Raw genomic sequence first — 72,089 nt, forward strand, 5'->3', positions numbered from 1 at the left:
AAAACACCAAAAGCAATGGCAACAAAAGCCAAAATTGACAAATGGGATCTAATTAAACTAAAGAGCTTCTGCACAGCAAAAGAAACTACCATCAAAGTGAACAGGCAACCTACAGAATGAGAAAAAATTTTGCAATCTAGTCATCTGACAAAAGGCTAATATCTAGAATCTACAAAAACTCAAACAAATTTACAAGAAAAAAACAACCCCACCAAAAAGTGGGCGAAAGATACGAACAGACACTTCTCAAAAGAAGAAATGTATGCAGCCAAAAGACACATGAAGAAATGTTCATCATCATTGGCCATCAGAGAAATGCAAATCAAAACCACAATGAGATACCATCACACACCAGTTAGAATGGCAATCATTAAAAAGTCAGGAAACAACAGGTGCCAGAGAGGATGTGGAGAAATAGGAACACTTTTACACTGTTGGTGGGACTGTAAGCTAGTTCATCCATTGTGAAAGACAGTGTGGCAATTCCTTAAGGATCTAGAACTAGAAATACCATTTGACCCAGCCATCCCATTACTGGGTATATACCCAAGGGATTATAAATCATGCTGCTATAAAGACACTTGCACACATATGTTTACTGCGGCACTATTCACAATAGCAAAGACTTGGAACCAACCCAAATGTCCATCAATGATAGACTGGATTAAGAAAATGTGGCACATATACACTATGGAATACTATGCAGCCATATAAAAGGATGACTTCATGTCCTTTTTAGGGACATGGATGAAGCTGGAAACCATCATTCTCAGCAAACTATCACAAGGACAAAAAACCAAATACCACAACTTCTCACTCACAGGTGGGAATTGAACAATGAGAACACCTGGACACAGGAAGGGGAACATGACACTCTGGGGACTGTTGTGGGGTGGGGGGAGGGGGGAGGGATAGCATTAGGAGATATACCTAATGTAAATGATGAATTAATGGGTGCAGCACACCAACGTGGCACATGTATACACATGTAGCAAACCTGCACGTTGTGCACATGTATCCTAGAACTTAAAGTAAAATTTAAAAAAAAAAGTGACTTGAAGAGAGTAAAGTAGATCTAAATTTCCAGATTTTCCTAACAAAACTAAGCAGAAAGAAAAGAAACAGCAGAAAGAAAATATAACCTGCCAAAGCTATAGTAAGCACAATTAGTGTTATTATTACAGCAAATTTTTAGAGAATTGCAATTTTTACATTATTGAAAACCTAAAAGATCCTTTAAAGCAAAACTTAAAAGAAGATATGGAACTAACAAATCACTAAAATTGAGACACCATATAAACCATCTAGGAAAAGATAAAGAGACTATAGAATTTTAAATTATATGTATATGTTACTGTTTTGAATCTCCTTTGTAAAGGCAAAAACATGAGACTGTCAAATTATAGGAGGCTGTTTTTTTGGGCAAAACTCCTACACTAGTTCCCAACGGACCAGACTCAAAATGGAGTTACCTATGCTCACCAAAGTGAAATTGAATTTTCATCTGTCCTTCCAAGGAATTAGAAGAGAGAGAGATAACAGCCTAATTTCTGAACAGGGAAGTTTCCATCTTCAATTAGCATGATAATAAAGTGTCCTTTTAAAAAGATTTTTAAAATTTCAAAATAGTTTTATATTTATAGAAAAATTATGAAGATTGTACAGAGTTTCCATACACCTCACATCCAGTTTCCCCTATTAACAACATTTTATATTTGCCACAATTAATGAACTAATTTAAAAAATTTTTGATACAAAATATTTGTACATGTTTATGAGGCACGTATGATATTTTGTTACACTCATAAAATGTGTAATGATCAAGTGAGTGTATTTAGGATATCCATCACCTTGATTATTTATTTCTGTGTTGGGAACATTTCAAGTTCTCTCTTCTAGCTATTTTGAAGTATATAATACATAACCATATATAATACATTGTTGTTTACTATACTTATCTTACTCTGCTGTCGAATGTTAGAACTTACTCCTTCTATCTAATTGCATGTTTGTACCCATTGACCTCTCTTAATCCCTCTTTTACCTGTGCCAATCTCTGGCAACCATCAATTTACTCTCTACTTCAATAATATAAATCTTTGTAGCTTCCACAGGAGTGAGAACATGCAATATTTGTCCTTCTGTGCCATTATGTTATTTCACTTAGCATAGTGACCTCCAGCTCCATTCCCATTGCTGCAAATGACAGGATTTTATTAATTTTTGATGGTCAAATAATATTCTATTATTGTATATACACACACATACATATGATAGGTGAGATATCTATCTATATAGCTCTCTATGTAGATATATATGTGAGCTATATATATCTCTATAGCTCTATCTGTGTCTCTCTTTATATATATAGCTCTCTATAGATATATATATCTGTGAGCTATATAGATCTATATAGAGCTATATATATAGGTAGCTATATAGGCGTATAGATAGAGATATATTCCTATATAGAGAGATATATAGAGATTTATCTATGTATCTGTGAGATATATATCTAGATATATCTCACATGTATATGATATATCCTCCTTTGCTCAACTCATTGGAACACATACTTTATGGAACAAAATGTTGCCTGATTCTAAAATCACAATAAAACCAATTAATGTATTTAAACTAAATTGCTTATTTTGTCTGTTGAAAAGATAGATGTTTTAAAGTCCAAAATATACAACCCCAAAAAGCTCAGAAAGCTTAACTATATCTCATATTTTCTTTATCTATGCATCCATTGATAGAAGTTGATTCCATATCTTTGCTATTGTGAACAGTGCTGCAATAAACATGGGGATGCAGGTATTTTTTGATATACTGATTTACTTTCCTTTGGATACATGACCAATAGTGAGATTACCAGGTCATAGATAAAATAATAGTTGGAAATTTGAACATTTCACCTCCAACAGATTATCTAGACAAAAAAAATTCATCGGAGAAACATTGGATTTAAACTACATTTTAGACCAAGTGGTCCTAACAGATATTTATAGAGCATGTTATTCAACAGCTGCAGAATATACATTCTTCTCACCAGCACATGGAACATTCTGCAAGATAGGTCATACGTTGGGTCACAAAACAAGTTTCAACAAATTTAAAAAAATCAAAGTCATATCAAGTGTTTTCTCAGACCACAATGGAATAAAACTAGAAATCAAAACCAAGAGTAACTTTGGAAACTGTACAAATACATGGAAATTAAGCAACATGCTCCTGAATGACCATTGGATCAATGAAGAAATTAAAAAGGGAAAATATATTTTTAAAATTCTTAAAACAAATGAAAATGAAAAAGCAACAAACCAAAACTCATGTGAAAAAGTAAAAACAGTACTAAGAGGGAAGTTTATAGCAATGAACGCTGACTTTAGAAAAGCACCTCTGTTATAACACGTAACCCTAAGTAACCTGAAGTTAACCAATCATTTAGCTATTTTTCTGTATCCCTCTCTTTTCCTTTCAAAGAAAGTTAATTTGAAATGCCCAGTCTGCTTTTTGTTCTTTGTTTCTTCTTTCTTCAACCCATTTTCCGTCTATAAAACCATCCTCCTTTGCTCAACTAATTGGAACACACATTTTATGGAACAAAATGTTGCCTGATTCTAAAATCACAATAAAACCAATTTATATTTTTAAACTAAATTGGTTATTTTGTCTTTTGAAAATATAGATTTTTTTAAAAGTCTAAAATATACAACCCAAAAAAAACTCAGAAAGGTTAACAATATCAAGGAAGCACAAAGTTAGGCAGGTGTTTTAGGCAAACAAAAATGGAGAAAATAGGTCCATATTTAATATAAAGATAAATATAAGCAGAAAAATGTATTACATGAGATAAAGTCAGCTTTTTAAATGCAGTTTTATTCCACAATGGATACACGATAAATATAATCATTTTTATGCTAACATATGAAACAAGAATGGTAGAAATACAAGGGAAAATTGTCCAAAAAATAATGAGGTGCTATAGACCTGCACAGTCCAATACAATAGCCACTACTTTTGTGTGACTATTTAATTTCTAACTGAAATTAGTTAGTATTAAATGCAATTAACTTCATTTACTCTTATGTCCTAGATACATTTCAAGCATTAAGTAGCTACATATGACTAGTGAATGCAGTTTTGGATAGTGCCAAAAACTGTGTCCATCATTGCAGAAGTTTCTATTGGAAAACACTGCTATAAATATCTTTCTCACTCTCTGATATATCATACAGGAAAAATACAAATAGGATATAAAGGAAGTTCTTCATTTACAGTCATTAAATATATCTGAGGTACCAACTATACTGGCACTGGAGCTACAACTGTAAATAAAACGGATGTCATCCTTGCTGATTCAAAATACCAAACATAAAAATATATCCTGAAACAACTAATACATTGTCTTTTCCAGTATCATAGAGCATTTATTTTTAAAGCCATGTAGTCAAATATTGTGTACAGAATTGGTGGGTTCTTGGTCTTGCTGACTTCAAGAATGAAGCCACAGACCCTTGCAGTGAGTGTTACAGTTCTTAAAGATGGCGTGTCTGGAGTTTTTTCCTTCTGATGTTTAGATGTGTCTGGAGTGTCTTCCTTCTGGTGGGTTCGTGGTCTTGCTGACTTCAGGAGTGAAGCTGCAGACCTTTGTGGTGAGTGTTACAGCTCATAAAGGTAGTGTGGACCCAAAGAGTGAACAGCAGCAAGATTTGTTGTGAAGAGTGAAAGAACAAAGCTTCCACAGCATGGAAGGGGACCCAAGCAGGCTGCCACTGCTGGCTCAGTGGCCTGCTTTTATTCCCTTATTTGGCCCCACCCACATCCTGCTGATTGGTCCATTTTATAGTACATTGACTGGTCCATTTTACAGAGTGCTGATTGGTCCATTTTACAGAGTGCTGATTGGTGCTTTCATAATCCTTTAGCTAGACACAGAGTACTAAATGGTACATTTACAATCATTTAGCTAGACACAAAAGTTCTCCAAGTCCTTACCCAATTAGCTAGACACAGAGCACTGATTGGTGCATTTACAAACTTTTAGCTAGACACAGAGTGCTGATTGGTGCATTTGCAATCCTTTAGCTAGACACAAAAGTTCTCCAAGTCCCCACCCGACCCAGAAGCCCAGCTGGCTTCACCTCTCAATCTCCCCCCTAAACAGGACACCACAACTGCTGTTGGGAATTTGGCCGATGACTGCTCTAGCTACTTCCTGCTGGATGGGCCAAAGAAGGGGCCCTGCAGTTGTAGTGTCCTAAAGAGGGGAACTCTTTAGGCCAGTGGAAGGGCCAGCAGAAGGGCCAGCAGGTCGGTCCAGGGGTCCTTGGTAGAAGTTGTTAGTTGAACTCATTTGGGGTTCCATTTGTAAGACCATCTGTAGCTTAATGGCCTTGATTCTAGAGGAAACAAATTTGACAAGAAGTTTAAAAATACAGGGCCCAAAGGTGAGTAACAGCAAGGTGGCTGCCACAGGACCTAGAAAAGGGAGAAGCAATGTTGCCCAACTCCAGAGGTTGGTATAAGAGTTTGAAAGGCATTGTCTGATTTCAGAAGCCTTTTTCTGTAAATGTCAGGAAGCATCTCTTACTATCTCTGACTGGTTAGTGTAAAAACAATACTCTTCTCCTAAGAAGGTGCAGAGTCCTCCTTTCTCAGCAGTGAGGAGGTCTAGGCCTCTGCAGTTTTGGAAAGTCACTGCTGCCAAAGAGTCTATTTGGGATTGTAGAGTAAGGATAGATTTCATTATTTCTTGCAAACTGTCTGAGAAATCCTTTGAGAGTGTGTGGTAGTAAGATAATGAAGTAGATAAACTGGCTATTCTGGTTCCTGTAGCAGTAGCCATTCCTAACCCTGTAAGTAGGGGTATTAGTTGTATGGCTCTGTGCTGACAGACTTGAGCTTTGAGGGGTACTGATAGGGTCTGATTTCCTAGGGCAATGTTAATGTTGGGACTTAGAAAGACTAAGGTGCAGTTGCCTGTCCAGTTAGTGGGGAGGCAGATATAGGTCGATGTTCCACATAAGAAGAATATACCTTGGCTGGGTAGACAGAATTGGTTGTGTATGTTAAAAAGGTGTGTGGATTTGTTGTTTTTATTTTTCCATACTCCTAGAGTACTTGCCAAGGTAGCCCCAGTAAGTGGCTGGAAAGGGGTATTGGGAGCTCCCTGTGTTCTATTTTCCCATTGGAGAAAAAAACCATTTTGTATCTACTAGTAACCATTCGAGAGAGTGACTGAAAGAGGGGATGAGAAGGCATTCACTAGTGGTGTTGCAGGGGGTCCAGGGGTGAATGGTCATGCAGGGAATATGTTTGCCATTACAAAACCTGGACTGTTTGTTAAGCAGGGAGGAGGTGATGATTTTGGGGGGCCCTGAGAGCAGACAAGCCATTTGAATGGAGCTGTTTGGGTGACTCGGAAGTTACTATGATCAGTTGGGGCTTGAAGTTGTAGGGTTTAATTACACTGATGGGGTAGTAGGTGCCTCAGGGGCAGGCCTGATAACAGGTTGCATTGGATGCATAAAGGGGCTTGGAAAGTTAATATGGTATTCATAGTTACAGGGCTGTGTATGGGCTTTTCATTGCTTGTGAAATAGTTGAGGTTGGAAATGTAAGAACGTAAAAGTTGGATTGCATGTCCTGTTAGGGTATTCTTGGTCCTATCAGAGATGGGTAAGTTGGCTAATGATTGCATATTTAGAAGTCAGAAAGGGTCTTTTCCTTCATAATGAGGGTGGTAGATTAAGTTGGTAAAGACCCAGTTTTTTGTGGGACTGGGAGTGGCATCATAATCAGAGGCTGAAAGAGAGATACAAAGCCAACAGCCATTTGCCAGGGAAGGATTGGACTGGTTTAACAGAGAGTGGGTTAAGTTGAGAGTATTGCAGAGGTAATTAGGAGCTAGTGGAAGGGGAGGGGTGATTGTATGAGGTATCCAAGGAAGCAGGAGGGATAGATAGGCAAAAAGTAAATAGAAAGGTAAAGAGGGTGCTCTGGAAGATGACATCATTTTTTCCAGGCTGAGTTAAAGGTAGGAGTAAATTGCTGTCAGAAGGAAGGAAGATAGAAAGAAGGTTGATGTGATTAGGATTTTCATCCTGGCAGGAGCTACAGTATATAGTCCTATCACAAAGAGTATGGTTAGTATGCTACTTAATAATATGATGAAATAGTAAAAGGGTTCCATTAAAGGGGCAAGGAGAGGTGTTAAAGATAAAGATTATGTAGGTTTTCACTTATCTTTTTTAAGGAGGAAGGGGTTTTTCCTCAGGATTAGTGGTAGGAGCCTTTTTATTCTGGGATGTTTCCTTCCAAAATAGGAGATGCAAGTCCTCCAATGGTTCACAGGTGTATCGAGGCTGGTCTGGCTGATCTTGGGACTCCTGAGCTGATGGTCTCACAGGTTCCTCAGGGGATGTCCAAAATTTAACTCAGGTGTGGTGGATCCAAGATTTCATTCCTGCCACCTTAACTGCAGTGTGGGTAGAGAGGATTATTGAGTATGGTCCTTCCCACAGAGAGTCCATAGATGGGGAGGTAGAGGGGAGAGATTTGACTGACACTAGATCTCTTGGTTGAAACAACTCTGTTCCCTTTTCTCTGTGATATCCTTCAGGTAGGTTTTTAGGGGTTTGTTGATATTTTGCTGAAGAAGTTATATATTTGAATAAGTTGGTCTTTTCCTCATCAAGTAGGAGGTCATTTGTGAGAAAAGGTTGTCCATAGGGCATTTCATATGAACTGAGCCCCATTTTGTGAGGAGAATTTCAGATTCTCAACAAGGCCATGGGCAAAAGAGTAGGCCATGGGAGATGTTCCTTGTGTTAGTTTCCTTAAGTGCCTCGAGTGTTTCATTTGCCTTCTTGACCTTCCCTGAGGATTGTGGCCTCCAGGCGCAGTGAAGGTGATATTGTATCCCTAGCACCCTGGACATTCCCTGAGTTATCGTGGCTTTAAAAGCTGGATGATTATCACTCTGTAAGCCTTGGGGAAGCCCAAATCTAGGAATTATTTCATCAGTTAGGACTTTAATCACTTCTTGAGCCTTCTCTGTCTTGCAGGGGAAAGCGTCTATCCAATTTGTAGAGGTATCAACACAGACCAACAAATATTGAAATCCCTTTGATTTAGGCCATATGGGTGAAGACTAACTGCCAGTCCTCTCCAGGATAGTGACGTATTATTTGTTCCCCTAAATGGGCCTTACGATGGACCAAGGGATTATTCCTCTGGCACACCTCACAGGCTTTGACTACCTGTTGGAATGTCCAGAGTAGATTTGGCTCTGTGAATAGAAATTTGGCCATTTGAAGAGTGTTTTCAGTACCCATATGAAAAGTTTGGTGGAGGGTTTTAAGTATTTTCCACTGGCTGGCTTCTGGTATAAGTACCTTTCCTTCTTCTGTCATTAACCATCCCAAGGGGAGAAAACTATGACCCCATGAGAGTCCCCATTCTGTTTCATTTAGGAAATACTGGGGCTTAATCTCTTGGAGGGGTTTGTTCCATACCAAATGTCCTTCCATAGGTATTTCTAATGGGAGGATCCACCTGGCAGCAATTTTGGCCTCAGCATCTGCCTGACAGTTTCCTTCTGCCTTTTCTCCTTCACCTTTCTGATGGCTTTGGCAGTGTAAGACTACCACCTCCTTGGGTTTTTGCAGTGCATGCAATAACTCCATAATCTCCTTGTGGCATTTAATGGGGGTTCCCCTGGAGATTAGGAAATCCCTTTCTTTCCATATTGCAGCATGGGCATGAGGGATTAGATAGGCATACTTGCTATCTGAATACACATTTATTCTTTTTCCCTTTCCCAGTTCTAAAGCTCGGGTAAGTGCCACTAGTTCTGTTAACTGGGTGCTGGTCCCTGGGGGAAGAGGCTTACTTTCAAGTACAGTTACATCACTAACTATGGCACAACCTGCCCTTCATATCCCATTCTCCACAAATGAACTTCCATTGATATATAGGTTAAGGTCAGGATTAGCTAAGGAGACTTCTAAGAGATCATCTTGGGTGGCATAAGTCTGGACTACAATTTGTTGGCAGTCATGCTCAATTGGTTCCCCATCCTCTGGGAGAAAAGTGGCAGGGTTGAGGGCCACACATGTATATATTTGAAGCACTGCTCCCTCAAGGAGTAGTGCCTGGTATCTAAGTAGGTGGTTGTCTGATAGCCATAAACTTCCTTTGGCACCTAGTATGCCATTTACAACATGAGTAGTCCAGACAGTGAGATCCTTTCCTTGTATTATTTTGATAGCCTCTGACATGAAGATGGCCAGTGCCACAACTACCCTTAAACAGTGAGGCCAGCCTTTTGCTACTACATCAATTTCCTTACTTAGGTATGCCACTGGTTGTGGGGTTGTCCCACGAGTCTGAGTAAGGACTCCAAGGGCTATCCCTGCTCTCTCTCTGACATATAAAGAGAAGTTTTGTCCTGTGGGAAGTCTTAAAGCTGTAGCTTGTACAGGGCCTGCTTTAAGGTTTTGAAGGCTGTTTCTGCCCCTGGTTATCATTCTACTAGGTGAGTATTTGCCCTCTGGGTCTCCTTGATTAGAGTATGGAGGGGCCTGGCTATCTCACTGTATCTGGGGATACATAGTTGGCAAAAGCCGGTGATTCCAAAGAACCCCTGCAACTGTTTTAATATCTTAGGGCCAGGATAAGCCAATATAGGCTGTATTCATTCCTTGCTGAGGGCCCTGGTCCCTCTAGGATTAGGCCTAGATATTTAGCCTGCTATAAGCAAAGCTGCGCCTTCGACCTAGATGCCTTGTACCCTTGATTAGCTAGAAGGTTCAAGAGATCTAGAGTAGCCTGCTGGCATGAGGCCTCTGAACTGGTAGCCAAAAGTATATCATCCACGTGCTGAAGGACCAAAGTGCCTGGACTTGAGAAGTGGCCTAGATCTTGGGCCAGTGCCTGACCAAACAGGTGCGGGCTATCCCTAAACCCTTGTGGCAAGACCATCCATGTAAGTTGGGACATGTGGTCTGTGAGATCCTCAAAGGCAAACAGAAACTGGGAGTCAGAGTGCAGGGGAAAGAGAAGGCGGCATCCTTGAGGTCCAGAACTATGAACCATTCTGCTTCCTCTGGTATTTGAAAGAGCAGGGTATAGAGGTTGGGTACAACTGGATATAGAGGAATTACTGCCTCATTGATGAGTCTAAGATCTTGCACTAGTCTCCACTGGCTATTTGGTTTTTGTACTTCTAGAATTGGGGTGTTGCAGGGACTGCTGCATTTCCTTACTAAGCCTTGAGCTTTTAAATGTTTAACAATATCCTGTAATCCTTTAAGAGCTTCAGGCCTTAAGGGATATTGCCTTTGATAAGGAAAAGTGGTGGGGTCTTTTAGCCTGATTTGGACTTGGTGGGCATTTTTTGCCCTTCCAAATTGTCCTTCCAATGCCCAGACTTCAGGGTTAATTCCCTCCTCAAGTAAGGGACAACAAATGGGTAACTTGTTCCCCATATTCATGTAGATAATAGCTCCAGCTTTGGCTAATATATCTCTCCCTAATAAGGGTGTGGGACTTTCAGGCATAACAAGAAAGGCATATGAAAAGAGCAAAGTCTCCCAATTACAACTGAGGAGGTGGGAGAAATACCTGGTTACAGGCTGTCCCAGGATTTCTCGGATGGTAACGGACCTTGAGGACAGTCATCCAGGACAGGAGATTAGCATTGAGAAGGACGTGCCAGTGTCCAGGAGGAAGTCAATTTCCTGGCCCTCAATGGTTAAACATACCCAGGGCTCAGTGAGGGTGATGACATGAGCTGGCATTTGCCCCAGGCACCCTCAGTCCTGTTGTTGGATCATCTGGTTGGGGGCTTCTGACCCAGAGAAACTTTGTCCTCTGGGGCAGTGCACCTTCCAGTGATTGCCTCGGCATAGTGGACATGGATGAGGGGGTGGCTTGTTTCTCATTGGACAATCTTTTTTAAAGTGTCCTTGTAAACCACACTGATAACAAGCCCTACCAGCTGATTGGCCTGCTTCATATTCTGTCCTCTCTGAACCACCAAAGTTTGTTGGTCTGAGGGCCATGACTCAGGCTGCGGCCCTTTTCTCATCTCATTTTTCCTTTGGGCCTATTCCTCTTGGTCCCTATTATAGAACACCAAGGTTGCCAGGTTTAATAATGCCTCAATATTTTGTTCAGGGCCCGGGCTTGCTTTTGGAGCTTTCTACTGATATCTGCAGCTGATTGGGTAATAAACTTATCTTTTAGAACCAATTGACCCTCGAGTGATTCAGGTGATAGGGGAGTATATTTTCTTAAGGTCTCCTGAAGCCACTCGAAGAAGGCAGAAGGATTTTCTTCCTTTCCCTGATTTATGGTGGACATCATTGAATAAATCATGGGCTTTTTCCTAATTCTCCTTAGTCCTTCTAGAACAAAGGTCAACAGATGTTTACGACTCCAGTCCCTATGATCTGAGTCAAGGTCCCAGTGGGGATCCATACTGGGGATGGCTTGCTGGCCAGTAGGGAATTTGTCCCTTTCTTCGGCTGTCATTCTATCATTTACTTGACTAAGATACCAGGTATCTCCAAACTCTCATGCTGCAGCTACAGCCACATTCTTTTCATTAAAGGCCAGGGTTTGATCTAACAATAGCATGACATCTCTCCAAGTGAGATTGAAGGTTTGCCCTAGACCTTGGAGGACATCTATGTGCCTATCAGGATCATCTGAAAACTTCCCCCAGTCTGCCTTGATCTGCTTTAAGTCACAGAGGGAGAAGGGGACATGTACCTGGGTTGGGCCAAATTCTCCACCCCCTACAGCTTGAAGGGGACATAACCAATAGCCCAGGGGTTTTTGTGGTCCTTTGGAGATTTCTTTGCTTATTTCCTTCTGGGCAGGGGAGATTAGAGGAGGCTTACCATTAATAGGAAGGAGAGCTCTAGGGAGGCTAGGATATGGGGGTAAGCTGAAAGGTCCTCCTGTGGGATGCAAATTGCAAGCTTTGCATAGTTGTGTATTCTCCTTCAGTGAAAAGAAAGCTTGAAATACCTTATGGTATTTCACTCCATTTGCCTTCCCTCTTACAGAAAAGGTCAAGCTGCAGGATAGTATTGTAGTTTATACTTCCCTCAGGTGGCCATTTTTCCCCATCAGAGAGAGAATATTGGGGTTAGGCTGTAGTGCAGAAAAAAATGAGCTGCCTCTTTTTCAGGGTTTGTGGGTCAAGTTGGTCCCAATGGCTTAGGATACATTTCAAGGGTGAGCGTGTTGATGCCTGAGTGTTTCCTATCAAACCGCCCATAGTTTTGGTTTGTTTTGTTTCTCCCCCTGCCCAAGAACCCACAATGGTCCCTGGACGCTGCTGATCAGAATAGTTGCACTCACCGATGCAGCAGCAGAAACAAGCCCTGCCCAAGAACCAGCAACAGTCTCTGGACCCTGCTGATTGGAATAGTTGCACTCACCGACACAGCATCAGAAACACTAGATTTCCTCCTAGACCACAAGGAGGACCGAGTGAAGGTAGGATTTAGTAGCCATTACTGATGCATTCTCAAAAACCTGCACCCTTGCCTGTCCTCCTAGACCACAAAGAGGACTGAGAAAAATAGGATTTAGTGATGCTTATGACACATTCTTGAAAACCTGGTAGAGTCCTAAGCATTCTCCTGTTAGTATTGGGACCTTACCTGTGTCCTATAAAGATGTTATGCCCCAAAAATGAAATGGAGGGCCATAACCTGAAGGAGGGAAGGGATCTCCAGAGTTGGAAGAGTGATGCCTTTTGTCCTCATTTATATGAATAGGAAGGATACAATTTATGAGGCTCCCCATATCCTAGCTTCAGGAATAGCTTTTGTTAGGCCTGCTAGTCTGAGGAAGGATCCTAAAATTCCAGATAGTCCCCACTATGACAGGGCTTTGGGCAAAAATTATGTCTTTCTGATTGGTGAGCCCAGTTGCCTAAAGAAGGGAATAGAGTCCTGGAGTTCATACGAGAAATCATTCTTAGAGGAGAAACTAGAAAAGCACCAGAGACAGGGAGTGGTTTTTAGAAGCAGGACTAGCCTTGGAGAAGAGAAGTGAGAGGAAGTTTGTCTGGCAGCATTAGGACCCAGGAGGCAAGGGTCAGGGTAGATAGAATAGATGGCCAACTCTCACTTGGCGACATGACTTTGAGAGTTCTGCTTATGACTGCAGGGTCAACCAATTTGTTGTCGGGATCCCCGGAGCTGAATGGCTTTCCTCTCTGTTGACCCTTGGCTCAGCCTAGAAGTACAGGAAAAGTGGAAGCTGGTTCCACGCAAACCAACGCTCCCAACTTGGAAGAGTCAGGGGTTGTTAGAAAGCCCTTTCCCAGAAACCCTGACACCCGTGTTTTTAGTCCAGCGGCCGTGCTAGTCACTTTTAACTGGCTGACAGTGCCCAGTATTTAGCCCCTGAATTCTAAGGAAAAATAGGACAGAATACCAAGTGAAAGGGGTCTGATGGTACTCACTGCTTGGTGATAGGCAATAGTCTCACCACTTGGCGATAGGTAATAGTCCCTTTGTGGTTGCCAAAATGTGTCTGGAATTGGTGGGTTCTTGGTTTCACTGACTTCAAGAATGAAGCTGTGGACCCTCACAGTGAGTGTTACAGTTCTTAAAGATGGTGTGTCCAGAGTTTATTCCTTCTGATGTTCAGACGTGTCTGGAATTTCTTCCTTCTGGTGGGTTTGTGGTCTCACTGACTTCAAGAGTGAAGCTTTGTGGTGAGTGTTACAGCTGTTAAAGTCAGCACATCTGGAGTTGTCCATTCCTCCCGGTGGGTTTGTGGTCTCACTGTCTTCAGGAATGAAGCTGCAAACCTTCACGGTGAGTGTTACAGCTCATAAAGGTAGTGTGGACTCAAAAAGTCAGCAGTGGCAAGATTTATTGTGAAGAGCAAAAGAACAAAGCTTCCACAGTGTGGAAGGGGACCCAAGTGGGTTGCCGCTGCTGGCTCAGATGTCCTGCTTTTATCCCCTTATTTGGCCCCACCCACATCCTGCTGATTGGTCCATTTTACAGAGCTCTGATTGGTCCATTTTATGGAGTGCTGATTGGTCCATTTTATGGAGTGCTGATTGGTCCATTTTACAGAGTGCTGATTGGTCCATTTTACAGAGTGCTGATTGGTGTGTTTACAATCCTTTAGCTAGACACAGAGTGCTGATTGGTGCACTTACAATCCTTTAGCTAGACACAAAAGTTCTCCAAGTCCCCACCCAATTAACTAGACACAGAGTGCAAGCTCACAGTGTTGTTAGTTTGAGATCAAATATTAAAAGAAGGAATGCATTAAAGTTTCACTTGACTACAGCTTCTTTTTTAGCCTTTAAAAAGCCAAATAATTCTTCAACTAATTGTACATCATTCCTTATAAATAATAATAAAATAATATTATAAAAAGTAATAATTTAAAATACTTATAAATAAAATAATAAAGTAAAAATTTGAAATTAGCAATGTTTATTTGAATAAAATGTCACGATCATTCTGCATTGATAATATTCAAATTTGGCTTCACTTGAGATTGATGGTTGATTTTAGCACCTAGCCATTTGCTATTCAACTAAAATACATGTTTTATGCACCTCTTTTTTAACATTTGTGAAGTAGTTAGCATAGTTCTAGCACACAAAAGGCTATCTACTTAGTGTTACTATTATTAGAGCTAATTGAAGCAATCTAATTAGATATTTTTTAATGTTACAACAATAATTAGTGTTGAGGAGGTAATTGGAACAAATGTCCATCTTATACATTGATGATGTAAATACAAATTGACCTACTTTGGACAACTTGTAAATATGAATTAGAAGTCTTTAAAATGTCACTACTTATTGGTCTAGATGTTTCTACTTCTAGAAATTTATCATCAAGGGAAAAAGCCAGATAAGTTGGCAAAAATAAATGCACATGAAAGTTGATCTTAACGTGGCTTTTAATAGGAAAAATTGAATACAAAGTAGATATCAAAATATAGGTTAAATAAATCAAGGTATCCATATAATCATGTACTGGGTTTCTGTTTAAAATGAGAATTTGGAAAGTATATTTGTTGATATGAAAATGTTGCAGTAATATATTGTTAAGTGGAAAGCCAGTTAAATTTCCATTTGCATTACTACAGTGTATATAACAGACAATGAAACAAAACCACTTCATGATATTGTCTAAGCACCAGTGAAAACAAGGTCACTGTGAATACTGCATTACTAAATATCCTTCTCTCCTAGCTGATAGGAGTGACTGTGGCTTCTTTATAGCTTTAAGCACTCCAGGTTTTTTCATCATTCTAGATAAGATTAGTAAAGATACCTGATTATAGAATTAAACTGCTTCCTCACAGCATACAATGCAGAGCAAATCCCAGTTTCCTTGAACCCTTCAAAATCACTTTGCCCAAATCCTAAAATAAATCCTTTCTAATACACTTTAATTGAGACACCCTCTGGTTCTCCATTGTGTGTGTTCTCCCATGTTGCAATGAGTAATAAACTCAACTTTGTAAAGATACAGGTATGTTCCTGGTGGTCTTTGCTGGAGAACATTGAACATTTATATATTACATGATATTATATAATATTACATTATATAACATTATACATTAACATTTAATTTTAAAGTGATTGTTTATAATAGTTTAATTTGTATTTTGGATTTAATTCATTTTTTTCTTATACAAGTAACATTGATTTTTTAAAATTAAAAAATGTAATATATATGTTGGAATTTCTGTAAAATTGTTGAGAACAATAATTCATCATGGTATTGTGGACCCACAAGAGAGTTTTCTTTTAAGCTTCAATACTTTTCATACCTGTGTTTTTAAAGAACACTGTGAATCATATCACTCATGGTACCTCCTTGTATTTCAGTTTACTTTAGCAAATGGTTTAATTGCCATAATCTTGTCTACTAATATCACTACAAGTTTTATCATATTTACTTATTTATTTTTAAGTTTATATTTGGTACCTAGTAATTATACATATTTATGTGCTACAGTGTGATATATCGATGCATGTACATATAGTATAAAAATCAAATCAGGATAATTATCATATTCATCATTTTAAACATTTATCATTTATTGTGGTATCAACATGCAAAAATCTCTTCTCACTATCTTAAAATATACAATACATTATTATTTAGAATAACCCATATTTTCCTGTGCTTCTACTTTTTAAATCACGTAAAAATGATTTTATTTTGCCTTTTCTTGCAAATGGCCTTATATAAACTTAGTCAGAAAATTGATTATAAATAAAATAAATACTTTTATTTGGTTGAGAGTTTTAAAATGGTACTATTTGTTAAAGCACACATTGGTCACACAAAAGTTATTTCAAAATTATCCACAGATTTTTTTTAAAATGTGGAAGTCAAACAAGGAAAACTTATCAAAATAAGCAAGCAATAATAGGCCTGATTATATCAATAATCAAGACATATGCATGTACAGACACAAATTGCCCACATTTATTCATAACTTTTAATATTTTAAAATTGACAAATAAAATTGAATATATTTATCATGTACAACATATGGTTTGAAGTATATATACATTGTGGAATGATTCAATCTACCTAATTAACAAATGTATTACCTAACAGAGTTATCATTTTTGTGGTGAGAATACTTACTATCTACTATCTTTACATTTTCAAGAATATAACATATTGTCATTAATTATAGTCCCCATGCTATATACAGCAGAATTGGTCAAGATAAATTCTGATGATGAATTGTATTTTCAGAAATTTCTATTATTTTAAGCATGTAGGGTGTTTATCTTTTTGGAAAAAAAAGAGGTTATTTTTACTGTTCAAGATTAGCAAAATGTAGTTATCAGTAGCTATGCAGTAAACTAAACAAATATTTAAAATTTTAAAAATAATCTAATTCTCATCTCTATTTCCCTCACTGAGAATATTAGGATTCTAATTTAATGTGTGGCACCTTTTAAAGTAGAAAAATGTTGAGACATGACTCTGAGATTTAGAAAACAAACAAGGTTTCCTCCTCCATTTAAGAGTTATTGTCTTACATCATTTTATTTACTTGTTTTAATTAGAACTCAGAACTCACTGAAACAGTGAATTGCATGAACTATGGAGTCAGATTACTCTATATGAATTCTCTACTTTCAAATCATATGATCTTGGACATGTTACTCTCTGTGCTTCAGTTTTCTCACCTATTAATTGGAAATGAAAAGAGTAACAAGGACTTGTTACACATTTTAAGTAAGTGAATATCTCTAAAGCAGTAGCATATGGAAGCTCTGTGCTTATAAGCATCAAGCTGGGATTTTAATTTTTACCTTTTACATGAAAACAGGAGTTTGAAAACATAAATATATCCAACAAATATAAATTAAATATAAAGGTTTGTTATAATTTAAGTCAACATTCCCTTCAAAAACTAATAAAAATTACTTTAATATTTTGCAACTAAATTCCTGATGGAAAAGAATTAAATTAAAATGTAATTAATAAAAATTATTTATTGTTCACTGAGTCTTAGAACTTTTTATTTTTTCTGTAAAATATTTATTTTCCCGTGTGTGTGTGTGTGTGTGTGTGTGTGTGTGTGTGTGTGTGTGTGTCTTAACAACCCAACCCAACATTTTGTCATAAAAATAAACTATTTTTATAATTTTCCTGGTTTGGGCTTTATTATTGCTAATTTTGCCATTTTATATCTTTGTGTTATCTGTGATAAAAGCTATGTAAGCAGGATACATTTCACTGTTATTAGTAACATAAAAGTTCAGTAACATAAGCATTAAGTACTGTGCACTAAATAGTTAACATCTATAATTAAAAATAAAATGTATAACTTTTAAGTCTCTGATCTTTCTAGAGTTGATTTATAATCTGACTTTTCTACCTTTTGTCAAATTGAACATAATATTTAGAGTGGCTTTCAGGGCTGTAGAATGCTGTTAGTAAATAAATTATCATTTATCACATGATAAATATTATGCACCTAAGTACCAACAACTCTACGAATCATTACTAGAGCTTTCAATAGGTCAAACCCACCATTCTCTAAGGTTTTAAAATTATATTATTATATGAAACATATGCTGTGAAACAATTCTGTTAAATCTCAGATACAGGACAGGGTCTGTATAAAGAAAAAATCCATTCTGTTATACAGGAATTTAATTTGTGGTACTATTAAGGTGACTTAGGTTTATATCTTTTGAAGTCACTGTGAAAAATTACAGAGGACTTTATAAACTTTTATTTTTAGTCAATTTTCCATAAGATAATTTCTTCAAATATATACTTTGATATATATTTTGAAGATCATTTCTTCAAAACATACTAATAAATGTAACATCACAATACTTTTTTAAAGGATGTGAAAATGCTTCTAGATTTTGATGGGTAACATATCAGGCTTGCATGTTAATCAGATATTATTAACCAAGATAAGATGATGCAGAGCAAGATGGCTGAATAGAAACCTTCACAGATCATCCTCCCCACAGGAACACCAAGTTGAATAACTATATCCACACAAAGAAGCTTCCACATAAGAACCAAAATCAGGTGAGTGATAACAGTACCTGCTTGTAACTTCATATCATTGAAAAAGGCACTGAGGCAGGTAGAAAAGACAGTCTTGAATCACTGACATCATTGCCTCCCCAATCCCCTGGCAGTGGCTACAGGGCACAGAGAGAGAATCTGTGTGCTTGGGTGAGGAAGAGTACAGTGATTGTGGGACTTTGCATGGGAACCTAGTGCTGCCCTATCACAGTGGAAAGCAACAGAGGGTACAACTCAGCCAGCATCTATGAAGGGAGCATTTAGACCAGACCTAGCCACAAGGGAATCACCCATTTCAAGGATTCAAATCTGAGTTCTGACAAGCTCTGCCACCTCAGGCTAAAGTGCTCTGGGGTACTAAATAAACCTGAAAGACAGTCTGGGCCACAAGGCCTGCAGTTGCTGGGCAAGTTCTGGTGCTATGCTGGGCTCAGAGCCAGGGAACTTGGGATGTGCACCGACTAGTGGGATATCAGCTATGGCAGCCAAGAGTGCTTGCCCCATTGCTTCCTTAACCTGGAGAAGCTCATCTTGCAGCTCTGGAAAAGACTCCTTCCCTCTGCTTGAGGATAGAGAGGGAAGAGTAAAGAGGACTTTGTCTTGCAACTTGGAAACCATCTCAGCCACAGTAGGAAAGGTCAATAAGCAAAGTCCTGAGGTTTCCATATCAAGCCCTAGCTTCCAGATGACATTTCCAGACACATGCTGGGCCAAAAGGGAACCCACTGCACTGAAGCAAAGGACCCAGTCCTAACAATATTCATCACATGCTGACTAAAGAGACATTGGGCCCTGAATAAGCAGCAGTGGTATCCAGGCAGGACTCACTGCAGGGTCTGAGTGAGATTCAGAGATGTGCTGGCTTCTGGTGTGACCCAGCACATTCCCAGCTGTGGTGGCTATGAGAAAAAGAGAGGGAAGACTAAAGGAGACTTTGTTTTGCTGCTTAGATACCAGCTCAGCCACAGTGGGCTAAAGAACCAAGTGAGCTCTTGGGGGTCCCAATTCCAGGCCCTGGCTTTTAGAAGGCATTACTGAATGTGCCTGCATGAGAGGAGATCCCACTGCCCTGATGGAAGAGTCCCAGGCCTAGAAGCATTCACCACAAGCTGAGTGAAGAGCCCTTGGGCCTTGAGTGAACATTGGTGATAGCTAGGTAGTACGTGCCACAGCCCTGGGAAGGTGGTGGCCACAGAGAAAGACTTCGCTAGTTGTGGAAAGGGGAGGGAAGAGGGAAAAGAACTTTATCTTCTGGCTTGGAGTCCAAAGCAGCCACTGTAGAATACAGCAACATCTCTGTAATCAGAGATTACTAACATCTCTGATTCTAACTCCTGGCTACCAGACAGCATCTCCAGACCCATGCAGTACTTGGGGGGGAACTTGTTACCCTGAAGAAAAGGACATAAGCCTGGTAGCTTTGCCACCTCCTGATTGTAGAGCCCTAGCACCTTGAGTTAACGTAAGCAGTAGCCAGGCAGTAGTTACCATGGGCCATGGATGAGATCCAGTGTTATGCTGGCTTCAGGTCTGACCTAGTGGGGGTAGCCACTGGGGTGCTTGTGTCACTGCTTCCCCAGCTCCAGGCAGCTCAGTACAGAGAGAGAGGGGCTTTGTTTGTTTGAGAGAAAGTAAGGGATGAGAACAAGAGTCTGCCTGGAAATCTACAGAATTCCTCTATATCTTATCCAAGAACAAACAGGTGCTACCTCTGTGAGTCTTCAAGAATCACAGCATTGCTGGGCTTAATGCAGATACAGCTGCAGTGACCAAAGACTTAGATCACAAAACACAAGTCCTTTTGAATACCTGGAGATCCTTCCCAAGAAGGATGGGTACAAACAAATGCAGACTGTGAAGACTACAATAAATACCTAAATCTTCAATGTCAAGACATTTATAAACATCTACAAGCATCGAGACCATCCAGGAAAACATGACCTCACAGGATGAACTAAATGAGGAATCAGGGACCAATCCAAGAGAGACAGAGATATGTGACCTTTCAGACAGATAATCCAAAATACTGTTTTGAGGAAACTCAACAAAATCCAAGATAGCAAGATAGCACAGAGATGGAATTCAGAATAGTATTAGATAAATTTAACAAAGAGATTGAAATAAAAAGAATCAAGCAAAATTCTGGTGTTGAAAAATGCAATTGACATACTGAAGAAGCATCAAGATCTCTTAACAGCAAAATTCATGAAGGAGAAGAAAAAATTAGTAAACTTTAAGAAAGGCTATTTAAAAATATATAGTCAGAGGAGACAAAAGAAAAAAGTAAAAATGAATAAACACATCTACAAGAGCTAGAAAAGGCCTAAAAAGGGCAAATCTAAGAGTATTAGCCTTAAAGTGGAGGTAGAGAAAGAGAGGAAAATTTTATTCAAAGGCATAACAACAGATAATTTTTCAAACCTAGAGAAAGATATCACTATTCAAGTACAAGAAGATTATAGAACACCAAGCAGATTTAACCCAAAGAAGACTATATCAAGATATTTAATAATCAGTATGATATTGGCTGTGGGTTTGTCACAGATAGATCTTATTATTTTGAGATACATCCCATCAATACCTAATTTATTGAGAGTTTTTAGCATGAAGGGCTGTTGAATTTTGTCAAAGGCCTTTTCTGCATCTATTGAGATAATCATGTGGTTTTTGTCTTTGGTTCTGTTTATATGCTGGATTACACTTATTGATTTGCTTATGTTGAACCAGCCTTGCATCCCAGGTATGAAGCCCACTTGATCATGGTGGATAAGCTTTTTGATGGGTTGCTGGATTTGATTTGCCAGTATCTTATTGAGGATTTCTGCATTGATGTTCATCAGGGATATTGGTCTAAAATTCCCTTTTTTGGTTGTGTCTCTGCCAGGCTTTGGTATCAGGATGATGCTGGCCTCATAAAATGAGTTAGGGAGGATTCCCTCTTTTTCTATTGAGTGGAATAGTTTCAGAAGGAATGGTACCAGCTCCTCTTTGTACCTCTGGTAGAATTCGGCTGTGAATTCGTCTGGTCCTGGACTTTTTTTGGTTGGTAAGCTATTGATTATTGCCTCAATTTCAGAGCCTGTTATTGGTCTATTCAGAGATTCAACTTCTTCCTGGTTTAGTCTTGGGAGGATGTATGTGTCAAGGAATTTATCCATTTCTTCTAGATTTTCTAGTTTATTTGCATAGAGGTGTTTATAGTATTCTCTGATGGTAGTTTGTATTTCTGTGGGATCGGTGGTGATATCCCCTTTATCATTTTTTATTGCATCTATTTGATTCTTCTCTCTTTTCTTCATTAGTCTTGCTAGCAGTCTATCAATTTTGTTGATCCTTTCAAAAAACCAGCTCCTGGATTCATTCATTTTTTGAAGGGTTTTTTGTGTCTCTATTCCCTTCAGTTCTGCTCTGATTTTAGTTATTTCTTGCCTTCTGCTAGCTTTTGAATGTGTTTGCTCTTGTTTTTCTAGTTCTTTTAATTGTGATGTTAGGGTGTCAGTTTTGCATCTTTTCTGCTTTTTCTTGTGGGCATTTAGTGCTATAAATTTCCCTCTACACACTGCTTTGAATGTGTCCCAGAGATTCTGCTATGTTGTGTCTTTGTTCTCATTGGTTTCAAAGAACATCTTGATTTCTGCCTTCATTTTATTATGTACCCAGTACTCATTCAGGAGCAGGTTGTTCAGTTTCCATGTAGTTGAGTGGTTTTGAGTGAGTTTCTTAATCCTGAGTTCTAGTTTGATTGCACTGTGGTCTGAGAGACAGTTTGTTATAATTTCTGTTCTTTTACATTTGCTGAGGAGAGCTTTACTTCCAAGTATGTGGTCAATTTTGGAATAGGTGTGGTGTGGTGCTGAAAAAAATGTATATTCTGTTGATTTGGGGTGGAGAGTTCTATAGATGTCTATTAGGTCTGTTTGGTGCAGAGCTGAGTTCAATTCCTGGATATCCTTGTTAACTTTCTGTCTCATTGATCTGTCTAATGTTGACAGTGGGGTGTTAAATTCTCCCATTTTTATTGTGTGGGAGTCTAAGTCTCTTTGTAGGTCACTCAGGACTTGCTTTATGAATCTGGGTGCTCCTGTATTGGGTGCATATATATTTAGGATAGTCAGCTCTTCTTGTTGAATTGATCCCTTTACCATTATGTAATGGCCTTCTTTGTCTCTTTTGATTTTTGTTGGTTTAAAGTCTGTTTTATCAGAGACTAGGATTGCAACCCCTGCCTTTTTTTGTTTTCCATTTGCTTGGTAGGTCTTCCTCCATGCTTTTATTTTGAGCCTATGTGTGTCTCTGCACGTGAGATAGGTTTCCTGCATACAGCACACTGATGGGCGTTGACTCTTTATCCAATTTGCCAGTCTGTGTCTTTTAATTGGAGCATTTAGTCCATTTACATTTAAAGTTAATATTGTTATGTGTGAATTTGATCCTGTCATTATGATGTTAACTGGTTATTTTGCTCATTAGTTGATGCAGTTTCTTCCTAGTCTTGATGGTCTTTACATTTTGGCATGATTTTGCAGTGGCTGGTACTGGTTGTGCCTTTCCATGTTTAGTGCTTCCTTCAGGAGCTGTTTTAGGGCAGGCCTGGTGGTGACAAAATCTCTCAGCCTTTGCTTGTCTGTAAAGTATTTTATTTCCCCTTCAGTTATGAAGCTTAGTTTGGCAGGATATGAAATTCTGGGTTGAAAATTCTTTTCTTTAAGAATGTTGAATATTGGCCCCACTCTCTTCTGGCTTGTAGAGTTTCTGTCAAGAGATCTGCTGTTAGTCTGATGGGCTTCCCTTTGTGAGTAACCCGATCTTTCTCTCTGGCTGCCCTTAACATTTTTTCCTTCATTTCAACTTTGGTGAATCTGACAATGATGTGTCTTGGACGTGCTCTTCTCGAGGAGTATCTTTGTAGTGTTCTCTGTATTTCCTAAATCTGAATGTTGGCCTGCCTTGCTAGATTGGGGAAGTTCTCCTGGATAATATCCTGCAGAGTGTTTTCCAACTTGGTTCCATTCTCCCCATCACTTTCAGGTACACCAATTCCCTTTGAAAATTGGCACAAGACAGGGATGACCTCTCTCACCACTCCTATTCAACATAGTGTTGGAAGTTCTGGCCAGGGCAATCAGGCAGGAGAAAATAAAGGGTATTCAATTAGGAAAAGAGGGAGTCAAATTGTCCCTGTTTGCAGATGACATGATTGTATATCTAGAAAACCCCATTGTCTCAGCCCAAAATCTCCTTAAGCTGATAAACAACTTCAGCAAGTTCTCAGGATACAAAATCAATGTACAAAAATCACAAGCATTCTTATACATCAATAACAGACAAACAGAGAGCCAAATCATGAATGAACTCCCATTCACAATTGCTTCAAAGAGAATAAAATACTTAGGAATCCAACTTACAAGGAATGTGAAGGACCTCTTCAAGGAGAACTACAAACCACTGCTCAGTGAAATAAAAGAGGATACAAACAAATGCAAGAACATTCCATGCTCATGGGTAGGAAGAATCAATATCGTGAATATGGCCATACTGCCCAAGGTAATTTATAGATTAATGCCATCCCCATCAAGCTACCAATGACTTTCTTCACAGAATTGGAAAAAACGACTTTAAAGTTCATATGGAACCAAAAAAGAGCCCGCATCACCAAGCCAATCCTAAGCCAAAAGAACAAAGCTGGAGGCATCATGCTACCTGAGTTCAAACTATACTACAAGGCTACAGTAACCAAAACAGCATGGTACTGGTACCAAAACAGAGATATAGATCAATGGAACAGAACAGAGCCCTCAGAAATAATGCTGCATATCTAAAACTATCTGATCTTTAACAAACCTGAGAAAAACAAGCAATGGGGAAAGGATTCCCTATTTAAAAAATGCTGCTGGGAAAACTGGCTAGCCATATGTCGAAAGCTGAAACTGGATCCCTTCCTTACACCTTATACAAAAATTAATTCAAGATGGATTAAAGACTTAAACATTAGACCTAAAACCATAAAAACCCTACAAAAAAACCTAGGCATTACCATTGAGGACATAGGTATGGGCAAGGACTTCATGTCTAAAACACCAAAAGCAATGGCAACAAAAGCCAAAATTGACAAATGGGATCTAATTAAACTAAAGAGCTTCTGCACAGCAAAAGAAACTACCATCAGAGTGAACAGGCAACCTACAGAATGGGAGAAAATTTTTGCAACCTACTCATCTGAGAAAGGGCTAATATCCAGAATCTACAATGAACTCAAACAAATTTACAAGAAAAAAACAAAGAACCCCAACAAAAAGTGGGCAAAGGAAATGAACAGACACTTCTCAAAAGAAGAAATGTATGCAGCCAAAAGACACATGAAAAAATGCTCATCATCACTGGCCATCAGAGAAATGTAAATCAAAACCACAATGAGATACCATCTCACACCAGTTAGAATGGCAATCATTAAAAAGTCAGGAAACAACAGGTGCTGGAGAGGATGTGGAGAAATAGGAACACTTTTACACTGCTGGTGGGACTGTAAACTAGTTCAACCATTGTGGAAGTCAGTGTGGCGATTCCTCAGGGATCTAGAACTAGAAATTCCATTTGACCCAGCCATCCCATTACTGGGTATATACCCAAAGGACTATAAATCATGCTGCTATAAAGACACATGCACACGTATGTTTATTGCGGCATTATTCACAATAGCAAAGACTTGGAACCAACCCAAATGTCCAACAATGATAGACTGGATTAAGAAAATGTGTCACATATACACCATGGAATACTATGCAGCCATAAAAAATGATGAGTTCATGTCCTTTGTAGGGACATGGATGAAATTGGAAATCATTATTCCCAGTAAACTATCACAAGGACAAAAAACCAAACACCGCATGTTCTCACTCATAGATGGGAATTGAACAATGAGAACACATGGACACAGGAAGGGGAACATCACACTCTGGGGACTGTTGTGGGGTGGGAGGAGGGGGGAGGGATAGCATTAGGAGATATACCTAATGCTAAATGACGAGTTAATGGGTGCAGCACACCAGCATGGCACATGTATACATATGTAACTAACCTGCACATTGTGCACATGTACCCTAAAACTTAAAGTATAATAATAATAATTTTAAAAAAAGATATTTAATAATCAAACTTCCAAAGGTCAAGGGTAAAGATAGGATCCTAAAAGCAGCAAGAGAAAAGAAAGAAATAACATATAATGGAGCTCCATTAAGTGTGGCAGCAGATTTTTCAGTGGAAAATTTATAGGCTGGAGAGTGGCATGACATATTTAAAATGCTCACGGAGAAAAAAAAACAACTTTTATTCTAGAATTGTCTATCCAGAAAAAGACATCCCTCAAAAATTAACAAGAAATAAGCAGTTTCCCAGAGAATCAAAAGCTGGGAAGGATTTCATCAACATCAGACCTGTCATACAAGAAATGCTAATGGGAGTTCTTCAATTTCAAAACAAAAAGATGTTAATGGGCAATAGGAAATAATCTGAAGGCATAGAATTCACTAATAATAGTAAACACACAGAAAAACAGAATATTATAACACTGTAATTGTGGTGTATAAACTAATATCTCAAGATTAAAAGGTAAACCCATCAAAATAATAACTACAACTTTTCAAAACAGTACAATAAGATATAAATATAAAAGAACAGAAATATAAAAAGGAGGACAAAGTTCAGGTGTAGAATTTATATTAGTTTACTCTTTGCTTACTTGTTAGCTAGTGTGTGCAATCAGTGTTAAATTGTCATGAGTTTAAAATAATGGGTTATAAGATATTATTTGCAAGCTTCATAGTAACCTCAAAACAACATATAACAGATACACAAAATAAAAAGCAAGAAATTAAAACATGCACCAGAGAAAATCACCTCCATTAGAAGGAAGACAGGAAGGAAGAAAAGAAGAAAGAGTAGACCACAATACCACCTGTAACATGTGTGTGTATTTGCTACATGAAAAGATGAAACAAAATGGCAAAAGTAAGTTCTTACTTATCACTAATAACCTTGAATATGAATACACGGAACTCTTCAACCAAAAGGCACAGAAGTGCTTAATGTATTAAAAAACATAAGATCTAACAATCTGTTGCCTATAAGAAACAAATTTACCTATAAAGACATACATAGCCTCCAAATAAAGGAATGGAAAAAGATATTACATATAAGTGGAAACCAAAAAAGAGCAGGAGTAGCTCTAGTTATATCAGACAAAAGAGGTTTCATGACAAAACAATATAAAACAAAAGTCATTATATTATATGCCCCAACACTGGAACATTCCAGATATATAAAGCAAATATTATTGTAACTAAAGAGAGAGCTGGACCTTAGCACAGTAATAGCTAAAAATTTTAACACCCTACTTTCAGTATTAGACAGATCACCCAGACAGAAAAATCAACATAGAAACATTGGACTTAATCTGCACTATAGACCAAATGGACCTGAAAAATATTTACAGAATATTTTATCTAATGGCTGCAGAATATATTCTCCTCATCACACAAATTATTCTCAAGGATAGATGATATTTTACACAAAATGAGACTTCAAACATTCAAAAAATTGAGATTATATCAAATATCTTCTCTGACCATAATGGAGTAAAGCTAGAAATCAATAATGAGGAGTTTGGGAATCTATACAACTACATGGCAATTAAACAATATGCCACTGAATGACCAGTGGGTCAATGAAAAAATTACAAAGGAAATTGAAATTTTTTTGAAATGAATAATAGAAACACAACATTCCAAAACCTGTGAGATACAGTGAAAGCAGTACTAGGAGGGAAGTTTATATCTCTAAGTGCCTACATCAAAGAAGTAAAAAACTTCAAATAATCCAAAAAATCTAGAAAAGAGCAGACCAAACCCCAAATTAGTAGAAGAAAAAATAAAGATCAGTGCAGAGATAAATAAAATTAAAATGAAGAAAACAATACAAAAGATAAATGAAATAAAAAATTTTTTTTTTAGCAAAGATATACAAAATCCACAAAAACCTTTAGCCATACTAACTATGAAGAAAAGAGAGAAGACCCAAATAAATAAAAGAAGAGATGAAAAAGGAGACATTACAACTGAAATTCAGTGGATCATTTCAGGCTACTATGAGCAACTATTAAGTACATGGCAATATACTGGAGAACTTAGAAGAAATAAATAAATTTCTCAACACATATTAATAAAACCTACCAAGATTGAAGCATAAAGAAATCCAAACCCTGAATAGACCAAAAACAAATAACAAGAACGAATCCATAATAAAAAGTTTCCCAGCAAAAAGAGCCCAGGACCTGATGGCTTCACTGCTGAATTCTACCTAACATTTAAAGAGAACTTATACCAGTTCTACTCAAACTATTCTGAAAAAAACAGAAAAGAATACTTCCAAACACATTCTGTAAGGCTGTTATTACCCTGATACCTAAACCAGACAAAACATATCAAAAATAAAGAAAACTGCAGGACAATATGCCTGATGAATATTGATGCAAAAATCTTCAACAAAATACTAGCAAACTGAATTCAACAACATATTAAAAAGATCATTCATCATGACCAAATGAGATTGATCCCAAAAACACAAGCATGGCTCAACATATGCAAATCAATCAATGTGATACATCATATTGATAAAATGAGGGACAAAAACCATATGATCGTTTCAAGTGATGCTGAAGAGACATTTGATAAAATTCAATATCCCTTTCTAATTTAAAAAAAAAAAACTTAAAAAATTTGGTATAGAAGAAACATACCTCAATACAATAAAAGGTCATGTACAACAGATCCACAGCTAGCATAATGATGAATGGAGAAATACTGAAAGCCTTTCCTCTATAATCTGGAACACAACAGGATGCCCATTTTCATCACTGCTGTTCCACATAGTACTGGAAGTCCTAGCTACAGCAATCAGACAAGAGAAAAAAAATAAAGGGCATCCAAGTGGAAAAGGAGAGAGTCAAATTATTCTTGTTTGTAGATAATATAATCTTATTTTTGGAAAAAAACAGGATTCCACAAAAAATCTATTAAACTGACAAATTCAGTAAAGTTGCAGGATATAAAATCAACATATGAAAATCAGTGGCATTTCTGTATATCAACAGTTGACAATATGAAAAAGAAATCAAATAAGTAATTTAACTTAAAATAGCGACAAATAAAATTAAATACTTAGGAACTGACTTAACCAAAGAAGTGAAAGATCTCTACAATAAAAACTATAAAACATTTCTGTAAGAAATTGAAGAGGACACCAAAAATATGGAAATATATTTCATGTTCACAGATTGGAAGAATTAATATTGTTAAACTGTCCATACTACCCAAAGCAATCCATAGATTCAATGCAATCCTGATATAGTTTGAATGTATGTAGGCACCCAAATCTCATGTTGAACTTTAATCCCCAATGTTGGAGGTGGAGCCTGGTATGAGATGTTTGGATTATGAAGGTGAATCCCTCATGAACGGCTTGGGCCATCTGCTTGGTAATAAGTGAGCTCTTGTTCTGAGTTCACATGAGATACAATCATTTAAAAGTCGGTGGTACCCAAAGTCTCTCTTGCTCTTGCTGCTGTTCATGCCATGTGATATACCTGCTATGCTTTGCCTTTGCCTTCTGCCATGATTGGAAGCTTCCTGAGTCCTCCCCAGAAGCAGATGCAACTATGCTTCCTGTACAGCCTGCAGAACCAAGAATGAATTGAAACTCTTTTGTTATAAATTGCCCAGGCTTAGGTGTGAGTCCTCCCCAGAAGCAGATGCAACTATGCTTCCTGTACAGCCTGCAGAACCAAGAATGAATTGAAACTCTTTTGTTATAAATTGCCCAGGCTTAGGTGTGAGTCCTCCCCAGAAGCAGATGCAACTATGCTTCCTGTACAGCCTGCAGAACCAAGAATGAATTGAAACTCTTTTGTTATAAATTGCCCAGGCTTAGGTGTTTTTTGTTGTTGTTGTTGTTTTTTTTTTTTTTTTTTTGAGATGGAGTCTCGCTCTGTCTCCCAGGCTGGAGTGCAGTGATGCAATCTCGGCTCACTGCAACCTCCGCCTCCCCGTTCAAGCGATTCTCCTGCCTCAGCCTCCTGAGTAGCTGGGATTACAGGCGCACGCCACCATGGCTGGCTAATTTTTGTATTTTTAGTAGAGACGGGGTTTCACCATGTTGGTCAGGCTGATCTTGAACTCCTGACCTTGTGATCCTCCCACCTCGGCCTCCCAAAGTGCTGGGATTACAGGTGTGAGCCACCACACCCAGCCAGGTGGTTTTTTTATAGTAGTGCAAGAATGGCCGAATACAAACCCCTATCAAAATACCAATGACATTTGTCACAGACATTTTAAAAAATTCTAAAATTTATATGGAACCACAAAAGTCCCAGAATAGCCAAAGCTAACCTGAGCAAAAAGAACAAACCTGGAAGAATCACATTACCTCACTTCAAAGTGTACTACAGAGCTCTTATAATCAAAACATCATGGTACTGGCATAACAACAGACACATAGACCAATGGAACACAATGGAGAACCCAGAAACAAATCCGTACACCTACTGTGAACTCATTTTTGACAAAGGTGCCAAGAACATACATTGGAGAAAGGACAGTATCTCCAAATAAATGGTGCTGGGAAAAGTGGATATACATATGCATAAGAATGTAACTAGACCCCTATCTCTTGCTGTGTACAAAAGTCAAACAAAAATTGATTAAAGGCTTTAAAACTTCAAACTATGAAACTAATATAAGAAAACATTGGAGAAACTCTCCATGACATTAGACTGGGAAACATTTCTTGAGTAATACCCCACAAGCACAGGCAACCAAAGCAAAAATGGACAAATTGGATCACATGAAGTTAAAAAGCTTCCACATAGAAAAGAAAACAACAAAGTGAAGAGACAAGACAACCCACAAGGTGGGAGAAAATATTTGCAAACTACCCATCTGACAAGGGATTAATAATCAGAATACATAAGCAGCTCAAACAACTCTATGGGAAAAAGATATAATAATCCAACTTAAAAATTAGCAAAAGATCTAAATAGACATTTCTCAAGAGAAGACACACAAATGGCAAACAAGTATATGAAAAAGTGCTCAACATCACCAATCATCAGAGAAATGCAAATTAAGCTAAAATGAGATATTATCTCATCTCAGTTAAAATGGCTTTTATCCAAAAGACAGGCGATAATAAGTGATGGCAAAATGTGGAGAAAAGTCAACCCTTGTACAATCTTAGTGGGAATGTAAATTAGTACAACCACTATAGAGAACAGTTTGGAGATTCCTCCAAAAACTAAAAATAGAGCTTCCATATGATATAGCAATCCCACTGCTACAAAAAAAGGAAAAAATATAAAGAACATCCAAATTGAAAAGGAGAAAGTAAAATTATACTTGTTTGCAGATAATATGGTCTTATATTTGGAAAACCCTGAAGAGTCTGCTCTCCTGTGTTTATTGCAGCACTGTTCACTGTAGCGAAGATTTGGAAGCAAGCTTAGTGTCCATCAAACAGATGAACAGATGAAGAAAATGTGGTACATATACACACAGTGGAGTAGTATTCAGCCATAAAAATAATGGGATTCTGTCATTTGCAAAAACATGGATGGAACTGGCGATCATTACATTAAGTGAAATAAGCTAGAGAAAGAATGACAAACACTCATGTTCTCACTTATTTATAAGAGCTTATTTTATAAATTAGAAATTTTGTAAATTTCTAATTTATAAAAATTAAAACAATTGAACTCATGGAGATAGAGAGTTAGAATCATGGTTACCAGAGGCAGGGAAGGGTATTACGGGGTTTGGGGAGCAGCGATGGTTAATGTGCACAAAAATATAATTAGATAGAATAAATAAAATCTTGTATTTGATAGCGCAACAGGGTGACTGCAGTCAACAATAATTTATTGTACAACAATAAATACAACTAAACAACTAAACTGGTATAATTGGATTGTTTGTAATACAAAAAAAGGATAAAAGCTTAATGTAGTAGATACCCCATTTACTCTGATGTGGTTATTATGCATTGTATGCCTGTATCAAAATGTCTTATGTACTCCACAAATACATACACCTCCTATGTACTCACAAAAATTAAAAATTAAAAAAACAAATATTATTAAGCATATAAAATTGGGAACTTTATCAAAAAAGTAAACACTATATTTAAACATATGGAAATAAGTATTGTTTGAAAGTACTTGAATCATACTTACAACAATATTTTAACATTAAATATATTTTTTTCCTACTGACCTTTGACTAATTATGTAACGTAGACATGAACATTTGATTTTCTGTGTATAAATCCATCCTTACATGTTAAACAATTATTCAAATGCAAATATCTGGACAATAATTGTGTTGGAATTTTCACCAAATATGTAAAACTAGAAATTGGAGTTTTTTTTAAGTTTTGGCAAATTAAAAAATTAATAACCTGATAAAATTATAATAATATAAACATACATTTATTTTGTAAGAGTGCTAAGATTATGTGTGGACTTCTCATGTAATGCTATGCATATCCTTGCATTGCCTTATGCTGTGGCAACAGGTATTCAAAGGCAATGGTGAACATGGCATGTAGCTTCCTGGAATTTATTTTATATTCTAAGATTTAGAGGAGCAAATGCATTATTTTATATTAAAATAGACATAGGCATATTATAAACTAAAATTGGCATAAAATTTTAGGATAAAATTATATTTATTTGTAATTTTTTTAGTACAACCAACAAGTTACAGCCATGTTTCTGGTTTTCAGAAAATGATTATTGATCTCTATTTTTTTTGGTGAGAAATTTAAGAAGTATTAGATTATTTCTTTTTCAGTTCTTAATAAAATACTTGCATGTATTTATAATACCATCATTCTTTCTGGATAATTTTATGAGTAACCTTTAACTAACATATCTCTTTGATAAATAAACATAATTGGCCATGAACAAGACTATTAGGTGACTAATAACTCCCACTCCCCAGGCAGCTCATAATCACAAAATTGAATCTATGAAATTATTAGCTACTTTGGAAATGCACCTTTAAAAGAATGGTTTAGCTTGTAAATACAAATGAAAATTATTCTAAGTAGGAGAAACTACTTAACAGATTGTATTAATTGATTTTCTTACAAATATCCATAACACACAATTTGTGAAATGTGTAGGGATTTTTCTGTCACACTGTATAGTAAATTAGAGGTTTTGCAGAGTGAAGAGCTGAAGGGATTTGAGATTCTGTTGCTAACTCCTATATTCTTAATTATAAGAAACCTTTTATAAATTTCATAAATTGCTGAAAAATAAGTGAATTTTGTGGCATTAGTTAAAAATAGGTACCTGAATTCAATCAAGTAGAAAACTTTTTCCATATTATTCCATTCATCATTGATTTCAATACCACGAACAATTCTAATAGCACAGAATATCTGCGCGTGGTCTGGTCCTCCATGCATGGAGGATGTGCAAAGCTCTAAATCAAGGACCAGCAAACTATAGCCCATAGGCAAAACCTGACACTGCTTGTTATTATATTGCCTATGAGCTTAGAATGGTTTTGCCATTACGAAATAATTAAAAGTCAAAAGAACATTTCATTACATATGAAAATTATATGAAATTCTACTTTCAATGTCCATAAAAACTTATCCACAATTGTTTATTGTCTACGGTTGCTTTCATGCTGTAATAACAGAGTTGAACAGTTGTGACAAAACCACAGGACTACAAAGCCTAAATAAATATTTGTTATCTGACCCTTCATAGAAAATTTTGCCACCCCATGTTGAAGATATTTTTCTTGGTAGATATATGTTCTTAAATTCTGTAAGTTTTACTTCACCAGATGCTTCCTCTTGTGTCTGGAACTCAGTATTGTCCAAGAACATATTTTACTTATTCAAACATTTGTGACATTTTCTAGTCAAGATTTTAGTCACTTTCTAGTGGAAATTTAACTCAACGTATTTTCTCTAGGGTGTCATCATTACTACAACTAAATAAGTAGAGATTTACTAGGCAATTACTTATCTGTTCTTTAAAAAAACTTTAAAACAACAACAAAAAAAGCTTTTATGTAAATAAGTATTCTGGGTTTCTGTTAATTTCACATAAATTTAAAAATCTCAATCGTGACAACAATTAGTTGAATTTAAATCATAAACCCATAGCCAAATACATTATTATTAAATTTTGGCACACCTCTTTAATTCAAAAGCAGGCTTAATTGATTTTTTAATGTAAATCGTAGGGGTCATTACATTTTTTTAAAAATAACAACTTTTACAAGTGATGGAATGAAATCTTTGGCTTCTGGGAAGAAGAATTAGATACACTTTTCCCAATTCCCCCAGGTAAATACTAAAATCCCTGGACCTTATATATAGAACAGACTGAACGGTGGAGAGAATGAAGAAGACTAGTCAAGAAACTTAAAGTGCAAGTAACAACACAGTGGTGAGTTCCCTGGGATTTCCTCTTTCTCTCTTTCTCTATCTCTTTTTTTTTTTTTCTCATAACCTAGAGCTAAAGAAGCTGACAACACAGAAACATCAACTGGAACAAGCAAGAAAAGCTCTAACAAAAGTCTGTGCTCTCTCTCTCTAGCCATAGGATCAGGAAAGCGGCAGGCAAAACAGACAACTTTCAGTCAATAACTGCTCTATTCCAACCAAACAACAAAGAAACACTTTGGTGTTTTTCCTATTCACGCCAGTTGAGCTGGGAGCGTAGACTTTAATGCTACCAGGATATAAGGAGGCAACCTTATCCTACTACTGTGATGGTGCCAGAAAAGCAGCGCGGAGAGCCAGGACGTTCAATTCTAACGATAAAAAGAGGAGTCTTACCCAATATACAGTGTCAGTGGAGATCAAACATCCCTGCAAGTAACAAAATGTTCCTGGAGGTTTGTCAGAGGAGGCCTAGCGGAAAGTCAGTATTTTTAACACCACTAAACACAAAGCGGGCTTACCTCTTCTGCCTCTTGCCCCTATGGTGTCAATGAAAGCCACCTGGGAGGAGTAATGAGCCATTCTTCTTGCTATTATCCAAGAAACTATCAGTGGAGCTGTAATAGAGAGCCAAAAAGCACACACCTGCCAAGAGTAACAAGAAATCACACCCGCTTCAGGTGCCAACAGAAATTGAATGGGTAATCTACATGTCCACTCCTACTTGGCAGTAATGGGGTAGCCTCTTTTCCTTCCCCTGCTACAGCAGCATTGAAGGAAGCTGGTTCAAATATTGGTGTAAATAACATCCAGAGACTCATGATGTAATTCCTAAAATGCAAAAGTTTCAATGGAAAAATCATATATATTTTAAAAACCCTAAAAATCTCAAACAGAATGAGAAAAGACAATCAATAGATGCTAACACATACAAGACAGAAATGTTAGAATTCTCTGACATAGTAAAAATTTTCAACAGCAATTGCGAGCACACTTCAAACAAATGAAAAACTAAATAGAAACCCATACTAAAGAAATAGAAAGTCTCAGCAAGAAAATAAAATATATAAAGAAAACCAAGTAGATGTTTTAGAATGAAAAATGCAATAACCAAAATAAAAAACTCAATGAGTAAGCTCAAAAGCAGAATGGAGGTGTCGAAAGGAAAGAACTAGTGAACTGGAATACAAATTACCCATTCTAAATAATGTCCTGGAAACAGTTATTTCTCTAAGGATCCACATTTTATCGTACTGGAGAATGGTGTTAGAACATAAGATCTATGTCCTACATGTGCTTCTTGCTACTGAAGTGGTGGTTTTATTCTACATTCTCTTGGTTGACAGAACAAGAAAATATTTGTGTGTATATAGACTTACCAATAAAAATTTCTACATGTAGCCATTTCTGTTTTAAGCTAAACATGAGTTCATTCTGATGTGTCCAATACTAATCAATTATCACATGGACCATTCTAGCCTCCTCCTCCTGCTTATCTGCAAGATCATAATTCAGCAGCGAGAAACTGGCATCCATCTGCCATTGTTCCATTCCAATAGGTAGATACAATGTTTTCAGAATTGTTAACCTATACTCCATGGAAAAGAACTTTACTAGAGTACAGTATGTGTGTACAGTTCACTTAGTGTTATAGATTCATTCATTCCAAAGCTACTTAGGTTATTACTTTATCGTCCCCCCCCCAGAAACATTGTTTCATACATATGTGAGACTTTTAAATTATGTTGTTACATTCTGCATTCTTTCTTGGGATTGCCCAGATAGCTAAATGATTTTTTTTTCAATTTGTATACATTAAGGCTTACTGTTTGTGCTATAAACTTCTATGGGTCTTGACAAGTGCTTAACGTATTGTAGTCACCATTATAGTAAGATATAGAATAATTTTACCATTAAAAAATTCCTCTGTGCTTCACTTATTCAAACCTACCCCTGTTTACTGCACACCCTGCTAACCACTGATCTTTTTACCTTCTCTTTAGTTTTGCCTTTTCCAGAATGTCATATGATTGGAATAACACGATATGTAGCTTTTTTTTGCACTGGATTCTTTCACTTAGTAGTGTTGTTTTCTGTACATTGACAAAGGCTTCTTTTTCTGCTTTATCTAGTTTTAACTCAGCATTTTATATGATTCCATTGCATCTCTTCTGTCAGTATTTAAATTATACTTCTTTAAACATTTTTAGTTGCTGTCCTAGAATGTAAATATAAATTTTTAAATAATCTTAGTCTACCTTGAAGTAATACTATTTAGTTTCACATATAATGCACATATCTTATTACAGAATGTTCCCAATTACTCCTTCCCATCCCTCGAGACATTGTTGTCATTTTATTATTGTATTCTATGATCACCCAATATATTTTACCAGTATTACTTTAAATAAACAACTATCTCTTAGATAAATTAAAAAATACTTATACACACTCACCCTTCATTCATTCCTTTTCCAATGCTCTTCATTTCTTTATATAAATCTAAGTTTCTGATCTATATAATTTTGCTTTTGCTTAAAGAAATTAACATTTTTTTGCAGGGTGGAACTGCTTGCAATAAATTCTCTGTTTTTCTTTGTTGGGGAAAAGGTTTATTTTACATTCACTGGGTGAAGAATTCCAGGTTGGTGGGTTTTTTAAAAAAATTAACAGTTTAAATATTTTACTTCTCTCTCTCTCTGTTTTTTATTTTTCATTTATTTATTTATTTATTTATTTTTGGCATGGCTTCTCACAAGAAGCCAACTGTAATTTTCTTTGTTCTATAAGTAAGATGTTTTTCCTACCTATATCTTCTTTATAGATTTTCTTTTTGTCTTTGTTTTTTTTTTTTTTTCAATTTAAGTATTATATACCTCAGTATAGTTCTTATAGCATTTATCTTGTTTGGTATTCTCTGAGCTTCCTGGATCTGTAATATGGTTTCTGTCATTAATTCTGAAAGTTTGCAGCAATTAATTCTCTATATATTTCTTATACTCCTTTCTCTTTTCCTTCTTAATCTTGTATTCCAATTACATATATGTTATATCTCTTGAAATTATGCCATGGTTTTTTAAATATTCTCAGGGGTTCTTTGGTTTTGCTTTTTTTTTTCTGTCTCTCCGAATTTCAGTTTGGAATATTTTCTGTGGATCTAACTTCATGCTCACCTATTCTTTCCCGGGCTGCTTCCAGTCTACTGATGAACTCATCCAGTGCATACTTCATTTCTGTTATACTGTTTGCTTATTTTTTAGTATTTTTATTGTTTCTTAATTTTTTCATTTCCTTGCTTATATTTTACATATTTTCTTATATTTTGTCTACTTTTTTGTTGGAGACTTTAATATATTAATCCTAAATATTTTGAAAGTCTGTCTGACAATTTTAATATCTGTGTCTCATCTGACCCTATTTTTCATGACTGCTTTTCACTCTTTAGTCTGTGTTTTCTTCTTGCCTCTAGTGTGCCTCATAGTTTCTTGTTAAATGTCATACATGTTTAGGGAAATAGGTGCTCAGGTGAATAAGCCTCTATTGTTAGAATTTGTGTTGATTTAGTTAGGAGTTGGGCTTTACTTAATGTTTACCTTGGCTATAGGTGTCAGAGGGTTTATATTCCTCTAATGTCTTTGTTTTTGTCTCCCCTATTGTCTTTGGGCTGCCTTAAGTATTTCTCTTCAGACAGAGTCTGTGCTTTGAAGGTCTTTTAGCAGTAATTCACTATCATGATAATGCAACTTACTGGTGTGTGGCAAGATGTGGGGCAGGGGAGTGTTTTGTAAATTTCTAGTGTTTTTTAGTGCACCTATGGTGGCTGTGGCCTATGACCTTCCTGTTTCTTCTGCATAATTTCTTCCACTCAGCCTCCTTAGGTGAGGCAGGAAGAATAATGGGGGCAGAAATGGAAAGAAGTCCTTCTCTCAGAACTCTGGGACAAGACTCTGATAGTCTTCCTTCCTAGAGAGTACGCCAAGAAAGTGAAGAAGCTTCTAGGCATATTGTACAACGATTACTCTTCCCTTTCCCTACCAGAAGCACAGGGGATTTTTCTTGGATCTTCACCTGTGATCCTGGTGGGGTTCCCGAAAGTAAATCTTATAAAAATGTGGATTTCTTTAAGACTGAAGTTTCCAGGTGTTTCTCACTCTTAAGTTACACTCAGCTTTTAGCAATCAAAATTATCCTTCAAGTGCCTCTATCAGTTTGGCTTCAGTGACTTCTGCAGGTAAGCAGTTCTAGGCTGTGACTTTCCAGATTTACCTCTCTCCAGATTTCGGAGTGGTGGTTTGCCCTGTGACCTCAATTCTTTGATGGGCCCAAGAAAAGAAAGTAGAATTTTTCATTTCTACTGATTTGTCTTGCTCTAAGGATGGAAGTAACGACTGCCAATGCTTTGTGTGTTTTAGAAATGAAACTGGAATTTGCGAGAGTAATTTCAATAAAGTAGAATAAAGAAAGGGGAATAAGTTTGCCTGAATTCAAGATTCATTATATAGCTAAAGTAACTAAGGCTGTGTGGTATTGATGGAGGGATAGACACATAGATCAATGGAACAGAATAGGGAATCCAGAAATACAATCAAACAAATATGTCCAAGTGATTTTTGACAAACATTAATAATCAACTCAATGGAGGAAAGATACTCTTTTAACAAATGTTACTTGAGCAATTGACTTCTCTATATGTGTAGAAAATGAACATTGACTTAGGAGTGATATCTTACACAAAATTTAACTCAAAGTAACCCATACACATAAATGTAAAACATAAAATTATAAAACTTCTACAAAAAAACAGCTGAAATTCTTTAGGATCCAGAGCTAAAGAGTTCCAGGATGTAGTAATAAACGTGCCATCCATATAAGGTAAAGTTGCCAAATTAAATTTATCGAAAGTAAAAATTTTGTCCTATGAAAAATCCTTTGAAAAAAGAAAAGTGACAGTTGAATAAAATATTTGCAAACCACATATCTAATTCAAAATGAGTATCCAAGAATATATAAAGAACTCTCACAACTCAATTATCCTACTTGGAAGGCTGAAGCATGAGAATTGCTTGAGCCTGGGAGGCTGAGGCTGCAGTGAGCTGAGATCACACCACTACACTCCAGCCTTGCCAACAGAGTGAGACCCTGTCTCAAAAAAACCCAAAAAACAAAAAACAACAACAAAAAAACTCAGCAATCAAAACCAGACAATCCAATTTGAAAATAGATAAAAAACTTGAAGAGGTATTTCACAGAAGATATACAGATAGCAAGTAAGCACACGTAAAAATATTCAACAACATTGATTGTTAGGGAAATGCAAATTAAAACAACAATGAGTTATCACTATATATCTACTTTAAGGGATAAAATGAAATATATTGACAACTAATGCTGGCAAGGATGAGGAGAAACTGGATCACATACACTGCTGATGGAAATGTAAGATATTATAGTCACAATACAGGTAGTTTCTAACTAAAAACTAAAATTAAAAAACTAAACATGCAATTACCATACAGCAAAGCGATTGCACATTTGGGCATTTATTCCAGAGAAATAAAAATTATGTTCTCACAAAAACTCACACACAAGTGTTTATAGCAGCTTTATATATAAGACACCAAAAGTGTAAACAATCTAGGTATCTTTCTACAGGAAAATGGCTAAAAATCCTGGTACATTTATAGCATGAAAAGTGAATATTGATAACATGCAATGGCCTGGATCAATCTCCAAGGAAATGTGCTGAGTGAAAAAAGCCAATCCCAAAAGGCCACATACTGTATGTTTCCAGTTAAGTAAAATTCTTGGAGTAACAAAATTAAATAAATAGAAAACAGCTTAGTGGTTTCCAGGGCAAAAGCAAGAGGTGAGTGGGAAGCGGGAGTGGCTTCAAAACGGCAACATGTGGGAGGCTTGTGTTGATGAAGATGTTCTGTAATTTGACTGCATCCATGTCAATATCCTAGGCCGATAATATATTGTACTTTCCCCAAAAGGAAGAAAAGTAGGCAAAAAGTACTCCGGAAGTCTCTGTATTACTTCTTACAACTGCATGTTAATCTATTATTTCAAAATAAATTGTTTACTTAAAATGATATACTGAGTCTTTATTTAAAATGTTATAAATATTATAAATACTCTATTTAAAATAGATGAGAATCATGTAAATAGAATACATTTTCTCAAAAGTAGATGCAATAAGTACTTTTCAAACTATAAATCAGTGCTCTAGAATTGTACAATATTTTGATATTTTTACTCAAAAATTTAGCAAGGCCTTTTTCCCCCCCAGGCTTATGGTCTTGTGGTATATAAATCAATATGCCCATTTTATAATTTCTCAAGGAGCTATTGTTTATTTCTTCTGAAACCCTAAGGTAAAAGTGCCTTTACATTTTATAACCAGTCACTTTTCTCGTTTTACTTTTGAGACCAAATTTTTGTATTTTGTGTTCTCAGTCTAACTCAATGCCTAACATCCAATAAATATATAGAGAAAGAATATAGAATGAAAGGATGAATGAATAAGTAGATTAATACATAAATGTCAAGATAATTTAAATTTATGACAACTTAGATATTATCCAGATAGATGACATTGCACTATTTCTACTTCTCACTAAAGGGAAAATAAGGATTTCCTCTGAAGCATTCACTGCCTTGAAATTTTAAGTTTGTGTGCCACTGAATCCCTTTTATCCAAGGGGAATGATTGCCAGGAAAGTAAGTTGTCATTGTCATTTTATCAGAAGCTATTTTTAGAATGGAAAATGAAATTTGGAATCTTACAGACTTAATATATATCTTCTTTAGGTTCCCAAGTGCACAATTTTGTTTCAGATGGTAAGTTACGAACTCAGCAGAAAATATAACTGGCTCTAATATATGTAATAATAAATCTAGAAAAACAATGGTATTATTTAAGGATTAATATTAGATCATTTAAAATGTAGACCTATTAGTTTTTCAGGTACAGTTGTTGGCTACTGGAAGTGTCTAAATCCATGCTGCCCCTCACATTTATGGAGCTCATACAAGCTATCTCTGCCTGAAAACCTCCTCTTTGCTTGATCCCACGGCTGCCTGCTTCTACAGCAGTGGTTGTCAATCTCTACCCCATCTCAGAGAATCACTTGGGGATTTATTAAAACATAGATTGTTGGGGCCCATCTCCAAAATTTCTGATTCAGTAAGTCTTTGACAAAGCCCAAGAATTTGCCTCTCTAAGTTCCCAGGTGATGCTGATGCTGCTGATCCAGAGACCTCACTGTTAGTCGATCTGCTTCAGGTAGCGTTTTCTAAGTGTGGAACTCACATTTGTTCAATATTGAATGAGTGCTCAATAAAAATACCTAATTTGGTGATATCTGCCTATAAGATTCATTAAATAAGTATTTATGAAAATTCTGTTTAACATACTGTTTATTATGAAAAACTTTTTTAAAAAAAGTTTCACAACTGTGAAAACCTGGAAAGTGTGTGACAATCCCAAAACTCAAGGGCTCATAATTTCAAATTACCCAGAGAAGCAGCATTCCTTAACTGTCCAATATTTTGGTATGATTTCTATTTGTCTATATATTATTTAATATTGGCCCTAGTAAAATAATAATTGCTTAATTCTATTAATTTGATATTTTTGTTTATTATAAAACACACAATATTATTAATCAAGTTTTTACCCTTTTTTCACACGTATACTTACCCATTTTTTTCTGTCCAATTATTTCAAGTATTAGAGCCCAGAAGTTCTATTGGATGCTCCACTGATACACTATGAATTACCACATGCTATATAATCACATAATTCTGAAAAAGCCATTCTAAAGCACTTTATCCTATTCTATTCTAATATAATCTCTGAAAAGGTAAACTGATTCAGTACAGAAATTAGAATATATTTTCAAGATCAGCAAATTAACACTTCATTGAGTTAGTTCTCATAGCATTTTTATTTCTGTTTATTAATAAGAACACTTTTTAAAAAGCATGATTCTTAAATATACAATAAACTTAGGTCATATTCATTTAGACACAGGCATTTATTTTTGCCTGTAAGTTGCATTTTATTTTATTCTGTTCAATAAGAATTCCTGTGAAGTCTCTCACTGTAAACCAAGACGTGGGAATATTCCAAAAGCTTTTAAAGTGCCTTTCTAAAATATTGGCAGAAGACTGTGGATTTGTTTTTTTTTCTTTTTTTTTGATTGCTTGTTGCATTTTTCCATCATTCTTTTGTCTCCCTTCTTGTCTTTGGAGGATACAAGACTTTGAAAACAATTCTGGGGTTTGCCTGGAGTGCTGTGAAGCAATTGGTGGTGACAGGGAATTACATCCTGTTTTAATGGGAATTGTTTATGATGAGGTAATTTACACTTGAAGTGGTCAGAGGAGAGCCAAGCCTATAATTAGTGGGAGGAACATTTATCTCCCAGCAGCACAGTTCTCCCCATGGGCAGAACCCTGAAGCCAGGCAAGGACAGATGTGAACACTCTTCTCCAAGTTGGCAAAAGCTGAACATGGAATTGTTTGAGTCCAGGTAATTGTTGCTAGGGCAGTTGGCCAGGGATAGGCTGGAAAAAGCTAATCCATATACAGCTGCCTACCATCCTGCTTTTAAGTAGTTTTCATTAGATTTCTGTGCCTTGACTTTGTGTGTATGAACAAGTCCCAGTACTTGGTATGATTTGAAATCATTTTAAGAGTAAACAATTTTCTGGGACAAGCATAGTAACATGGTGTGTCCTCACCCAAATCTCATCTTGAATTGTAGTTTCCATTATCCCCATGTGTCTTAGGAGGGATCCAGTGAGAGGTAAATAAATCATGCGGGCAGTTATCCTCATGCTGTTCTCCTGATAGTGAGTTCTCATGAGATCTGATGGTTTTATAAGGGGCTTTTCCTCCTTTGCCTTGCACGTCTCTCTCTCCTACCACCTAGTGAAGAAGAACCTGTTTACTTCCCCTTCTGCCATAATTCTAAGTTTCCTGAGGCTTCCCCATCCCTGCAGAACTATAAGTTAATTGAAGCTCTTTCCTTTGTAAATTGCCCAGTCTCGGGTCTTTCTTCATAGCAGCATGAGAACGGACTGACAAATTGCTACTGGGTAGTGGGGCACTGCTGTAAAGATACCCAAAAATGTGAAAGTGACTTTGGAACTGGATAGCAGGCATAGGTTGGAATAGTTTGGAGGGCTCAGAAGAAGACAGGAAAATGTGGGAAAGTTTGGAACTTCCTTGAGACTCAGAGGGCTCAGAAGAAGGCAGAAAGATGTGAAAAAGTTTGGAACTTCCCAGAGACTTGTTGAAAAATATTCTGATAGTGATATGGACAATGAAGTCCAGGCTGAGCTGGTCTCAGATGAAGATGAGGTACTTTTTGGGAACTAGAGTAAACGTCACTCTTGTTATACTTTAGCAAAGAGACTGACAGCTTTTTACTCCTGTTCTAGAGATCTGTGAATCTTTGAACTTGAGAGAAATTATTTAAGGTATCTGGTCGAAGAAATTTCTAAGCAGCAAAATATTCAAGAGTTGACAGAACATAAAAATTTGGAAAATGTGCAGCCTGATGATGCAGTAGAAAAGAGAAACTTACTTTCTGGGGAAAAAATTAAGCTGACTACAGAAATTTGCATAAGTAACAAAGAACCAAATGTTAATTTGCAAAGACAATGGGGGAAAATGTTTCCCTAGGGCATGTCAGAGAACTTTGAAGCAGTCCCTCCCATCACAGGCCCTGAGGCCTAGGAGGGACAAATGGTTTACTGGGCTGGGCCCAGGCCCCCCTGCTGTGTGCAGCCTCTGACTTGGTGTCCTGCATCCCAGCCTCTCCAGCAATGGGTAAAAGGGGACAAGGTACAGCTCAGGCTGTGGCTTCAGAAGGTGCAAGCCCCATCCCTGGCAGCTTCCACATGGTGTTGGGCCGGAGGGTGCACAAAAGACAAGAATTGAGGTTTGGGGACCTCTGCCTAGATTTCAGAGGATGTATGGAAATGCATGGATGTCCAGGCAGAAGTTTGCTGCAGGGTTAGAACCCTCTGCAAACCCTCTACTAGGGCAATGAAGAGGGGAAATGTGGGGTTGGAGCCCCCACACAGAGTCACTACTGAGGCACTGCCTAATGAAGCTATAAGAAGAGGGCCAGCATTCTCTAGACCCCAGAATGGTAGATCCACTGACAACTTGTACCATATGCCTAGAAAAGCCACAGACACTCACTGTCAGCTTGTGAAAGCAGCTGGGAGTGGGGGCTGTACCCTGCAAAGCCACAGAGGCAGGGCTGCCTAAGCCCTGGGAGCCCACCTCTTGCATCAGCATGACCTCAGTATGACACCTGGAGTCAAAGGAAGTCATTTTGGAACTTTAGGGTTTAATGAATGCCCTATTGAACTTTGAACTTGCATGGGGCCTATGGCCCCTTTGTTTTGACCAATTTCTCTCATTTGGAATGGCAGTATTTATCCAATTCCTGTACCCCCATTGTATGTAGGAAGTAACTAACTTGCTTTTGACTTTACAGGCTAGTATGCAGAAGGGACTTGGCTTGTCTTAGATGAGACTTTGGACTTGCACTTTTGGGTTAATGCTAGAATGAGCTAAGTCTTTGGGGGACTGTTGGAAAGCCATTATTGTGCTTTGAAATGTGAGGACATGAGATTTGGGAAGGGCCAGGGTTTGAAATGATATGGTTTGGCTGTGTCCTCACCCAAATCTCATCTTGAATTGTAGTTCTCGTAATCCCCATGTCTCTTGTGAGGGACTCAGTGGGAGGTAATTGAATCATGGTGACAATTACCCCCCTATTGTTCTCATGATAGTGAGTGAGTTCTCATGAGATCTGATGTCTTTATAAGGGGCTTTTTTTCCCCCTTTGCTCAGCACTTCTCTCTCTCCTGCCACATTGTGAAGAAGGACATGTTTGCTTCACCTTCCACCATGATTATAAGTTCCCTGGGGCCTCCCTAGCACTGCAGAACTGTGAGTCAATTAAACTTCTTTCCTTTATAAAGTACCCAATCTTGGGTATTTCTACATAGGAGAATGAGAACAGACTAATATACGTAGTATATTTTTCAAGTTATCACAGGAAGTTCATCTGGCTAGAAGTCTTTATCCCATTGGTTCTCATTTTTATCTCAAATTATGTGTAACGAAAAATCTACCTTTTCTCCTATGAAAACTGCTTATCGTTGTTATTGTAATGTAAGTTATATCTTTAGAGCATAAAATTGTACTGATTGGCTCTGGAACTGTAGAAAGAAGAAGGAGAAGGAAGGGAGAAAAAAGCAATGAAACTAATAAGGATAGAGGAAGAAAAAAAGATAAGCTGATTTCTCTGAAGAGCCAAAACCCAGAGAACCTAATTTTTTGATGAAGAACAAATTCAAAATAATAACTCTTGCAAAAATGTCTAGAATTGTGATTGACACATTTTATCATCTGCAGTTAATACTAAAATATTTGTTGCCTCCTTTTCTTCTAGTAAAGATGGAACAAAGGTTGGTGAGTGCTATAGATGAAGGTTAGTGAATGGCAAAGTGTGAGACCCAACTCTATCTACTTTCCAGTTAGTTTTTTGCTATGTATGTGTAGAAAAATATTTTTCCTAGAATGCAAATGTAGAGTCTTCAATACACATAAATATGTTTCTGGCTACAACCATTCACAACATCCTCAAGCAAGTATCACAGCAAAAATAGAAAACTTTGTGATAAATTTCCTAAAGAGAAAACTAATGAATTTAGTTGACATCAGAGTTTACAGCTTTTCAGAAGAGAGACTGCCTGAGTTATGTGCCTTTGTGCTTAAACTGATACTAGAAGTAACTAATTGTTAGTAGTATAGGCTATCATTTCACACACAAACTCACACATATTATCCCACACATAAAAGGAGGTTTGCACACAGACCCAGAAAAAGGATGTGGCAATTCTATTTTCCTAAAGTGTTCACAGAAATTTTTCTGGACCCACATATTCCTCCAGAACCTTGCCATCAACAGATGGAATGTACTTTCCCTTCCCCTTCTCCTTTGCAGGACTTTGTGGCTATCTTGACACAAAGAATGACGCAAAAGAGATGTTATGTAACTCAGGCCAAGTCTTAAAGTCTCATGGCAATTGCCTAACTCTCTCTCTCTCTCTCTCTCTCTCTCTGTCTCTCATGTGTGCCTTCATATGATTTTATCCTCTGACTTTGCATCTTCCAGTTGAAACTCCAGGTCTCCTGGAGCAGAGAAATCCACCCCTGCTGTAACTCATTCAAATTTCTGACACACAGATTTCATGATCATAATAAATGTTTGTTTTACACCACTAAGTTTAGGAGTAATTTGTTTTATAATTAGTTCCTCATAGGAGAGGCAATGGGAGTTGTGACTTCTATATAGTTGATTTCTGTGCTGTAAAATCCTAGATAAGAAGAGCTGGGCCTTTTTCACATTGGAAAATGCAGTCTCTGAAAAGAATGACAATAATCTAAATGGGCACAGTTAGTGGCTTTATGGTTGAACTAAGAAATAACTAAGAAATCATTGAGCCCAAAATCTTCCCAGTACATGTGTTTATTTAGACTCCAAGAAATGCAAGAGCTGAGAAATGTGCTCTGGTTGATGTTCAAAAATTGATTTTTGCTGGAATTCCTATAAAATTCAAACAAAACCTAGTTATATGATGGAAGCGTTTATTCAAAGCTGGGAAACGTTTTAGCTAACTTCCACGCCCCCAAACATAGCCCCTTAATACCTTGCATAATTGATGACTTATAAGAATATGCATTAAATTTTCTAAGAAAATGCTTGTTTTAGTATGCCTTTTACTCCAGATATCTAATCCTTTAGTATTCCTCTTTAACATAATAAACTTACTCATTTTTCAAAGACTAACTAGAATCTCACAAGGTTAAGGAAGTGGCAGTTACCATTCCAAGTACAGTTACCATTCCAAGTATGTTAGAATCTTTATCTTGGGATCATACAGTCTGGGAAAATTTTCTATTCTTCAGGTGTTCAATGATTGGAAAGATCACCTGAATACATGGGGAAGGCCATTGCCCTTTAATTTAACAGGAAAGCATCGTTGCACTATTGTTACTGGTCTAATGAATTCACTTTATAAAATCCTGTATGTAGTTCTCATTCTTCAAGGTATAACCCATTAAATAACGTTTCTCAGAATCCTTTTATTTTATTCTGTTAAAAAATTTATCCTTGATAAAGTATTCTTCATTAACTTAGTGGCATAAAAAGTATTTTATTATTTTCTTCTGATAGTTAGAGTCAAAAATAACCAACTAGAGTATTTCAGGGTGAGGAAACAAAACAAATAGTGATGGTGATGAGATAAATAGGAAATTCCAAAGAGAGAATTGATTTTAATTAAAAAAGCTTGTGACTTAGATTTACACATTTTATGGTTGATGTCTATCTAGAATTATCTAGAAGAAAGAGATAGGAAACTGAAACCAAGGAAAGAGTTCAAGGACTAAACCATTGTTTTGAATTTTTCTCTGTAGAAATCATGGCTGAAAATCACTAAAATGAGTTGGCTCTCCTCAGGAGAGTGTAGGCAATAAGACTATAATTTGCCTATGTATTAACTAGGATGTATTTCCAACTGTATTTAATTTATTTAAATGTTTTATTATTATTTAATTCCAAGTGTGGTTTTGTCTATTTATATGTATTAATCTGCTACTACTATTCATATTATCCTGAAGTTTCAGACATCATAAAAATGAGTTATTCATTACAAAACATTTGTTACAAGACCAAATCCACTAAGAAGGTAAGAAAATTCTTATAAGCACCTGACTTTTTTTATTATTTTGAACTCGTGCTAAAATACCCCAAATTAAAAATAGGTATTCTGTGTATTGGACACATATTCTGCCCAAGGCACTATCCTAATCACTGGGAATACAGTGCAGAATTAAACATATATAAACTTCTGCCTTCACAAAACTCATATTTTATTGCAGATGGAGAGGGATAGAGACACACAATAAACAAAAAACTACTATAAATACATTACATGTCCGATGTTGTTATGTGCTATGGAAAAAAAGAGAGAATTTCCCAGAATAACTGAGCATTTGTCTGCGCTTTCTGGATTATCTACAGCTTTGGATAATTTGTATCATTCAAAATTTCCACTGATGCAAGTAATGAGAAGATTTTAGACACATACTTCCCAAAAAATGGAGGAATACATTGGGGTGCATATAACTCAGGGATTTACAACTTTTCAGCATCTGTCTACCTCTATACTGTAGGAGTGCGAAAGAAGAAGGGAGCATAGTGGGAAAAAAACAAAAGGCACTAGACAATGGGGAAGATCTTCCAATCAAAACTATCTCCCTCATGTAGCCCACCAACCAGAAATTCACTGTGGGTTAAGTACATCTTTTCAAATGCAAATAACCCTTGACAAGATTAAACACTGCCTTTGGAGTCAAATATACCTGGGCTTGAATCCTGGCTCTGCCATAATTTACTACTCATGTGACCTTGGGGAAGTAGCTATTATTTATTAATTGATTTTTACAGAGACTTGCTCACTTTGATACAATGAAAAATACCTACTGGTGTTGATTAACTGCAAATAAAATTTCTCTCTCTAAACTACACATTATTTTAAAAATACTGATACCATTTTCTCCTCCTCCTCCTTTCTCTCTCTCTCTCTCTCTGTGACAATTACACACACATACACACATACAGAGCAGTCCTTTCTGAGACAGTTACATCACTTTATTCACTTTATTTTGAGATAGACATCTTTCATTCATAATTTCATTTCATCAGCTATAATTTATTGATCATCTACCACATGGCAGTCAGTATCATGCACTCTTAGTATATGCCAGTATACAAAACAGAAAGTGGTTCCTGTGTTCATGGAGCTTGTGTTTCACTAGGGAATGAAGATGATAAATAAGATACATAATAGATACTTAAACTATAGAAAATTTGAGGGTAATAAACATTTTGAAAATAGAATAAGTGGAATACAGCATGCAGGGCAGTGTTAATTGTAAATGAGTTGTTTGTGAAAGGTCTCCTTGAGAAAGTGACATTTGAGTACAGATTTGAAGAAGGCAAAGAAATAAGTCAAACATCTAACTGCAGGAAAAGCATTCTAAGGAAAACAAACAGGAAATCCAAAGGGCTCCAGTGGGTGCACCCTGGCATGCACAAAGAACAGTCAAGAAGCCAGTGTAGGCACAGAAGAGGCAGAAAAATGGAGAGAATAATAGTTTCGTGGGTGTGCAACCAGTATAGTCACATGGGCCCCTGTACCCAGAAGGGCTCTGAGCTTGGAATTGATTATTCTGTGGCCATATTTTCGAAATTAATTTTATATATATATGATTTTTGAGATGGAGTCTTGCTCTGTCATCCAGGCTAGAGTGCAGTGGCTCAATCTCGGCTCACTGCAAGCTCCACCTCCCAGGTTCTCGCCATTCTTCTGCCTCAGCCTCCCGAGTAGCTGGCACTACAGGCGCCCACCATCACGCCCAGCTAATTTTTTGTATTTTTAGTAGAGATGGAGTTTCACGGTGTTAGCCAGGATGGTCTTGATCTCCTAATCTCGTGATCTGCCCACCTCGGCCTCCCAAAGTGCTGGGATTACAGGTGTAAGCCACTGCACCCAGCCCTAAATTAATAATATTTTTTTTCAAAATCTTCGAAATTGTCTAAGTGTACTCTCATGAGACAATTAAGCATTTGAGGCAGCTTGAGGTTTAGGACATGTGCGATCCTTCCAGGGCCTCCCTGACTTCTCTGCCTGTCCCCCACCCACTGGGGGCCTGGCTGGGTGCCTGTATAGAGGAGTAGGAAGGGCCAGGGTTAGGCATGCATGATCCAAGATGTCTCAAGGTGGAATATAGCTGTAGTCATCCCTCTCAAGACTGAGTTTCATAGATGACTCAGTGGGGGAAATCTCTCACCTTTCCCAGATCCAGATATCTATGGCATCCTGATACAGAGTTGGCAATACACTTAGCATTTGCTCATCTGCTGTGGGTAGGGGTTGCTGGTGTGTGGGAAGGGGAGATATCTGGCTGGACTTCCTTGTTCCCAGCTAGTGTATAGCCTCTGGGTCCTGCAGCTTGTGGGGAGGGGAGAAGGTTATCTCAAGAGCCAGTGAGCATTGCAGCCGATGTGCACACAGAGTAATGGGGCAGGCCCCAGTCCCTGCGAGGTCCTTCTCTTGGTACACTCATGATAGCCACGGGAGCACCAGATTAAATAGCAATTTAAAAACAGCATGACTAGTTGAAAGAGACCATGAAAGAAGGGAAAAACAACTGTATTTTGTACATTTGAGGGGTGGTAGAAAAGCAGGAAAAGGGGCCCTGCATTTTCGTTTTGCACTAAGCTCCACAAATTAATAGGTTGGCGCAAAAGTAATCACAGTTTTTGCCATTACTTTTGCACCAACCTTAATATGTAGCCAATTCTGCACAGAGGTAAGGGAGGGCCAGATTATTTAGGACCTTATATTCAGAGGTCATTCCGATATAGGTGAGAAGATAAGAGTTCAGAAGAGGTAAGGAGGGAGCTGATGAGAATTTGAGAAATTGATGAATTCAGGATAGAGGCAATTTGAGGTGGGATTAAGGCAATTTGCTGATGGATTGAGTTATTCTATGGTTTACATTGGTATATATAATTTCTAAAATGCAATGAGCTGTAGGCTTATGATCTATTTATATTACCATATGAAAATTATGCCTCAATAAAAATAAAAATAAAAACAAAATCATCATGTAGAACAGTTTTATGGTATGTCCCCATGTGTGATGAAAATAAAGGATGGACATGCTTTCTCCTTTAGATAAATGTACCTAAATAATAATTTCTGGAAGAATACACAAAATGTAATATAGTGATGTTAATCTGTTCAGTGACTGGGTCAGAAAATGAACTGAAAAAGAGAATTATTCTCTAAAGGTATTTTTAGAACTTCTAAATTTTTTAACAATGTAAAATACTGCCTAATGCTATAGGTCGGATGTTTGTCCCCCCAAACCTCATGTTAAAATTTGATTTCAAATGTTGGAGGTGGGGCCTAATGGGAAGTGTTTGGTCATGGAGATAGAGCCCTTATGAATGGCTTGATGCCATCCTCACAGTAATGAGTGAGTTTGTACTCTGTTAGTTCCCGTGAGAGCTGATTGTTTAAAAGAGCCTGGCACCTCCTTCTTCGCTTGCTTTCTCTCTTACTATGTGATCTCTGTACACTCTGGCTCCCCTTTCCCTGCTGCCATGAGTAGAAGCTGCCTGAGGCCCTCACCAGATGCCCAATCTTGGGCTTTTCCAAACATCAAAATCTTCAGTCAAATAAATCATTTTTCTTTATAAGCTACCCAGTTTTAGGTATTTCTTTATAGCAATAAAATAGGGACCAAGACATCTAATAAACTGCTAAATATATTTTAAAGTTAATTCATGTGTTTTGTGCAGATTTCAAGTTTACATCATCTAGTGAAAGAAAATAAAATATTTTTAAGCAATTTCAATAGCAAAAAAACAAACAAAAAATGTCTGTTCTGGACTAGCACAAGGTATTAGCAGTAAGGTTCTCTGGTGGTGTGAACCCAGGATATTCATAATATCTTTCTTTTTAAATGTCACTTTTGAAAAAAGAGGCAATGAAGCTTTAATCAAGTATAAGGCAGGAGAATCAGAAAATCCCATTATGTCTTTGGCAAAATTCGAAGAGAACCATAAAGGAGTAATTTCCCAAGAGTAATAGCAAATGGAAATAAATAAGTATAATAGGGACCAATCACCACCCAAGGAAGAAAAATATTTGGCTTATGTTAACAAAAGCAAGTAGCAAGTGCTGGGGTACAGAATAACAGCACTGTTCTGCCAGGAACAGACACCTTGTCTGTCACTTGGGCTAACTACAGTCATCTCTCTATTGCTCTTCCCACATTTACACTTGCTGTGGCTGAACTATTCACCACCACACCACAAGGAACATTTTAAAACTGTAAAGCAGATCATTTCACTGTCTTGCCTAAATCCCTTCTAAAGTGTCAACATGGTCAACAGAGATCTGGCCCATGTCTGTCTCTACATCTCCACCTTTGTCACGTCTTTAGCACCACCTAGGTACATTGGCCTTGGTCATCTTTTTCTTGCCTCAGTCTTTGCATACAGCGTTCTTTCTGTATCTAGTTCTCTTCTTTCTATAATGCTTTCCCTGGCTGTATTTGTTTATTTGGGCTGCTATTACAAAAATACCACAGACTGAATGGCTTATAAAGAACAGAAATTTATTTTTCACAGTTCTGGAATCTGAAGTCCAAGATCAAGACACTGGCAGATTTGGTGTCTGGTGGGGGCCTGCTTCCTGGTCATAGACTACTGTCTTCTTGCTGTGTTCTCACACAGTAGACATGGCAAAAGGGATCTCTGGGCTAATCTCATTCATGAGGGCTCCACCCTCATGACCTAATCATCCCCCAGAGACCCACCTCCTAACAGTACCACCTCGGAAGTTAGGATTTCAACCTATGGATTTTGAGAGGACACAAATATTCAGTCCATAGCACTTTGTTAAATCCCAGTCACACCTCAAGCCTCAAGAAATATCATTTTCTCAGAGAGGCCTTCCACGATGTTCTGATCTAACCTAATAGCCTTTTATTTTTTATTTTATTTTCTTTTAAGAGATAGGGTCTCACTCTGTCACCCAGGCTGGAGTATAGTGGTGTAGTCATAGCTCACTGCAGCCTCAAACTCCTGGGCTCAAGCAATACTCCCATCTCAGCTTTCCAAGTAGCTAGGACTACAGGCGCAAACTACTATGTCTGGCTGATTTTTATTTTCTGTATAGATTGGGTCTCACTATGTGGTTCAGGCTGGTCTTGAACTCCTGGCATTCAGCAATTCTCCTGCCTCTGTCTCCCAAAGAGCTGGGATTATACAGACTCTAGTGGCCTATTATATTCTCTCCTCACAGCCTTTACTTTTACAAAATGATACTTATCATAATTTATAATTTTGTAATTATTTATTTAGCTTCTGTCTCCCCTGAGGGTACTATTGACACTATCATTATAGGACCTATGTCTGTTTTATTCAGCACTGTTTTTCCAACATCCAGCTCAGTGTCTGATACAGAGAAGCTCAATTAATAGTTGTTAAATTACTTATAACACAGCATCAGCCTCACCTCTTTCCTTTCTAAAGTTACTTTATTGAGATGAGCATTGTTAACTGTCAGCCAACTATAATAGCCACACAAGTACTTTTTTTTTGAGACAGGGTCTTGCTCTGTTGCCCAGGCTGGAGTGCAGTGGTGTCATCATGGCTTACTGAAACCTCCAACTCCTGGGCTCAAGCTATCCTCCTGCCCCAGCCTCCAGAGTAGCTGGGACTAGAGGAATGAACCACCATGTCCAGGTAATTTTTTAATTTTTAGTAAAGGTCGGGTCTCACTATGTTGCCCTGCTCAGGTGGTCTGGAACTCCTGGGTTCAAGTGATCCTCCCACCTCAGCCTCCCAAAGTGCTAGGATTAAAGAAGTAAACTACCACACTCATCCACACATAGGTAATTTAAAATATTTCCATAGTCACAATTAAAAAACACATATAAACAGGTAAAATTAATAACATTTTATTTAACCCAATATATTAAGATATCTCCACTTTAAAAAGAGATTAATACCACAATTATTAATGAGATAATTTGTGTTTTATTTTCATACAAAGTCTCTGAAATTCTGTGCATTCTTTACACTTACAAAACACCTCCATTTGAACTAGGCACATTTTAAGTGCCTGTGTAGTTAGTGGGTACCACATTGGACAGATCAATAGCTAGAATCTTTGGGATAAAGACGTTTGTCTCATATCTGCCTAGGGCCATTGATTTGAGAGCTCATTTTCTGATCACATGCCCCTCCCTACTGTTTCTACCTCCCATGAACTGCCTCTCTTTTCATGCTGATCACTAAATAGATGTTAGTCCTTAACAGGATGAAGCCACCCTCCCTTTGGGGACTCAGGTTCCAGATGTAGAGCAAGATAATTTTATTTTTCCCTGTCTTTTCTACAGGCCACTATATAAGTCTATGTATATGTATCCTTTAATGAAAAGGGAGAGAATGACAATCAGGAGGCTGCGACTAGTTTGTTCAAAGTTTGAGTTGATAAGTTACTCATACAAAAGGATAAGCTTAATATTCCCTAAGACTGCTGCCTATTCCCATCTCAGCCCTTAAAATGTAACAGAAAAACACAGGCAAAAATAGCAAACTCTTCAAAAAGATCCTCCATGAATGCTTAAAACAGATCTTGACTCCACTTTCCTGACCCTGGACCCACTCTTGTCTCTGACAATATTTCCCTCTCTAAGTCCATAAGGTACATCTCCACTGTTCTTTAGGAAAATTACACCCACATACCTGGGCTTTAAATCAATAGTTCTCAAGACAGAAAATAACACCCATTGAGGTATGTTTTGGAAATTCGTAGAAGCATTTTGGGTTGTTACATGACTGCCATTTAGGGGCAAAAGCTGAGGATGCTAGAATTCCTGCAATGTATATTTGGAAAAGAATTGCCCTGATTTAGCAGATTTTCTAATGACTGACTGAAGATTCATGTAGGCATGTAGATGAAGAACAATGTGTACATAGAAAGAAGTGACATTAAAAAAAAAATTTGAGACATGGTCTCACTCTGTCATCCAGGCTGGAGTGCAGTGGCACCATCACAGCTCACTGCAGCCTGAACCTCGTGGGCACAAGTTATCTCAGTCCCCTGGGACTAGAAGCACATGCCACCACACCTGGGTGATTTTTTTTTTTTTTTGATAGAGAAGTAGTCTTACTATGTTACCCAGGCTAAGAAGTGACATTTTTAATTAAAGGAAGGAATACTATGTTAAAAATGGTGAATGCGTTTTTATACTTTATAAAACACTGTGGAAAACAGTTCCTCAGCAACATTTTAGTTTATAATCAAGTTTAAAATGAAGTTCATATAGAACCTCCATAAGACTGAACAAAAAAATAATAAATACATAAAATGAGGTTTATATTAATATTGATGAACTTCTCTTTTTTTTCAATTTTCTGGCTTATATGTCTGTCTCAGAAAAGGGACAATAAAGAATCAAGAACATGAATTGTTCAAACAAGCAGTTGAGTGGTGCAGCGTGGAAAGGACCCAAGTTGATTCATTTTTGCATTACACATATACACACACAAGATTTTTTTAATTCATTGTATGACTTTCCAGATTTTCAACTAATCATTCTCTCGCAGTAGGTGAACATACAGGAAATCTCTGTGTTGCTTTTGTATGATTTGAAACAATTGCAAATAAATTCACAATGTATTTGACATAAAACTGCAATCTTCCTATTTATAGCAATAGATGAGAAGAAGTGTTTGGGTGTGTGTGAAACTCTAAGCAGTTTGTCAGAGCAAGGCATCTTTTTGTAGAGCAATTTTCACACCTGAGAAGAACACCAAGTTCAATGGCTATTTCAGTGACAGCCAGGGGTAGGGTAGAAAAGGCAGCAAGCAGGAAAACAAGAGGGATTGTTGTAACTCACTAAGTTAATTCTCTGAATTTCACCCACTGGGTAGAGGCAAGAAAGGAGCCTACTATTCTAAATTTTCTCATAGCCCATTCTGCACCATATTCCTCTGACCTACTTAAGCTAGAGTGTAGGCCGTTAATATATGGCAGGCTGGCCCCTTTACTGGCTTTCTGCATGCATGTGCAGCATGGACACAATGGCAATGTCACCTGTGTGCTTCGAGCTTCTGTTGCACATCATGCTGTTCAGAGGACAGGGGCTAGAAATTGAAAACAAGGCCATAAAGCAGCAAGATGTCAATATTATGACTCCATACAGCCTGCTAGCCATACGGCTCTCTTAGCACCCAGAACGCACACACGTGTGTGCTCACACTAGCCCATTGTTTCCATGGGTCCTCATTATTTCACAGGGTTTTCCTTCGATGTGTGTGTAATGACAGAACCTGCAGTTTTCCACAACCTTTCAAATTTATCAAATGCATTATAGAAACTGTTGAGAAATCTTAATTATAGAAGCTAGTGCTTATTTGTTTTTGTTTTTAAAAATTGCAGCTAAGTAGCAATACAAAGGTTGTAAGTAGATAACTCAAGTGAACCAGAATAGAAGACCATGAAGAGAGGCCTGGGATCATGGAAACTTTGGTGGTTAAAGCTAAAAAGGAGCTAAATATTATCTAAGCAATGTTATCTTTTCATGGCCAAAAACCATGAAATTTAAAGAAGCCAAAAGATTTGCCCAAGATATTCAGGATCATGAGGTGTAGTACGGATGAGACTAGAACTTAGACCATGTTACTCCTCCCCCAGTTCCATGTCTAACCTAGCAGAAACATATGGATACTAAAGGCTAATGCTATTTTGAAGGAAGAAATAGAAGGCAATAACATTGTGGAGGCTGCGGTTATAGTATGCATCTCATGGTTATGCCACATGCGGATGATCTTTCACCATGGCATAGGAAGTAGGCTTAAGTCTTCTAACATTAATGTTTCAACAACCCCATATTCATTTTAAATAATATTAAGTGATAGTAAAGTTCCAAGAGTATTAGAAAATTTTAAAAATATCAACAATTCTAAGAGAATAACTCATATTTGTGTATGCGATTCATTCAGACCATGATATTTGATATTTGTAATTTTATTAATAAACAACATTATCCATATTATATATATATATATATATTTTGACAAAATTCTTCCAGTTTGATGCATTTACCGCATTACTCTTTTTAAAGGAAATAAGAGTATATAAGCATACATAACAATATTAGATAATATATAAAGATTACAAGAAATCCACTGTTCCATGTCTAATTTCATACATTTGGATTAAATAACAATAAATCCTGTCTTACTTGCAAGAGAAGATCCTATACACTTTAACTGTCTCTTTAAGTTTGCAAAATTCATACTGATCTAAAGTTCCTTTGAACACCAATATGATAGATACATTCATATAGAATATAGAGAGTTTTGGCTGGGCGCAGTGGCTCACGCCTGTAATCCCAGCACTTTGGGAGGCCGAGGCGGGCTGATCACGAGGTCAGGAGATCGAGACCATCCTGGCTAACATGGTGAAACCCCCATCTCTACTAAAAATACAAAAAATTAGCCGGGCGTGGTGGCGGGCGCCTGTAGTACCAGCTACTGAGGCAGGAGAATGGTGTGAACCTGGGAGGCGGAGCTTGCAGTGAGCCGAGACTGTGCCACTGCACTCCCACCTGGGTGGTAGACCGAGACTCCTTCTCAAAAAAAAAAAAAAAAAAGAAAAGAAAAGAATAGAGTATTTTTCCAGCTTTACTGAGGTATAGTTGACAAATTAAAATTATATCTATTTAAGGTATACAATGAGGTAATTTGATATGCATGTACATTTGAAATAATTACTGCAATCAAGCTAATTAGCACATTTATCCCCAGATAGTTATTGTGTGTGTGTGTGTCTGTGTGTGTGTGTGTTTGTGTGGTGAGAATATTTAAGATATATTTTCAGCAAATTTAAGCTATATATTATTAACTATGGTTAATAATGTAAATGTATCATGCTGTACATTTGATCTCCAGAATTTATTCATTTGGCATAACTGATAGTTTGTACTGTTTGACCAACATCTTCCCTTTTCCCTTAAGCCTCAGCCCCTGGTAACCACGATTCTACTGTTTCTGAGTTGGACTATTTTAGATTCCACATATAAATGACATCATGCAGTATTTGTCTTTCTGTGTTGGGTTTATTTCGTTTAGTATGTCTTCCAAGTTTATTCTTATTGTCACAAATGCCAGGATTTACTATAAAGACAAGTTTTAGATGTATAAATCCTACTTTATTGGGGCTTCCAAATGATGGAACTTGATATATAACATATATCAAATTTTTGACGTGCCTTGGTTTCCAAATGCAGCTCCAAAGGGCTGCATTTTCATAATTCAAAATAACGCAATTTGGAAGTTTCCATAAACTCTTTGATATTATTTGTTCAAGAATAACTACCAAACAGCCTTCAGTTTCAGAGGTTAGCATTTTTTTTCTTATTTCTATTTCTATAAAAACTTAAGAACAAATCTCCACTTACATTTACTACCAGTCATACTCCTTGTTCATCTGGGAGGCATGGAACATAACAGAGCATATGCTCAATTTCATGGGAGAGAGAAAATTGTAAATACGGCAATCACACTATAAAAATGCAGCTGAAAAATCTTTTTCTGTAGTTTAACTTTACAAAAAGACTGACTATTTGGGTGGCGTTGAGGAGGTTATTTTATTTTGTGTCTTCTAAAGAAAACACCCAGTAATTTGTTCTGAGTAATTATTTTCCCCTTCGTCTACCCAGCTAAAACACAAGATATAGTTTTCTTTTGCAATGTATATATCTCCAATTTTTAAGATACAAATTATTTTGGATTATGTGTATGTGTGTCTGTATTTATTTTTAATGCCTCGGTTAAACAAGCTGAGATTGATTTAGGAAAACAAATGCTGAATAAGGATAATAACTATTCAGTTGACAACATGCGCTCAAGAGACACTTTCCGAGTTGTCTACACTTCACCAGGCAGGGTATTTTCCAGGCCCTATGAAACAATTGTAGTGTGTGGGCCTCATAATCACTGCAGCACAGCTGCTCACCCACCATAATCTGATATTTTTCTTCCTCCTTGGTTTGGGCTTTTTGCTCTAAATTTTCACTAGAAGTTTAAATGTTTATAAGTAAAATCAGACCTCACAAGTTTATTGTCCCTTGATCTGCCCCCACACACTAACAAAGCCTTTACATTCAGTCACTGATTCTTGCTGGTTTTCTGCCCTTAAAATTTCCCACTCCCCTTTCCTTCATCTCTGTTATACTAGCTCAGCTAACACCTGCATTGTTTCTCAAAGAGAACAAATGTAACTCGGCATTACCTGCCTCAAACTCATCGGCGTCCTATCCATTCTTCTACTGCTACCACCGAATTACATTCCTACAGTGCTAATTAAAGACAAGTCTCCCCTGCTTGAAATTCATCACTTTCTCTTTCCCTTTGTAAATTAAATTCTCACTCTTCAGTGTGGCATTCAAGTTTTTTCAGGATCCCCATGCCACGCCTCCCACCCCTGCCCATCCTATTTCTCTTGCTTCTTCTCTTGCCACTTAACTTCCTCCAGATCTCCAGTCCATCTGATCTACTTAGGAGTCCTCAAATGCATCATGCTCTTCCACACATATTTCTCCCTTCTGTGCTTTTTCTGTGTGCCTTCCTTTTAGCCTGGTTAACTTAATCTAAATTAAGTCTCCTTAATTCTCTAAACTTCAATCGGAGTAAGAAGTCTCTGCATGTGTCCCCAAACCACTCTGTGAGTAACTCATATCTAGTCAATCTTTAGTATTAAATTCTATTTACTTGTTCTATGTATTTTTTGTTTCTCTCTATAGACACTGAATTCAGAAACTGAGTCTTTTTTTTTTGCCTTTTCTTTTCATTTCTGAATCTCTAATATTTAGCAAACTGCCTAGTATATAGTAACTATTCAATAAGGGCTTATTAAGTGAATGGCTGTATAAATAAATACAAATATTCTTCTCTCGAATGCCCAAAAATGTCACCAGAAAACCTGTTAATAAAGCAAAGCTAGTTTTATCAGAACACACTGCAATTAGCCATAATACCACCTTGGCAGAATCTTGGCAATGTCTCAGGAGAGGGTAGTCAGTGGAGAATATGTGAGGTTTTAGAATCTGAGATCAAGAGAGTTAATGAGACTCAATTTGGGAAACACTGGAATTGAGAACAGATAGTGACGTTATAGATTAATGCAAATAGTGAGGCAAGTGTCTCGAATAAAGTCATGTAATGTGAACTCCTGTTTGGTAGGTGAGCTGTTGTCCTGGTAACTGGATGGTTTTCTCAAATAAATTTTATTTTCAGGAATTAACTGAAACAAAAGTAAAAGTGTTTATTGGTTTACAGAATGGACTCATTCTTAGTCCTAATAGCTATGTCATGTTGATGCAGGTGGTCACAGTTCTTAGTTTTGTCATCCCTTCACCCCTAAAGCTTCATATTCCTATTTTAAGCTGACTCTTAAACCACCACTGAATACAACCCTTTCTGATATGCAAATTTGGTTACTACCAGAAATTTCATACATGCTAGAGAGAATTGTTTTCCTCCCTTCACAGAGCAGATACAAATGTCAGGTCACAAAGTTAAGTGTGCAAGAAGTGCAGTTTCTTTTCTTTTTCTACATCTGAGTTTATTTGTATTTTTTGATCTCCTTGTAAAATTGTTGACAAGAAGCAAATCTCAGTCAATTTAGAAACTCACTGCCTTCTTGCCCCTCCTTTAATTATATATTTGTTTTAAGGGCCTTTGCGAGTGCCGCAGGAAAGCTATGTGTTGGTGTTGAATGCATTTAGTCCTGGGTCCAGTGGTCATTTGCATTCATTGGCATCAAGTAAGGTCTTTTCCTTGTCATCTAGTCTCCAACCATCAGTCTGTATAAATGGCAGCTGTTCCTTGTTCATCCTATCTGTAAGGGTATTTCAGCCCTGCATATTCCCTGTGCCATGCTAGACCCCAAGCTAAATCTGCAGAAGAAAACCTTCCACTACACACATTCCACTCTGAAATTCATTAGACTTTTTTGTAGCACCATCTCTGCTGTATTCATTCTGAAAACCACACCAACATTTCTTTTGCTACACGTGTTCTGAGAACTGAATGACTGCTAAACAAAACAAAACAAGCTAGCTCTGATTATCCTTCCAATTCTGTTATACCTGCCACACACTGAATGCTTTTTTCCTGCTGCATCATTCCTTCTTAGAGCCAGTAAACCAAATGCCCTCACTGAGGGCTGAGATGTGAAGACTCATGGAATAATAAGAAATCTTGATGACAAAAAAATCATCTCCTCATGTGTCTATTACCCCCAGTGAGTTTTGCAATATCTGGTTCTCTTTGAGAGGGCCAGAGTCAGGTTAGTTACTTCCAGCTTCTTCCTCGACCTCACCACTGCTGTCTTGCCCCTTCCTTGCAACCCCTGAAACTTCAGCAAGCTTGCCAGTGAGTTATAAGTGTTATAGTACCGTGAAGTTACAGTCCTCTAATTTTTTGTTTCATTGAATTTCAGAATACAACTTCTTAACTTCCAAAAGCTGCAAAAAGCTTTTATACTTAAACCAAATTGCTTCACTTATTATAGGTTATATCCTAGTTTCATTTTCAGTCTGTATGTGTTCAATAGTTTCAATTTGAGAGAAAAATAAGACATTGCTGAAGTTGCCTTGAGATTGCTGGGAAAAAAATAGCTCTAAAAAATATAGTCCAAAAATAGATAAATGTCCAAAACAATGGCTTCTGCTTAGTATAACTAAATTGCTCTTATCATGGTCCCTGATCAGCACCAATAGCATCATTAGGAAATTTTTAGAAGTTCAAATTTTGACCACCATCTCAAATCTATTGATCAGAAACTTTGCGTCCCAGCAATTTATGTTTTTTAACAATTCTAAATGAGTCTAGATGCTAAAGTTTGAGAACTATTGACATAGCTACTTAATCTAAAATTAGACTCTCAGAATCAGTAAAGCAAAAACTAACTAAAAGTTATTCCACTGAAGGATCATTATTGCTTGTAGAACTTTACTTCCAATGCCAATTCCCTACTGATTTCCTATTTGTGTGCTTTGCAGATGCAGAAAGGAGTTTTAAAGACTGAATTTAGGTTTTTGCCTTTCTTAGGTTTGTATTGCTTCTGCTCATCTTTTCTTCAGAAAGAATGGGAATTTTGCCTAAACTAACCAGATGATATGAGAGAGTAACCTGGGTGCTTAAGTTCTTCAATTCTGAGATTAAAATGAGTAAATGGCCTTCTAATACTGGCGCAACACATTCTGACAGGGCTAACTCAGAGCTTCTCAGAGGGTAGTTATCAGTCAACAGCTCCATGCATCAGAATCACTTGAGACAACTGGTAAACATACTAATTTCCTTACTCCAGAGGAAGTCTACCAAATCAAAGTTTAAAGAGGAAGCTACAGAACCTTCATCATGAACACTGTCTTACTGTAATTCTCATACACACTAAAGTTGGAAAAATGTTAGGCCAGAGGGACATTTGAGGCTTTAGACATTTGTAGCCACCCTACAAAACAACACTTTAAAGATTATTTGATGTAAAACTTGACAAGTTAATTTGCATTATTACCTCACACAGAAAATATTTGCACTTCCATGTGACTTTAAATATATATATTTTTTCTTATCCTGATATTTCACCTTCAAAGAAATGGCATGCAGTGTCTCACTAGAGTCAAGTGTTTAAAAGTGAAAAGTATGATTCAAGATTACAAAGATGTAGGAGTTGAAACAACTGCTACCCACAGACTTTTGTTCACAGGTACATAATGTGTGCACAGAGGTATTTTTAAATACATCAAACTATATCTGTTTTTGACATACTCAGCAACAACTGCTCTCTAGACCTCTACCTGTGAACATTGAGGTTAGACATTCAGAGGCTTGATTACTTAAATGCATGAATTTAATTAGATGATAAAAAAGAAACAACAGAAAAAGATGTGGTGTTTGAAGATTTTGAAAACTGTAAATGTCTGATGCTTGACCTAATTACACTCAGTCCTAGGATAAAATATAAATATCTATTAAGTGAGGGTCCTATATAAATGTAAGTGCTTTTATCCTACAGTGCCGTCATGAGATTGTTGGGACACCTAGCCCATTCAATGCATATCAGCCTAGATACCTCAGTTTTATAAATCTCTCTGAAAATACAAATATTAAAAATAAAATGGTTTAGATATAAAATATCCAAAGTCAATTAACAAGTACTTCACCATATTTACCAGATAATTCAGAATATAGATATGTAGATATGTAGATATGTAGATGTGTTTTTGCTTATTGACTTATTAACAATTATTATGGGAACAATGGTATTATATATAGAGGAACAGAACTATTTATTCAGGATCTTTTATCTGCCCCTAAACCACATGGTTCTATCCTTCTAAGGCTCTTATCCTGTCTACCAATCTGTGTCCTTTAAGTGTAGTATGGAGTATATTACTTATAAAATTGCTGACAATTTTGGTATTAAACTTACCATTTTCTTTCTGGGAGTATATGTGCATGCGCATGTGCGTGAGTGTCTGTATATGACATTGTGAGTGTGTGTGTGTGTGTGTGTGTGTGTAGTTGTCTCTCCTGCTTTACTAGATTGATAGTTCTGTTGAAAGCAACCCTGCCTTATTGCAGCAACTAGCTAAGCTAAAAGCCAAATTTCAACTACACGTAAGAGAGAACGATGGCTCTCTCATATTCTTGGCCTTGTGATTTTTAAAAAGGTACAGAATATCAAGAATTAAGTTTTATTTAGAACTTTCTCTGTGCCTGGCACAGTTCTAAGATCTTTCAGATATTGTTCCATTTAAACCTCACACAGGGATCATACAATTCTATTAACCCCTTTATCCAGATGAAGAAATTTAGGCTTTAAGCGCTAATTAATGTACAGTTGGAACGTATCCTGGGCTGTCTAACTCGGGCCCTGGACTGCTTCCACCCACTGGGCTTTCCTCTCACTCCTCCAGCAGACGGTGGGGGTTTGGATGACAGCATTTCACATATAAGTGATTCTGATATTCAGCAAGTTTTGAAAACAACTAAAAGCAATTTTAAATGAGATCTTGAAAGGGTCTCCTCATATCCATGTGCGTTCCTGGATTTTTAAAAGGATTAACATTTTTTTCACTTCGTTTTTTCTTTTACTTGTACTCAAATAGATTTGGTCATAAAATAATAACTCTGAGACTAGAAACCTGTCCACAAGGCCAAAAAAATGAAAGAGAATATAAGGAGGCCCCAAAGAGGATCTAGTTATGTTTTCTGCAAGAACAGTCTCCCAAATGACAGCTACATAATTCAACTATTCTGTCTGAGAACACATGATAGAACTAAATAGAACCTCCCACCTGAGGGGCTGATTGGAAAGAATAGAGATTAATATATAATATATACTGAATACTTACATTGTATCCAAAAACACATATTGTACTGCTTTTATGTGAATTATTTAAGCATTTCTGAACCAAAGTTTCCTCATCTATACATTGAAAATAACATTTCCGCTTCAAAAATTATTGTCAAGACTAAATGTATCCTGAGGTACTACTATATTCTATCTGAGTTATTCATCAATGGTGCACTTGAAGTATAAATTTTTTTTAAAATCCTCCCTATTCATAAATCTTTTAAAAATCTTTTCATGGGCTATTGATACTCATGCCACATTGTTTCAGAGAAAGAAAATATATAGAAGGATTTGCAATTGGGGAAGATTCAAAATAAATTTATCTTGGCACATTGTGTGCATTGTAAATCAAATCAAGATAACGCAAGATTTCAGCATAAGAGCCTCTTCATTCTAATTTTTTTCATTTTGGCATTTGGTCAGGTATCTGTTAACATTACAAAATGCAATTGTGATTCAAAAGCAGCTAGTGATAATTCATCGTACTTCTTCCACCAGCTCACAGTGGGCCATTTATCATGATGATTAGCCGTTCCAGGTACTTTCAGGAACTGTAACAGTTGTCTGAGCCTTCATTCAGAATTCGAGTTCATTCCACCATCTAATACCACTAAATGTCACTGCATAAGAGGAAACATTATGCTCAACTATTGCATTGAAAAGCAAGAAAAACGATGTTTCCATAGCTACAAGTTTGAAAAAAAAAACAGAACATACTGAGATGTAAACCAGAACAAATGTGGCAGACAGGTGCATTGAACATCCTAAATTTTTTATTCTAAAAGCAAGTAAGTTAAAGTACAACTAGCTAATAGATAGTCAGACACCATTCTCTTTCCTAGTGAGTTTGAGGAAGTGTATAAAAGGTGGGCACAGAAGGGTGAAATAATGCACTTGGCCACATACAATATCTATAAAAAAAAATGTTTGCAGCAGTAAATTCTCTAAAGTATTGCCAAAGGATACATTGACCAGAAAGAGACCACCAAAGAGGAGAAGTCACAGTGTCACCCACTTTAGTTTGATTATGGATATTTTGACGTCTCTAGCACTCTACAGACATCATTAACCTGAGTAGCTTCTCATTAGCAGAAGCTACCAGATCACTTCTGCCTCGCTACTTTCAGAATCTGGTTTTTCTTCACTAGTACTAACCCACTGAGAGCTCATCAAGAACAAAAGTGAGGCACAGTATGACTCTGGGATGGTTCTGCCCACAGAATACCCTGTAATAGCTCATACAGCCCTCTAATAATAGGAAGAGATATGGATGGATTGTAGGATGTATAGATTGTATGAATGCATTGTAGGCAAGCTTAGAGTAGGTGACAGAGTCCTAGGAGCTCAATTTGCATTTGTCTATAACATAATTACTATGGGATATGTTAGTTTTTCTTTGAAATCTTTTTTCTTTTTTTTCTTTTGATATAATTAAGGAAATTTCAGGATTACATTTTGCATATCTTTTTTTTTTTAACTGTCCAAAATTGTTTGCATATTTCAAGGTCAGCCAACTCTGATGGAGATTGCAAAACAAGGTACATTTTTACTATCTTACACTTTCGAGTTTTTTTTTAATTTCACCAATCCCAACAGTCTGAAGAAACTACACACACACAAAAAATAATGAAGAAGTACCTTTAAAATGAGTATATTTGCTGTTTTCAAAGAGATAGAGGATATAATACAAATTCAAAACGAGTATAAAGAATTAAGATCATTTGACCCAGCCATCCCATTACTGGGTATATACCCAAAGGAGTATAAATCATGCTGCTGTAAAGACACTGCACATGTATGTTTATTGCGGCACTATTCACAATAGCAAAGACTTGGAAACAACCCAAATGTCCATCAATGACAGAGTGAATTAAGAAAATGTGGCACATATATACGATGGAATACTATGCAGCCACAAAAAAGGATGAGTTCATGTCCTTTGTAGGGACATGGATGAAGCTGGATACCATCATTCTGAGCAAACTATCGCAAGGACAGAAAACCAAACACCTGATGTTCTCACTCATAGGTGAGAATTGAACAATGAGAACACTTGGACACAGGGTGGGGAATATCGCACACTGGGGCCTGTTGTGGGGTTGTGGTGGGGAGGGATAGCATTAGGAGATATACCTAATGTAAATGATGAGTTAATGGGTGCAGCACGCCAACATGGCACATGTATACACACGTAACAAAGCTGCACGTTGTGCACATGTACCCTAGAACTTAAAGTATAATTTAAAAAAAGAAAAAAAAAGGAATTAAGAAACAAGAGCAAATGCTTGTGTAAAGGAATCAAATGGAAAATTTAGAAATAAAAAAATAACTGCTGAAGTAAAATCTCAATACAGAACATTTATGTGTAATAATATTGCAAATTTGATGTTTAGCGAAATTCTTCCTGATTCAGAGCACAAAAATTCTGGATGATGTTTGTAAAATTAAAAAAAAATAAATAAAGCATGGCTGAACAATCTGGCAATAAAGAACACAACTCAAAACCAAAATTTAGGTTCGTAGGGATTGGCAAACCCTGAATTTAGAATTTAATCTGATAAACTGTTATTAGGTAGAGCCAGGATTTTAGCTGAACGTTCAAATATAGGGAACAGCAGACAAAGCCTGGGTTTAAATAAGATGAAAGGAGATCAGAAATACATGAAATAAAGCCAGAAGCTTCAAGCTACTAAAATCTCTTGGTAAACTTTGGGGAAAATATATGTGCTCTAAGAGAGGGTTGCATACTAACTTGTTTCAGCTATATCATTAAGTTAAGTATTTTTTTATCTATCAAAAATTTCTAATCACAAGACCAACCTCTATGGGATTTGAAAAATGAAAATATAAAGTGGTCTGGCATTGCTAATGCTCATATATGATGAAGAGAAAGAAAGCAAATTATCTTGAGTTAGGCACTTTAAACACAGGCCTCTAATATTTCCTTCAAGATTCTCAGAAAATGAGTACATGCACACACACACACACACACACACACACACAAAATAAGGGGGAAAATGCCATATTAAGAGTCTACAAACAGTAAAACCCAAAATGAGAGCAACTCAGACTGAAAATAGTAAAATTATCTGAGAAGCAATAAGTCTTATAGACAACATACTGTATATAAAATACATACTATGCTTAAGGCCATAAAAGAAAATACTAAATGTGTGTTTAAAGAAAAAGGGACTATTTAAAAAAACTCAAATAGAGCTTTTAGATACATAAAATGTGATAATTAACAATTCAACAGGCATATTATTAAGCAGATTTAAAAGAGATTTAATCTCTCATGTGATGGGTGAAAAATATCTTTTTAAAGGCAGTTTAAAAAGCTTTGATAAACGAGAACACATATTTGCAGAAGTTACACAGAATGAAGACCAGGTAGATGGTATAATAGAAAATATGGAAGTGTTATTACAAGCCATGAAACACACAGCGAGAAGACCTGATATATGCAAACTCTGAGTGTCAGGGAGACTATTACATCAAAAAGAGGCAATATTTGAAAAATATGGCATAATACTTTATAAGAGTGATAAAAGACAGAAAGCCCAGTGGATGTCAATACAATAAATAAAAGAAAACCATGCCTAGACACATAACAAAGACTATTTTAAAAATCGATCAGAAAGAAAAGGCAGATAATTACAAATAAATTACAAATAGACCAACAGCCAATTTAGCAGCTGCAAGAACAAAAGTCAGAAGAATGATGATTAATATTTTCTAAGTGCTAAAGGAAAATAGATGTTAAACAGAAGGGTGTACCTAACAAAATTACATAACAAGAGAAAAGTTTCAATAAGGACTTCACAGATAGATGCAATGAATAAAATTTATCCCAAACCAACTTCCATTAAAAGGACTTACAAAGTACATGCGCCATAGCAGAATGAAGGAAACTGTCTCCAGACGGAAAATCTGAGATCCAATAAATAATGATGAGAAAAACAAAGAAGAAAATATTTGCTATTTCTATAAATAAAGTCTTTATAGAAGAACAACAATTATTTTATGAAGTTTAAAATGAGGGCAGGGCGCAGTGGCTCATGCCTGCAATCCAGCACTTTGGGAGGCCAGAGGTGGGCAACTTGCCTGGCCAACATGGTGAAAACCCATCTCTACCAAAAATGCAAGAAATAGTCGGGTGTGGTCATGCATTTCTGTAATCCCAGCTACTCAGGAGGCTGAGGCATGAGAATTGCTGGAATCAGGGAGGCGGAGATTGCAGTAAGCCTAGATAGTGCCACTGCACTCCAGCTTGGGCTAAAGAGTGAGACTTTGTCTCAAGATAAAAAATAACAATAATAAAATAAAATGAGGGCAGAGCCAAAATATAAACTATAATAATGCAAGTTGCTATGGGTTGATCTTAGACCAAGTGTTCTAAAGTCTTTGTAGTATTGTTTGTGAGTGTGAGTAGATTGGTTAAGCTATTGATTGATTCCAAGTTTGCTGTATTAAATACGTACATTACAATTTTGAGAGTTGAGTTGGAGAGTTCTAATTGAATAGAAATAAATGTTTACCTTCTAAACCAGTAGATGGAGGGCAAATGAGAATAGTAAACAAACATGTAAATGCAATATATAAAATTAAAGTCAGGGAAGAAAAGAGAAAGAAGTGTGGCAAAAGTGAGACACACTGAAAGTACAAAGTATGATAATGAAGACTAATACATTAGTGATTGTAACAAGTGTCATGTTACAGAAAGATGCCAAACTGTATTGTTAATCTTACTATACTCTTTTACAAGAGTCACTAATAAAAATAAGGGCATAAAACATTGAAAGAAAAGGTCCTTCACATCCCTCATAAATTGTATTCCTAGTATTTTATTCTCTTTGTAGCAATTGTGAATGGGAGTTCACTCATGATTTGACTCTGTTTGTCTATTACTGATGTATAGGAATGCTTGTGATTTTTGCACATTGATGTTGTATCCTGAGACTTTGCTGAAGTGGCTTATCAGATAAGGAGATTTGGGGCTGAGACGATGGGGTCTTCTAGATATAGGATCATGTCATCTGCAAACAGAGACAATTTGACTTCCTATCTTCCTATTTGAATACCCTTTATTTCTTTCTCTTGCCTGATTGCCCTGGCCAGAACTTCCAATACTTTGTGGAATACGAGTGGTGAGGGAGGACATCCTTGTCTTGTGCTGGTTTTCAGAGAGAATGCTTCCAGCTTTTGCCCATTCAGTATGATATTGGCTGTGGGTTTGCCATAAATGGCTCTTATTATTTTGAGATATGTTCCATCAATAACTAGTTTATTGAGAGCTTTTAGCAAGAAGGGGTGTTGAATTTTAATGAAGGCCTTTTCTGCATCTACTGAGATAATCATGTGTTTTTTGTCATTGGTTCTGTTTATGTGATGGATTATGTTTATTCATTTGCATATGTTGAACCAGCCTTGCATCCCAGGGATGAAGCCGACTTGAACGTGGTGGATAAGCTTTTTGATGTCCTGCTGGATTCAGTTTGCCAGTATTTTATTCAGGATTTTCTCATTGGTGTTCATCAGGGATATTTGGCTGAAAGGTTTTTTGTCATTGTGTCTCTGCCAGGCTTTAGTATCAGGATGATGCTGAGCTCATAAAGTGAGTTAGGGAGGAGTCCCACTTTTTCTGTTGTTTGGAATAGTTTCAGAAGGAATGGTACCAGCTCCTCTTTGTACCTCTGGTAGAATTTGGCTGTGAATTCGTCTGGTCCTGGGCTTTTTTTGGTTGGTAGGCTATTAATTATTGCCTCAATTTCAGAACTTATTATTGGTTTATTCAGGGATTCGACTTCTTCCTGTTTTAGTCTTGGGAGGGTGTATGTGTCCAGGAATCTATCTATTTTTTCTAGATTTTCTACTTTATTTACATAGAAGTATTTATAGTATTCTCTGACGGTAGTTTGTATTTCTGTGGGATTGGTGGTGATATCCCCTTTGTCATTTTTTATTGCGTCTATCTGATTCTTCTTGCTTTTCTGCTTCATTAGCCTGGCTAGTGGTAAACCACTGCTCAAGTAAATAAGAGAGGACACAAACAAATGGAAAAACATCCTATGCTCGTGGATAGAAAGAATAAATATCAGGAAAATGACCATACTGCCCAAAGTAATTCATAGATTCAATGCTGTCCCCATCAAACTACCACTGACATTCTTCACAGAATTAGAAAAATCTACTTTAAATTTCATATGGAACCAAAAAGAGCCCGTATAGCCAAGACCATCCTAAGCAAAAAGAACAAAGCTAGAGGCATCGCTATGCTATACTACACGGCGACAGTAAACAAAACAGCATGGTACTGGTACCAAAACAGATATACAGAACAGTGAAACAGAACAGAGGCCTCAGAAATAATGCCACATATCTATAACCATTTGATCTTTGACAAACCTGACAAAAACAAGCAATGGTGAAAGAATTCCCTATTTAATAAATGGTGTTGGGAAAACTGGCTACCCATATGCAGAAAACTGAAACTGGACCCCTTCCTTACACCTGATACAAAAATTAACTCAAGATGGATTAAAGACTTACATGTAAGACTTAAAACCATAAAAACCCTAGAAGAAAATCTAGGCAATACCATTCAGGACAGGCATGGGCAAAGACTTCATGACTAACACACCAAAAACAATGGCAAAAAAGTCAAAATTGACAAATGGGATCTAATTAAACTAAACAGCTTCTGCACAGCATAAGAAACTATCATCAGAGTGAACAGGCAACCTACACAATGGGAGAAAATTTTTGCAATCTATCCTTCTGACAAAAGGCTAATGTCCAGAATCTACAAGGAACTTAACTAAATTTACAAAAAAAAAAAAAGAAAGAAAGAAAAAAAAACAACCCCATGAAAAAGTGGGTGAAGGATGTGAACAGACGCTTCTCAAAAGAAGACATATATGCAGCCAACAAACACATGAAAAAAAGCTCATCATCACTGGTCATTAGAAAAATGCAAATCAAAACCACAACGAGATACTGTCACGCCTGTTAGAATGGTGATCATTAAAAAGTCAGCAAAGGCTGGGCGGGGTGCCTCATGCCTGTAATCCTAGCACTTTGGGGGACCAAGGCAGGCAGATCATGAGGTCAGGAGATCGAGACTATCCTGGCTAACATGGTGAAACCTTGTCTCTACTAAAAATACAAAAAATTAACCAGGCGTGGTGGTGGGCGCCTGTAGTCCCAGCTACTTGGGAGGCTGAGGCTGAAGCAGGAGAATGGCGCGAACCCAGGAGGCAAAGGTTGCAGTGAGCCGAGATTGTGCCACTGCACTCCAGCCTGGGCAACAGAGCAAGACTACGTATCAAAAAAAAAAAAAAAAAAAAAGAAAGAAAGAAGAAAAAGTTGGGAAACAACAGATGCTGGAGAGGATGTGGAGAAATAGGAACACTTTTACACTGTTGATGGCACTGTAAATTAGTTCAACCATTGTGGAAGACAGTGTGGCAATTCCTCAAGGATTTAGAACCAGAAATACCATTTGACCAGCAATCCCATTACTGGGTATATACCCAAAGGATTTTAAATCATTCTACTATAAAGACACATGCACACGTATGTTTATCTCAGCACTATTCACAATAGCAGACTTGGAACCAACCCAAATGCCCATCAATGATAGACTGAATAAAGAAAATGTGGCACATATACACCATGGAATACTATGCAGCCATCAGAAAGGATGAGTTAATGTCCTTTGCAGGAACATGGTTGAAGCTGGAAACCATCATTCTCTGCAAACTAACGCAGAAACAGAAAACCAAACACTACATGTTCTCACTCATAAGTGGGAGTTGAACAATGAGAACACATGAACATAGGGAGGGGAACATCACACACAGG

The 72,089-nt window shown here is 37.0% G+C and overlaps 1 long non-coding RNA gene across 1 annotated transcript; it reads right to left on the minus strand.

Annotated features, from left to right (window-relative positions):
- Window positions 1-3,861: 3,861 nt before the first annotated feature.
- On the minus strand, window positions 3,862-14,006 carry LOC129039327 (uncharacterized). Its single transcript, XR_008503310.2, has 2 exons — window positions 13,496-14,006; window positions 3,862-7,483 (listed from the first exon to the last, which is right to left on the minus strand). It is a non-coding gene; the product is annotated as an uncharacterized LOC129039327 (long non-coding RNA).
- Between the last annotated feature and the right edge of the window lie 58,083 nt (window positions 14,007-72,089).

The sequence above is a fragment of the Pongo pygmaeus genome, chromosome 5 (genome assembly GCF_028885625.2).
Source record: "Pongo pygmaeus isolate AG05252 chromosome 5, NHGRI_mPonPyg2-v2.0_pri, whole genome shotgun sequence".
NCBI classification, from domain to species: Eukaryota; Metazoa; Chordata; class Mammalia; order Primates; family Hominidae; genus Pongo; species Pongo pygmaeus.